At 43.2% G+C, this 70280-nt stretch overlaps 6 protein-coding genes across 8 annotated transcripts; 5 read left to right on the forward strand and 1 right to left on the reverse strand.

The window, feature by feature from the left end:
- Positions 1 to 6897: 6897 nt before the first annotated feature.
- Positions 6898 to 15359, forward strand: LOC120690940 (DNA (cytosine-5)-methyltransferase 1-like). Its single transcript, XM_039973857.1, has 20 exons — positions 6898 to 7394; positions 7483 to 7579; positions 11077 to 11184; positions 11255 to 11392; positions 11470 to 11569; positions 11781 to 11956; positions 12040 to 12105; positions 12188 to 12403; positions 12723 to 12781; positions 12859 to 12925; positions 13016 to 13345; positions 13428 to 13496; positions 13568 to 13654; positions 13720 to 13807; positions 13925 to 14046; positions 14117 to 14221; positions 14318 to 14361; positions 14440 to 14509; positions 14608 to 14711; positions 14839 to 15359. The coding sequence occupies exons 1-20, from the start codon at positions 6898 to 6900 to the stop codon at positions 15035 to 15037; spliced, it is 2742 nt and encodes a 913-aa protein (XP_039829791.1). The 3' UTR covers positions 15038 to 15359.
- Positions 15360 to 16458: 1099 nt separating this feature from the next.
- Positions 16459 to 18297, forward strand: LOC120689060 (proline-rich receptor-like protein kinase PERK4). The gene is made up of 2 exons (XM_039971405.1): positions 16459 to 16873; positions 16985 to 18297. The coding sequence occupies exons 1-2, from the start codon at positions 16459 to 16461 to the stop codon at positions 18295 to 18297; spliced, it is 1728 nt and encodes a 575-aa protein (XP_039827339.1).
- Positions 18298 to 22332: 4035 nt separating this feature from the next.
- On the forward strand, positions 22333 to 28433 carry LOC120687947. Of its 3 annotated transcripts, none has more exons than XM_039970041.1 (7): positions 22333 to 22568; positions 23755 to 24079; positions 24178 to 24267; positions 24355 to 24471; positions 25414 to 25533; positions 25625 to 27483; positions 27958 to 28433. In XM_039970041.1, exons 1-6 carry the CDS (start codon positions 22544 to 22546, stop codon positions 27441 to 27443), a joined length of 2496 nt encoding a protein of 831 aa, XP_039825975.1. In that variant the 5' UTR covers positions 22333 to 22543; the 3' UTR covers positions 27444 to 27483; positions 27958 to 28433. The 3 variants fall into 3 exon arrangements, with proteins under 3 accessions (XP_039825975.1, XP_039825976.1, XP_039825977.1); XM_039970042.1 differs by having other exon boundaries at positions 22339 to 22568; positions 28093 to 28433; XM_039970043.1 differs by having other exon boundaries at positions 22340 to 22568; positions 23759 to 24079.
- An 8194-nt stretch (positions 28434 to 36627) lies between these two features.
- LOC120692074 lies at positions 36628 to 38875 on the forward strand. The gene is made up of 3 exons (XM_039975286.1): positions 36628 to 37333; positions 37436 to 38662; positions 38757 to 38875. The coding sequence occupies exons 1-2, from the start codon at positions 36775 to 36777 to the stop codon at positions 38143 to 38145; spliced, it is 1269 nt and encodes a 422-aa protein (XP_039831220.1). The 5' UTR covers positions 36628 to 36774; the 3' UTR covers positions 38146 to 38662; positions 38757 to 38875.
- Positions 38362 to 39240, forward strand: LOC120689061. Its single transcript, XM_039971406.1, has 3 exons — positions 38362 to 38668; positions 38757 to 38875; positions 38959 to 39240. Exons 1-3 carry the CDS (start codon positions 38362 to 38364, stop codon positions 39238 to 39240), a joined length of 708 nt encoding a protein of 235 aa, XP_039827340.1.
- Positions 39241 to 50268: 11028 nt separating this feature from the next.
- Positions 50269 to 51547, reverse strand: LOC120689062 (transcription factor bHLH18-like). The gene is made up of 4 exons (XM_039971407.1): positions 51506 to 51547; positions 50900 to 51382; positions 50477 to 50821; positions 50269 to 50343 (listed from the first exon to the last, which is right to left on the reverse strand). Exons 1-4 carry the CDS (start codon positions 51545 to 51547, stop codon positions 50269 to 50271), a joined length of 945 nt encoding a protein of 314 aa, XP_039827341.1.
- Positions 51548 to 70280: the final 18733 nt, after the last annotated feature.

The following is a 70280-nucleotide window of genomic DNA, read 5'->3' on the forward strand; positions in this document are numbered from 1 at the left end:
TTGTTTCTGCTTGTTGTTTGCTAGTCTGTGTGCTTGTTGTTAGTCTGTGTGCTTTTCGGCAGAAGGTGGATTCTGCCTTTTCAAAAATATGAACTAAACAACTTAAATATCACTTAATCCTGATCCCAATCTCACAAAGACTTTACCCAATCTATAGATGGCTTCCCGAAGCGGTTCGAGAGCCTCCCGCAATAGGACCCGTGCCCCCCTTGGAGCGGGAGGACAGCCTAATGAACAGGACCCTCTTCCGAACGAACAGGAAGTGAGCCAGAATGGAGGAGGAAACCAAGGAGAAGCGCCACTGCCACCACCTCCACCTTTTGGGGACCTGGCATAGGCGATAAGCAATCTGACCCTCATACTGGAAGCCCTGGCCAATGCCCTCATCAACAAGCGGCCACGAGAGCAGACCATGAATGACAAGCTGACAGCTTTCTTGAGGACCAAGCCACCCACCTTTGCAGGATCCAGCAACCCCTTGGAGGCAGATGACTGGCTGCGTGTGAACGAAAGAATGCTCGAGCCGTTCGAATTCCAAGATCGAGACAAAGTTCTTCTGGCAACTCACCAACTCACCGGAACTGCCTTAGCTTGGTGGGAGAATTACTGTGCCGTTGCCATAGATGCCTCCACCATCACTTGGGATGAATTTGTGAAGGAGTTCCGCCACTACCATATCCCCACAGCCATCATGAAGCGCAAGGCGGATGAGTTCCATGAACTGCAGCAAGGGATCATGTCTGTGGAACAGTACACCTACCAGTTCATGGAGCTTGCCCGCTATGCACCAGAGGAAGTGGATAAGGATGAAAAGAAACAAGACATGTTCAAGAAGGGATTGAACCCAAAACTTCGGACCCTGCTTACCCCTCAGATATACCCGGACTTCAATACTCTAATGAACATGGCCATTCTCACAGAAAGGGACAAAGCTGAAGAAAGGAAGGAAAACAAGCGTAAGTTCCTGGAAAGTAAGGCCCGCCAGCAGGACCGCTTCCAGAAACGAATAAGCTCCAACTATACTGCACCATGATCTCAGGCCCCAATGCAGTATAGGACACAGTCCCAAGTGACAGGCCCCAGGCCCCTAACACACCGTTCAAGAGCCAGAACACCATGAAAGCCCCGCCGAGCAATGCCAGCCAAGTCACCACCAACAACAACAATGCTAGGACCTGTTTCAACTACCATGACACAGGGCATTACATTGCCATAAGCCCATATGCCAAGAACAAGCCTGCTGCATCAGCCTTCTATATCCGGAGCCCTAGGCCACCTATATCCGGAGCCAACCGCGTCCCCGTCGCCAGCAACAACAAGGGCAACAACAACAACCAGCAGCCTTATAGACGAGCCCGCGTCAACCACATCAACGCGCAAAAGGCTCAGGGTGCGCAGGAGTGGTACTTGGTGAGTTCCTAGTCAGCTCAACTCTGGCAACAGTATTATTTGATTCTGGAGCATCACACTCATTCATATTGTCAAGCTTTGTGGATAAGCATAAAATACCTACGGTACTACTAAAAATACCCATATTAACCCGGCTGCCTGGAGGTGACATCAAGTGCCAACTAGGTTGTTTACAGGTAAGGATCAATTTAAGTGGGGTAGAATTCCTAGTAGACCTAGTAGTACTTAAGTTTAAGGGAATAGACGTGATTCTTGAAATGGACTAGTTAAGCCTACACAATGGCTTCATAGGTTGTGCTGACAAGATAGTACACCTAACTAACTCAGATGGGAAGCAAGTGACCTGCCATACTCGGGGAAGTAGACCAGACCCAATGGTTTTTAGCATGGAATCTAAGCCCTTAGAAGAAGTTCCAGTAGTAAATGAGTACCCAGATGTTTTCCCTGAAGAACTCCTCGGAATGCCACCAGATAGGGATATAGAGTTTGTCATCGACCTTGTCCCTGGAACCTTTTCTATAGCTAAGAGACCCTATAGGATGGCAGCCTCTGAATTAGTGGAACTGAAGAAGCAACTCGAAGAATTACAACGAAGTGGCTTCATCAGACCAAGCTCATCGCATTGGGGAGCTCCAGTCCTATTCGTCAAGAAGAAGGATGGGAGTATGAGGTTGTGTGTAGATTACCGTGCACTGAATAAGGTAACCATCAAGAATAAGTACCCCCTCTCCAGGATTGATGATATTTTTGATCAGCTAAAAGGAGCCGAGTACTTCTCCGAGATTGATCTGAGGTCAAGATATTATCAGCTCAAGATTAAGGAAAGTAACATCTCAAAGACAGCTTTCGTCACCCGTTACGGGCAGATTGAGTTTACGATGATGTCTTTTGGACTCACCAATGCACCTGCTTATTTCATGAATCTCATGAACAAGGTGTTTATGGACGAGTTAGATAAGTTTGTTGTAGTCTTTATTGACGACATACTCATCTACTCCAAAAGTGCTCAAGAGCATGAACAACACCTTAGAGTGGTTCTAGAAAAGCTAAGAGTACATAAGCTATATGCAAATTTAGCAAGTGTGAATTCTGGTTTGAGAAAGTAGCTTTTCTTGGTCATATTTTGACCGCAGAAGGAGTAGTAGTAGACCCCGAGAAAGTTGAGGCAATTTCTAATTGGCAGCAGCCAACCAATGTTAGCGAAATCAAAAACTTTCTTGGATTAGCTGGGTATTATCGGAGGTTCATTGAAGGATTTTCCAAGATATCCCGGCCCATGACAGAACTGCTCAAGAAGGATAAGAAATTCACCTGGACAGAGTCATGTGAAAGAAGTTTTCAAGAATTGAAGAGTAGATTGACGACCGCTCCAGTGCTGACCCTACCGGATATTCATCGGGACTTTGTCATCTATTGTGATGCATCCCGACAAGGTTTAGGGTGTGTCCTTATGCAAGACGGGAAGGTAGTTGCATATGCTTCCCAACAGCTCAGGCCTCATGAGCAGAACTATCCAACACATGACTCAGAGTTTGCAGCCGTAGTGCATGCCCTCAAGATATGGAGGCACTACCTGATTGGAAACAAGTGTGAGATATACACGGATCATAAAAGCCTGAAGTATATCTTTACCCAACCAGACCTAAACCTTAAGCAAAGAAGATGGTTAGAACCGGTCAAGGATTACAATGTGGAAATTCACTACCACCCTGGCAAAGCTAACGTGGTAGCCGATGCCTTAAGCCGGAAATCTTATGGACCCAAAGATGCCCATTTGCGAGAGGAAATAGCACGATTGAATGTGCACATCATCCCTCGAGGCTCCAGTCATACGCTGGACGTCCAACCCACACTAGAGGACAGAATCAGAGAGGCCCAAGGTTCGGACGAGGATTTAATGAAAATCCGCAAACATACCGGAGAGAACAAAGCACCGGATTTTCGAGTGGACGATAAGGGAATCTTGTGGTATAAAGATAGGATTTGTGTGCCCAAAGAAGGGGACTTCCGGCAAATGATCATGGATGAGGCTCATAACTCGGCATATTCCATTCACCCAGGATCCACCAAAATATATTTGGATTTAAAACAAAAGTATTGGTGGAATGGAATGAAGTCAGACATTGCCTAGTTTGTTGCACAGTGCGATACATACCAAAGGATCAAGGCTGAGCACTAGAAGCCAGCATGATTGCTACAACCCCTACCTATCCCAGTCTAGAAATGGGATGAGATATGAATGGATTTTGTGGTAGGATTGCCCAAGACCCAGAAAGGGTATGACTCCATTTGGGTAATAGTGGACCGGCTCACTAAAGTCGCTCACTTCCTACCCGTACGGACCAACTATGGAGGAGAAAAGCTAGCCCAGCTCTATGTGAATAATATAGTAAAGCTGCATAGTGTGCCTAGTAGAATCATTTCAGATCGAGGGACCCAGTTCACCTCCAAGTTTTGGAAAAGACTGCATAAGGCCATGGGGACCAAATTGGATTTTAGTCCGGCCTACCACCCGCAGACTGATGGACAAACTGAGAGGGTAAACCAGATTATGGAAAATATGTTAAGGGCATGCGTCCTTACCTATGGTAAAGATTGGGAACAAAATTTACCCTATGCAGAATTCTCATACAACAACGGTTATTAGGCCAGCTTAGGTATGTCACCATTTGAGGCTCTCTATGGGAGAAAGTGCAGAATCCCTCTGATGTGGTCAGAAGTAGGAGAGCGTTCATTAGTTGGACTAGCCCTCATAAAAGAAGCAGAAGAAAGAGTAGTAGAAATCCGCGAAAAGATGAAAGCAGCCCAGTCTGGACAAAAGAGCTACGTGGACAAGAAGAGATGAGAAATAAGTTTCAATCCAGGAGACTTCGTCTATCTTAAGATTTCACCTATTCGAGGGACTCGAAGGTTTTAAGTACACGGAAAGTTAGCCTCTCAGTACATTGGACCATACCAAGTGCTAAAGAAAATCAGAAAAGTAGCCTACCGACTCCAACTACCAGAAGGAATGTCAGACATACACCCGGTGTTTCATATCTCACAATTAAGAAGGTGTTTGAGGGTACCCGAGATAGAACACGTGCCAGTGGAAGCAATAGATTTGCAGCCAGACCTGCGATACCAGGAAGTACCGGTCAAAATTCTGGACACTGTCACAAAAAGGACAAGGAACTTAGAATTACGGATTTGCAGAGTCCAATGGAGTAGGCATGGAATAGAAGAAGCTACTTGGGAACGCGAAGATGCGCTAAAGAAGGGGTTCCCCATCTCTTTAGGAACCAGCCGAATCTCGAGGACGAGATTCATTTTAAGTGTGGTAGGTTTGTAACATCCCGAAAAATTTACCAAGATAAATCACGCGCTAAAAATAATTTTCAAAATCTCTTTTCATCGTTGAGCTCAAATCATTCCAAAACCCCTTGCTGTCCGAACTCCAAATTCCCCGTAATCTTTCCCGGCGATCCCGCCGACCCGGCACCGAAATCAATCGCCGTCCCTTCTCTTTCTTTTCCTCATCCCGCGCATAGCGCTGCGCCCGACAGCCGCGCGTGGTCGACCGTTGCCGCGAATCCCGCCGACCGCCGCTCTCTCTCTTTTCCTTCCTCTCTTCTTTTTCTTTTCTTTTCTTCTCCTTTTTTCCATTTTTCCTTTTCTTCTTTTCTTTTCTCCCTCCTTCTCCCTTCTTCTCATTCCTTCTCTCTTCTTCTCCTTCCTTCTCTCTGCTCCCGTCCACGCGCGCGTGCCCCTGCTCCCGGCCGCCCCCACGCGCTCCACGTGCCGAGATGCCCGCCACGCCGCTTGCTGCCTGCTCGACCCATCCCATCGCCCTGTGCTTGCCGCGTTGCCTGTCGTCTAGCACAGTGCCGCCGCCTGCCGCTCGAGCCCGCACTGCTCGAGCAGAGCTCCACGCCGAGCAGTCGGCCCCTCCACTTGTCCACTTGCGCCGTCCACCCCTGCATACCGTCGCCCTCGACGCTCACGACGCTCAACCCGCCCCCACGCCATTAAAGCCGCCCCGCCGAGCTCGCTTACCGGCCACCACCGCGGCCCCTCCTCCACCGCCTCTCCCCGCCTATAAATAGGCCTTCACATCGTGCTCTGCCACCACCACGAACCTCACCGCCGCCGCTAGCCCCCTCACCAGCTCCCCAGCACCGCCACTCAGAGCCATAGCCGCCGCCTCTCGCTGGCCACCGCGGAGCCGCCTCCTCGCACTGTCTCTGCTCAAGGTAAGGAGAGGAATATGACCTCCTCGCCTTCTTCTTCCTTTCACCCCTAACCCCCGCCGCCGCCGAGCCCCGCAGTGCCACCACCGCGAACACCAGAGCCGGCCGCCGCCCGCCGCCATAGCCGCGCCTCCACAGGCCACCTCCGCCCAAATTAAGTGGGGGAATCGACCCACCGCGACTCCCTCTCCCTTTTCACCCTCCCCATGGCCGCCGTCGCACCCCGAGGCCGCCGGCCCAGGCGCCGCCGGCGACCCCGCGCCCCTCCTCTATTCCACGGGAGGGAGGAGGGAGAAGAAAGGGCGTTTTGCCCTTAACCCCCTGCCCTTCTCCCTATTTCTTTAAGAGTCCTCCCCCTCTCTCTATGTTCTTTTCCAAAAAGCCCTATCTGTTCTTCCTATTTAAGAAAAGACCCTGCCACTATTAAAAAAAACGAGAGACAACCTATTGTATGAGTCATTTTATAGGTGCCTCTTATAAACTTAAAAAATAATAACGAGCTCTCTTATTGAACATGCTCTTATGAATCAATCAGAAATATAAAGAAACACAGCAGCATAGAAGAACTATCCAACTTCGCTGTGTTCGCTTGGCAGTGACTGATAGCTGGTGCTGATTTGCTATGAGAGAACAGTACTGCTGACTGGCTGGTAGTTAGTGACTGGTGCTGATTTAGTATGAGAGAACAATACTGCTGATTGGTTGGCTGAAAAGCTAAGCGAACACAGTGAGTACCGGTGTCACAACTCACAACCTGGTAGACGCGGTGAAAATTGCCTCTCGCGGATCGTATGGCCCACCCGCATCTAACGATTCAAAATCCCGGCACAGCGCGCGCGCTCATCCAGCCTGCCTGCCTCCACCGCCGGCTGAAAATTCGAATCATCCCGCCTGCCCGCGCATCCAGACCTCACCGCTACAATTCTCGCCCCATACACTGCAGGCGGGCCCGAATCATTTGCAACCCCACCCGTCGGCGACGTATCGGCTCAGCAGCCTTGCTCGCAAGCATCCGCCTGGCAGCCAGGCCCCACACGCCGTCCGAAATCAGGCGCTGCCGCTGCCCCCCCCGCCCCCAATCTTTTGGGTTTCGATTTCCCACCTCCTTCCCTCCCTCCATGTTTTCAGTTTTCACATCTCACCAATCCGATCCGACTCGATTTCGAGTTCAAAATCCCCCCCGAGCCCTCACGCTTCTCCCAAACCCCTCGCCTCCCAAACCCTAGTGAGAGCAGCAGCAGCTGCCGCAGCCCTTGCCATGGCGCCGAGCTCCCCGTCGTCCGCCGCCCCCACGCGCGTCTCCGGGCGGAAGCGCGCCGCCAAGGCCGAGGAGGTCCGCCAGATCCAGGAGGAGGAGGAGGATGCCCCGGTGGCGTCCTCCGCCAAGCGCCGCCGCGGGGCGGCCGCCGGGAAGAAGCCCAAGCAGGCCAAGCCGCCCAAGGCGGGGCGGAAGAAGAAGGCGGAGGCCGAGAGGACGGAGCCCGTGGAGGACGACGTGTGCGCGGAGGAGCCGGACGAGGAGGAGATGGCCTTGGGCGAGGCTGAGGCTGAGGCGGAGGCGGAGGCGGAGGCGGAGGCCGAGGAGCAGGAGGCGCCCGCGGGGTCGCCGGGGAAGAAGAGGGTGGCGCAGCCCAGGAAGAGGGGCGCCGTCGCGGCTGGGGACCACGAGCCGGAGTTCGTTGGCGAGCCCGTCCCCGCCGCCGAGGCGCGTACCAAGTGGCCCAAGCGTTACGACCACCGCGCCGCCACCAATAGGTACACCTCCCTCCCTACACTGCTTTGTCTTTTCGTTCGGTCTTAACAGTTTTGATGATCCTCTTTTGTTGATTCGTCACTCGTGTAGTCCGGATGAGGACGAGGAGGTCAAGGCCAGGTGTCACTACCGGAGTGCCAAGGTGGACAACGTCGTCTACAGCCTTGACGACGATGTCTACGTCAAGGTCATTGTTCGCCCCTTCCATTACCTTCCCTTTTCGCTGTGCTGCTGCGCTCGTGTGCTTGTGAAGGAAGCAGTTATTATTGTTGATTTCCGGTGGTGCGATGCCATGATCTGTGTTTAGCAAGCAGTACATGGCACTGGTATTTCAGGCGGTGCTCTACATGTCTGCATGTTCAAAAGACTTGGCTTGGTTACTGGTTAGCTTACCGTTCATGGTTGATGTCATTCCTGGTTTTTGATTAATGTTGATTAGCTTGCAGTTCCATCTTTCCTTTTTTTTTAAAAAAGAATTCGTAGAGAACATCAGGTGGCATTGGGAGAGATATAATATTCATATGACCATTGTAGCATAAAATAGTAATTCATTGCATCATATTATGAAATTTCATCTGTGTGGAGCTATTAGTTTGTTGGAAAAATGTCCGTTTTACTACCCTAAACAATCCAGTTTGTTGGCTAGCCCCTTGAACAAAATTTTGACCCAGTTACTTTCCAAACTAATACACCTGACCCAATCTGCTGCTCAATGAATACATCTAGGGTAGCATTTTAACAAGCTGCAGTTCAATCAAACACGAAAGGTGCAAACTGTTCTAGTGTAAACTGAATGCTCCAAGTGTGTGTGTGTGTTTTTGTGTTTTTTTTTTGAAAAATTGTAAAGTTCGGCTAGGCGGCAACTAGGCGCAATTAGTCGCTAGGCGAAGCCCGTCGCCTCGACTATGGGGGTAGTCGGCGCTCTGGGCGCTAGGCAGCGCCGGTGAGGGTGGAGGAGTGCCTGGCGGAGGTTGCTGGTGGGGAAGGAACTTTAGACGGGCTCGACATCGGGCACCAGTGGCGGAGAAGGAGGAGGAGGCGGTGGAGGTGGCAGGCGCAGTTGGGAAGCAGTGCGGGTGCGGCAAGCGCATCTGCGAAGCGGACTGCAGACAGGCGGCGTCGGAGGCGAAACAGGGGAGAGGGAGGATCGTGTGATTGAGAGAGAGAGGATGGCTGAATGGATAAGGTGGGAAGGGTAGATAAGGTGGGTTGCTGGGCTTTTTTGATGGCCCTTTCTTTAACTTTAGGTCCACAGATCTCTTATTTTTTTCTTTTATTTATGTTAATTTAAGATAATACATATATATGTGTATAAAAATTAAAACGCTTAGGAAAACGCATAGGAGCGCCTAGGACCGAGTACTCCTGACTAGACGCTAGGCAATGGGTCAGCGCCTAGATTCCGCCTAGCGCCTAGCTGAACTTTGAAAAATTGTAAATGTCGCTCAACCTTGAGTTTAGCTTCCATTTGTCATCTTCAAAATTTTCTGAACATTTTCATCCATTGTATATTCTTACATTTCTGATTTCTCTGGCGCATTGTAGTGAATGTTGCCATGTTATATGTTTGGTGTTCTTGTTGTTGCCTTCATACTGCCCTTTATGATGAAAGGAGTTTTTTTTTAAGTTGATTCCTAGTGATGTGTTTAGCAAGCAGCATATGCTACTGATACGTAAAAGTGGTACTTTGAATTCCTATCTGTACAAGACCCTCTGTGTTTCCCTTTCCTTGTTGATTGAATTGTAGTTCAACTTGCATGGAGCAGTAGTTCTGGTTTGTTTCTATTGAAGTATTAGTGAATTGCCAACCTTTCCCCATTAGCTAGGCTTTTGGGAGGCTGATGCCATCTGCATGTGAGGGGGAGTGTTGAAGTATAAGTGAACTGCCACCACATTAGGCTTTTTGTTGAATTGGTAGGTGCATGTGACTCAATAGTTTCAATCTATTGTAAGATTCAAGTGTGTGAAGCTTTATTTTGATATACCAGAAATTCATGACAATGTAACTGAATGCATATGGCTGACTCATTCGGAAGTTTTCCGTTGTGTTATATTGCTTCAGGCACAACAATTAAATGCCAGCCTGGAATCTTGTGATAATTATGAGGTCTTGTGTGTATAGGTTGCTGATAAAAGATGCATTCTTTTGAATTTGAGTAAATTATATTCTTGGTCCTAACAAAAGTTCAGCTTAGTTTCTTGGCCTCTTTTTGATTGAACTTGCTTATTTTGTCCAAAAATGGATTTTGTTTTGATTCTTCGTCCTTCCATTAGTTTGAGCAGGTAATGGTGTTAAAAGCAACACGAAAATGACTCTTTTACCCCTTGCCGCCAAACGAATGCTTGTATGACTTTACTGTATGCTGTTGTAGTGTTTCATTTGGTCTCAGGGTGGAAATAGTCATTTTCGCTTTGCTTTTAACACCGTTAACTTTTCAAACTAAGAACCAAAATGAAATTTGTTTTTGGACTAAATAGGCAAGTTCAATTGAAAAGGGGCCAAGAAACAAAGCTGAACTTTTGTTAGGGCCAAGGAACTAATTTACTCTTTGAATTTTAAGATCAACTCTTCACCATTTTAGTGGCACTAACTTTTCTACTGTAAGCTGAATCCTATGAATTATGTTTTCTTTAATTAAGAAAAAATGTTTGTTAATTGGCTAATTCTGTTTCTAACTTGTGCTTGCTTACATCACAGTGACCTAGGCAATTACATGGAGCTGTCCTTTTCTTGTTTGGTTGTGTATGATACAAAAGTGTAGTTTATTGCTTGATTTCTAGTTAATTAATATACTATACTAAAGCTCCAAGAATCAGAGTGTTCCCGTGAATCGTGGCCCCACGTGGGACCCACGCACTGTTTATGCGGGTCCCACATACTATTCAGGTGGGACCCACATGGGACCCATGCGCTATTCAGGCGGGACCCATGTGGGACCCACGTGCTATTCCGGCGGGACCCACGTGGGACCCACGCGCTATTCAGACAAGACCCACGTGGGGCCCACGGTTCTATTAAGTGAGCCTTTTTTATCTTAAAAAAATATTTTCCTTCCATTATTTGACAATACAAAATATATTTAATTACTTCCTACATATAAAAATAATAACTAAACTTTGTATACTACATTCACACGTGGTAGTTCTACTACTTTTTGATTTTGGGTTTCCCTCCGTAAACTCACAAAATATACTTGAACTGTTCATTCATTTCTATTTTTTTTTCCTACTAAAGTAATCAAACTATACCTACTGACACAAAAAAAAAATGAATTCCTAAGGAAAAATTGTCTGTACCTCTATACTAAAATGCTTGAGATTGGCGCGTTCTCAGACTCTAAACTACTATGCCGTTTTACTGTAATTTTTAGATTTAACTCTATACATCGATACGATGTTGTTTCAAACATAGTAGCAAATAATATCTTTCCATTAATATTTTAGGTCAATGTTTTTTTTATAGGCGCGCTTAGCGCGCCAACCTGACTAGTTTGATGAAAGTTCTACGAGTTTTGACTGAATTTTGGCATAGCTTATGTGTTGAACAAGAAGGAAAGCAAAGTTTTCTGTTCATTGCTTATGTATTGATTATGTGCTACTAGATAGTTTGCTCTCACATTACACTATTTGTCATGTTCCCCAATAGTAGTACCTTACATTTTCACCTTTTTGCTGATCATATAGGCTGGAGAAAATGAGGCTGATTATATTGGCCGCATTACTGAATTTTTTGCGGGGACTGACGGCTGTCAGTATTTTACTTGCCGTTGGTTCTTCCGTCCTGAGGACACGGTACGTATTGGTTGTTTAGTTATTTTTCTGTCTCCCACAAGGCACATAATTGAGTGCTATCTTTTTGCAGATTATCAATTCCTTGGTGTCCATAGATGTTGATGGCCAGAAGCATGATCCCAGACGTGTTTTTCTTTCTGAGGAAAAGAATGACAATGTGCTCGATTGCATCATCTCAAAGGTCAAGATAGTCCATGTTGATCCAAATGTAAGTTTTCTTGTTCAGATCTCTCTTGTCTTGTTATGCACATAAAGCTCCTCACTAAAGTTGTTTCTTTGTCTTAGATGGATCCAAAAGCCAAGGCTCAACTGATAGAGCATTGCGACTTGTACTATGACATGTCTTACTCTGTTGCGTACTCCACATTTGCTAATATCCCATCGGGTAATTTCTCCTACAGCTTCCTTTACTAGTTTAGGTGTGTTCAAATAACTTGTTTTGTCAACTTAGTGCTACAATAATACTTGTTGACTAAGAATTGTCCTATGTGCACCGGTTTCTATTTCCATATAACAGATCACAATCTATAGTAACAAACATTATCAAACGCTTATGCTCTTTTTTCGCCCAAATCCTAACTTTGTTACTCAACTAGAAAATGGGGCATCCGGCAGTGAAACTGCTTCTGGTATTTCTGATGATGCGGATTTGGAGATGTCACCTCGTACGCCAGGGGGAACAGCAACCCTGCTTGATCTGTATTCTGGCTGTGGGGGCATGTCCACTGGGCTTTGCTTGGGTGCAGCACTTGCAGGCCTGAAACTTGAAACTGTAATTCTCTACCTTGTCATCTGATGGAAGGGAATATATCCATGTCCTCAGTACTAATTCTATTCTTTTGGCTATTGTTGCAGCGATGGGCTGTTGACCTCAATAGCTTTGCATGCCAGAGTTTGAAGTACAATCATCCACAAACTGAGGTATGGGCAGTAAACTGAATCTTGGTCTCCTTTTATTAAGGACAGCTGCTGCTACAAAGTATCTTTGGGTCTTTGAATATAGGTTCGGAATGAGAAAGCCGATGAATTTCTTGCTCTCCTTAGGGAATGGGCAGTTCTTTGTGACAAGTATGTCAACAAAGATGTGGGTTTGGATTTAGCAGTCTCAGAGGATCCAGAAGATGATGACAGCTCGCTTGATAAGGATGAATTCGTTGTAGAGAAGCTTATTGGGATATGTTATGGTGGCAATGGCAGGGAAAATGGCATCTATTTTAAGGTACATATGTGTTATTTCTTTATGCTGTGTTCGCTTGGCTGTGGTTGGTGGCTGGTGGCTGGTGTTGATTTGTTATGAGAGAATAGTACTGCTGACTGGCTGGTAGCTGGTGGCTGGTGCTAATTTAGTATGAGAGAACAATACTGTTGGCTGGTTGGCTGACAAGCCAAATGAATATAGCATTTGTTTGCATGCCTGCAGTTTTTAAGCCTTTCCAAGAAAAAAGAAGTTTAATTACTATGGGAATCTAGTAAAAGTCCAGAGTTCTAAGAAATTCTATTTTTGTATGTTTTTTCTGTAACAATACTGAATTTTGCAGGTCCAATGGGAAGGATACGGTCCTGAAGAGGATACATGGGAGCCCATTAATAACCTCAGGTTAGTATATGATAATCTCATCTGCCTTGTTGCCAGATACATCAATTTGTAGTCCTAATCCTTGTTCCATAAACCAGTGACTGCCCACTGAAAATTAAAGAATTTGTACAAGAAGGGTACAGGAGGAAAATTTTGCCATTGCCTGTGAGTATTTATTTAGTTTTGATTTTCCTCCATATTTAGCTCCACACTTCTGTTTGGTGATCACATCTGCCTGCTCTAATGTTTTGAAAGGGTGATGTTGACGTCATTTGTGGAGGCCCACCATGCCAAGGGATCAGTGGGTTTAATCGATTCAGGAACCGTAATGAGCCCCTTAAAGATGAGAAAAATAAACAAATGGTTACTTTCATGGATATTGTGGCATACTTGAAACCCAAGTATGTTCTCATGGAAAATGTCGTGGACATACTCAAATTCGCTGATGGCTACCTAGGACGATATGCTTTAAGCTGCCTGGTTGCTTTGAACTACCAAGCACGGCTTGGAATGATGGTGGCTGGCTGTTATGGTCTGCCACAATTCCGGATGCGTGTTTTCCTTTGGGGTGCTCTTTCTTCCATGGTCTGTTCTGTTGCTTGCTGCTTTATAATCTTTTTAGATGTCTTTTGCCTTCATGAGTAATCAGCTGTACTTGTCAATGTAGGTGCTCCCAAAATACCCTCTTCCTACACATGATGTTGTTGTGCGTGGAGGGGCTCCTAATGCTTTTTCTGTAAGTACAGTCATGGCTTTTAAAACCTCAGATTAAGTGTGAGTTAGTGACTGATTTGATTTTGTCTCCAGCAAAGCATTGTTGCATATGATGAAACTCAAAGGCCTTCCTTAAAAAAGGCTTTGCTTCTCGGTGATGCTATTTCAGACTTACCAGAGGCAAGTCCTTTTACAAGTTCATACATTGTGCAACCTGTACATGCAATCTTATTTTGTTTCTGCAGGTAGAGAATTATCAGCCTCATGATGTAATGGAATATTCTTCTTCCCCCAAGACAGAATTCCAGTGCTATATTCGGCTTAGTCGCAAAGGTAAGGCTCAATGAACTGTACTGTTTCATATCCAAGTAGCTCAATTGACAAAAAAATTCACTGCTGATGTTTAGCTTTCTGTTTCATGCTGAATTTCACTTTGTTTAAATGCTCCAGACATGTTGGATTGGTCCTTTGGGGAGGAGACCGGTCCAGATGAAGGCAAACTGTTGGATCACCAGCCCTTACGGCTGAATGATGATGATTATGCGCGTGTTCAGCAGATTCCTGTTAAGAAGGTTGGCTGTTGAACAATGTTCCTTTTATGTTCCCTCACCTTCATCAATCCATATAACTATTCTGTTACAGGGAGCCAATTTCCGAGACCTCAAGGGTGTAAGGGTTGGAGCAAACAACATAGTCGAGTGGGATCCAGAAATTGAACGTGTGTACCTGTCGTCTGGGAAACCCCTGGTATGGTTCAATCGCACAGTCCTCTATAGAGTGTTAATGCATAAGGTGCAAATTTTTATGTTACATATAATGAGTTGTTACAAATCCTGGTAATAGGTTCCGGATTATGCGATGTCATTCATCAAGGGGAGGTCACTTAAGTAAGTGGTGAATAGACCTGCTTTCTTTTTCTACATAAAAAAGGAAACTAGTAGTTGTCCTTACAAATAACTTTGTAGGCCATTTGGGCGCCTGTGGTGGGATGAGACAGTTCCTACCGTTGTGACCAGAGCAGAGCCTCATAACCAGGTCAGCTTTAGCAAAACTACCTGTGTGAATCTCTGCAACTGTTCTGTTCACTGTCATTGTTGTCTGCAAGTGGCCCTGACTGAACATGCTGTCCACAGATTATATTGCATCCGACTCAGGCAAGAGTCCTTACAGTCCGGGAGAATGCAAGGTTGCAGGGCTTCCCTGATTACTACCGATTGTTTGGTCCGATCAAGGAAAAGTAAGTTTCTCTTACAAGTCTGTACCTAAGAAATCACTCTTGAAGACCTGTGCAGTAAGCCATTTGTTCAGCCAGTTACAGCACTCACATCCTTAATTCTGAACGCTGTGTTGTCTGATGGTAATAGGTACATTCAAGTCGGCAACGCAGTGGCTGTCCCTGTTGCCCGGGCACTGGGCTACTGTCTGGGGCAAGCGTTCCTGGGTGAATTAGAGGGGAGCGGCCCACTGTATGAGCTGCCTGCAAGCTTCACCTCTGTGACGCGCGTGGCACATGCGAGGGCTTCCCCTGTCAGCACTCCTTCTGGGGAGGTGATTGAGCAGTAAAAAGCAGAACTGAGCCAGGAAAGACCAGGAGCAACACTTGTTGGGTTCGATTTAGGTACATCCAAGAGCATGCTAATAATTATGTCAACTTGTTCTACTTAAGATTGGATTGATGAATGTTGGCATGGTGACACTCGAGCTTGAGTGCTTGTTGTACTGTATGGTGCGGTGTGAAAACATTCATCGGTGTAGTTGTAGGAGACCCTTCTCATGTATTAATTGAGAAGTCTGCTGGTTTGATGCTTTGTATCATGTATGTGTATTCAGAGCAACCATTGATCTAATTGTTTGATGTAAGGAGAACCAATTGTGTTCAATGCAAGTAATATACTCCCTCCATTCCAAATTATTAATCCTTTTGGCTTTTTTGATACATAGCAGATTTTGCTATGCATGCAGACAATGTAATTTGGGATGGAGGGAGTATCACCTATTCTAGTTGTGTAGGGGCTGAAACAAGTTGAATGCTTTGACATGAATCATCTTGTAATCTTATTGTATTCTTTGCATTCATTTCTTTTATAGCTAGCTGCGTGCTCTCTCTATCTCTCTACATGCAAATATGCGTGGGCTTTATTTAGAGTGTAGCTAAAATGGGAGATGGCAGTAGAGAGGTGCGGGTGATGGTTGGATGGTGCCACGGAAGGTGTGCCCCTTCTTCCCTCATCCTCTGCCGCCCCTGGTCCGGCTTCGACCCCTTCTCCCTCTTCACCTAATCACCTGCATGGGAAAGGAAAAGGTACACAATCCTGCATATCTACCTGCAGACCGCTAGCTTCCATATGAATTCATAATTCAGCTGTTTTCCGTTTGTTTTGTGATTAATTTGGAGTTTCACACTGTTAATCACGCATTTGAGGGCACCCACTTGCAGTTCCATTTGTTCTTTGAACATTAATCCCTAGAACCTACGAATTTCTTTATATCTTGTATTGTTCATATGCTAACTTGTTCTACTTCGCATATTTATTATTGTAATGCTCATGATGATATGAGGCATTACAATGATGGTTACTCCCATGTCGTACCACATATATCCATTACTAATTATCATCTGGATCATGTCGCCAGTAAAGCCCAATCATCAATTTCAGGAACACTCATGTACACTCGATTAAAATAAAAAGTGTAACAATTTCTTTTCTCTTGTAATGTTGCAGCAGTTCCATTTTTTTCTTATTTAATCAGCAACAAAGTTGAGATGCAGTGGAACATTGTCACACCTTGTTCTAGCTCTTCGGTTTACAACACTTTCTCCCAATTTCGTCTTGCAGGGTGTCGAAGCACAACTAAGAGCTAAAAGTCTTAGCTATCAAATATAATATACTACATAAATATAGCCCCCTCAGGGTCAAGGGGGGTGGAGTTCTCCCCATTTGCAGGAAGAGCTCCATCCTCAATCCGCGAGAAGAAACCAATAGATGGCCTCCGCCCCACGGTCCTCGCCGTCGTCGTCGACCAACTCCAAGCAGTCGCCACCGTCCTCTAGTAACTCGTCGCCACCGCCCTCCCCCTCGCCACCGCCGCCCTCACAACAAGCATCAACCTCACCGCCAAAGGTTCAATCTTCCTCATTTCCGGCGGCCGAGTTACCACCCCCGCCGCCGCCGCCGCCGCCACCAACAAAAAGCGCTGGTTCTACTAGCTCCAAAGATGGAAAGAAGAAGTCGCCTTCTTCGTCGTCCTCAGATAATACGGCCGCCGTGATCACTGGTGTGGTGCTTGGAGTGGTGGGTTTCGCGCTGTTGATGGCGATCGTGGCGTGCATGTGCTGCTCCAGGAAGAAGAAGAAGCGTCCGCAACCAATGAACATGCCCTTCTACACCGACGAGAAAGGTGATGATAGGTGTAGTAGACTGAGTTGAATTACTGAATAAATTACATGTTGGAGGCAAATAAAATGGACTTGTATGTAATATTCCACCCATCATGCACTGCACTGTGCAGGCAATGTGTACTACCCGAACGCTGGCATGCCGCCTATGTGGAAGCAGTATGGCAGCAACGGCAGCATCGCTCCTATGCCGGGATGGCACCCGCACGGCGGCGGCGGCGGCGGTAACCCTCTGTCGCCACCGCCGGGGTCGATGGCAGCGCCCCTGAGCGGCGAGATGGGCGGCCCCTACTCGTCCGGCCCCCACGGCCCCGCCCTCCCGCCGCCTTCCCCGAACGTGGCGCTGGGGTTCTCCAAGAGCTCCTTCTCGTACGAGGAGCTCGCGGCGGCGACGTCGGGGTTCTCCCCGGCGAACATGCTGGGGCAGGGCGGGTTCGGGTACGTGTACAAGGGCGTGCTCGCCGGCAGCGGGAAGGAGGTGGCGGTGAAGCAGCTCAAGTCCGGCAGCGGGCAGGGGGAGCGCGAGTTCCAGGCGGAGGTGGAGATCATCAGCCGCGTGCACCACCGGCACCTGGTGTCGCTGGTGGGCTACTGCATCGCCGGCAACCAGCGCATGCTGGTCTACGAGTTCGTGCCCAACAACACGCTGGAGCACCACCTGTACGCCAAGGGCGGCCCCGTGATGGGCTGGGCCACCCGCATGAAGATCGCGCTCGGCTCCGCCAAGGGCCTCGCCTACCTCCACGAGGACTGCCACCCCCGGATCATCCACCGCGACATCAAGGCCGCCAACATCCTGCTGGACAACAACTTCGAGGCCATGGTGGCCGACTTCGGGCTCGCCAAGCTCACCACGGACACCAACACGCACGTGTCGACGCGCGTCATGGGCACCTTCGGCTACCTGGCGCCCGAGTACGCGTCCAGCGGCAAGCTGACGGACCGCTCCGACGTCTTCTCCTTCGGCGTCATGCTGCTGGAGCTGCTCACCGGGCGGCGGCCCATCGACACCACCAACTACATGGAGGACAGCCTCGTGGACTGGGCGCGCCCGCTGCTGGCCGCGGCGCTGGCCGGGGAGGCGGGGTTCGGGGAGCTCGTCGACCCGCGCCTCGGCGGCGAGTACTCGGCCACGGAGGTGGAGCGCCTGGCGGCCTGCGCCGCCGCCAGCACCCGGCACTCGGCGAAGCGGCGGCCCAGGATGAGCCAGATCGTGCGCGCGCTCGAGGGCGACGCGTCGCTGGACGACCTGCACCAGGACGGCGTCAAGCCGGGGCAGAGCATGCTCTTCTCCACCGGCGACGGCGGCGGCTCCCAGAACATGTCCCGCTTCCGGCAGCTGGCCTTCGACAGCGGCGACTACGACGACTACTCCTCGGACTACAGCACCGACTCCTCCACCGCCTGCCCGCCACGCAGGCCATAATAACCCATCAACTAATTAATAACTTATTCCATTCCGTCCTACAAACACTACCTATATATATGTATATATGCATATACGTACATATATATACAGCTATATATATACTGTTACTGTAGTACATGCCCATATATACGTACATCCCACGTCATGTTAGGGCAAAGGATGATCTGGCACGACAGAGTTGTAAGGGTGGTAAATTACTAAATTATTGGCAACAGTGTTAGTTGTTCCATCTCTTGACATACCGTACGTCTTCCAAATCTGCAGCTTCGATCAACCTGATGATTTTCATTTTTTGCAATTACATGCTCACACCACCAACGCTAAAAATGTGAGTGTGCTCTTTTTTATCACACCTATGAAAAAATATATTAGCACGGATAAATGATCTTTAACAATTGAACATTTACGCATGCCCTTATTGCATCTTCAACAATTCCCCAATAAACATTTTCCAATAAAATACTACCACTTTTATAGATTATTGAGAGAGATACTTCTACAGTTTACCAATAATCTCGTCCCGATACAACTAACATATTGGGAGAGCCAAAATTCTCATTTTATTTGAGAGGGGTTGAGATAAAATATTGGGACAACCAAATAATTATTGTGGAAATGGGAAAGTTTTGGGGAACTGTTGGAGTATATATATATATATATATATATATATATTCTCTCTAAAATTATTATTTTATTATTGGGGCAAGGAAGACTGCTTGAGATGCTTAAAATATCTGTGAATGTGGTGGACACTGGATTTGAACCAGAGTGGGTCATCGATAACATTCCACCATCATGCCTAGAGAGTAGAGAGGCTCCTCTATGGATTACCATCAACATCCACACAAAATTAACATACCCTCAATGGTCAAACACCAAAATATACAAGGTACCATATCACGGGTTTGGATCCCTTCTTTTTTTGAATATAGATGGCACTCGTATAGGAAGAATTTCTACCAGTGGTTCATAGCTATTTGTACTGTTGAATAGGAACCTGCCATCCGCCCACCAGCATTGCTAATGATGATGGACGAAAAATTCTATAATCGAAAAAACAATATTAACTGAATGGTTTACAACAAACCAAAATTATGAAAAAGCTTACGAAGATTTTCCAACAAAACTAACATGGAAAAAAAAATTGTAAATGGAATAAAAGAAAATATGGTTTCAAAATTGGTTGTCTATATGAAATCTAGCTTTCAGGTGGAAAATTTTACTCACGAATGCTATTAATGGTTGTTGAAAGAGCTAAAAACTACAATATTATTTAAATATATAATCGAGTTCTATACAATACATTGAAAGATGCATGCTCTGCAAGAGGCTTGTCAAATAACAATGATGAATGATACCTAACGATATAGGAGGCTGCTACCTGGTCTTCGTCATTTCAGCTTAGGCAAATTTTTGTAACTATGTTATATTATCCTACAATATACGAACGAAAGGAAGTTCTTTTTAGAAGAATTGCATATTGCTAATTGATGACTTTTAACACGAATCGAAACATTAATATCATCCTATCAAACATCATATAGCAATTTATCAACTGCTTGACATGTTACTAGATGACTTACAATATATACTTTGTCACAGTGGCATAAATTTAACTATGTTTGACCTACAAAATCGAAGCTTTGAGTATAATAATTGTTATAACAATTGTTTAATTAAAGAAGAACAAATTATGATATAAACCAATTAGAAAAAAGCCAATGTATGATATGGAAAGCTGAATACAGAATAAAATTGCTATAAACAAACTACAGTAAAATCGTATTACAAAACAAACCAGGGTTCTATTTGGTATCAGGATGTCGGGGATCACGAAAAATATTCCTATGGAATACCATAATATGGTATATTAGAGCTTGAAAAAGATTGTTCTAATAGTAGTTTAATCTGGAGTAGCATCTTTGTTGTTACCAAATGGAAGAACATCACATTATTGATTTAATCAATTTGTGATATCAAATGAGGAATTATTCTTTCTTAACTACTAATGGAGATATCACAGATAACATGTGATGAAAACTTTACAAATAAACAATATTTTGAAGCACTAGATCTATCACTGCTAGATATCATTAGTAACTAATTCGAGCAAACACAGTACAATTTGGAGGAAAAGTAGTGCTTGGTATAGATCCACGTTAGATATTGCCAATAATAGAATATGGCAGAATATTTTACATAATTAATGTCACAATTAACTTTTCTAAATCGAAAATGCAAATGCAGTAAATTCTTTCATGACTATTAGAGTCATAAGATATCTTTTGTAAATACTGTACTCTTACACATGTAAATTCCAACTTTACTTATAAATACCTGTGCCCATATATGTATTTTTAATGATATTTTATAGAACTTGTGACCTGTATAATATAAAATACATGTTCCTTTAGAATATTTAACTACTACTAATGCAATTATATACATACCTGAAACCATCCAGAACGCTATGCATGCACATATGTAATATTTACTGCAATACTCCTATATATATATATATGATTAATATGTGCTTAGCCTATTTGTATATACTCCCTCTATTTTACTTACATGTCGTATTAATTTTATCCTAAGTCAAATTTAGCAAACTTTGACCAAACTTATAGAAAGAAATAATAATATGTACAATACCAAATTTGTTTCATTGAATCGATCGTGAAGTATATATGTTGATAATGCACATGTGGATAATATAGTTGTTGCTATATTTTTCTATAGATTTAGAATAAACCTAATACGACAAGTAAATAAAAATGTAGGGAGTACTGCATATTGTTAGTTTGGCTATGGGAACAGTTCGTGCAACAATGTGGCATAATGTTTTAGATGATATTTATCTTGTGGTGTCAATCTAGGTAGTAAACTTTTTGATAATGATAGTATATGTAAATAACTTAGGATGATGAGCTTTTTATTTATGATTGAGGGAATTAAACAAGTACGACTAATTTTGTTAGCAAAATATCGAAGGGAAGTAAAAGGGCTCGAGTAGTTGTTAGCCAAATATAGCCTAACCAGTGGCGAATCTAGCTCAAAAATATAGAGGAGTCTAATGTCCACTCTCTTCTTTTTTCTCCCCTTCTCTTTTTCTTCCTCCCCCTTCTTCTTCATTGTTTCATCCCAAAAATAAAGGGGAGGCTTAGGAGGGGTATCCATGAGTCTTAGGGAGATTTTTTTTGGGGGGGGGGGGGGGGGGGGGGCTTAACCCCCTAGCCTAGATCCGTCCCTGAGCCTAACCAAAGGATAGGATCTTAGTTTTTAGATAATAGTTTATTAGTTTGTCATAAACTCATTTATTTAATAAGCCTTGCCTTGAATGTGACTTATTTGGCGCATCTTAGGCAAGATTTGACATAAAAAAGGTTATGATAATATATGGTAGCCGATTGAACAAATCTTAACTTTTGACTTGGGCACAATTGTTAATTTATTAGGTAGATCATGTGTTTTGATTTTGATCACCTTTTAATATAGTTGAAGCCGGATTATCCATTTTTAAAGAAACACGTTTAACAGCTATTGAAAGCCCAAAGAGAGAACTCGTGCACCTGTGTAAAATCAAAACGGGAATCACTACTGGCATGCTTAGTTTGAGAAATAAGGTGAACCATCATCATCTCACTATTTAGTTTTTTATTTAGTTTGAAAAATGAAATATGTTGATATATGGTCAGCTCATTCGTCACAAGCTCCTGATTAGTACAAATACGATGGTTTGAATCCTCAAATCAAATCCCCACTTTTTAGCCGTTCCTGTAGTGTAGACTGTGTAGTATTTTCATATATTTTTTTGAGAAAAAAAATATTACTGCATTTGCAATAGTCGACTCGGACGAAAAAAAAAGCGAGTGCTGACGATCTGGTAGGCCCGGGGATTCGGGGCCACATGAATGTCAAAATAAAAAAAAACATGAATGACAAAATGTTTTCCACCTGAAGGAAAATGGGTTGCAAAATTGTGAAAAGAACCAGGCAAGTTTGCCCCTGGTGTGGAAAATATCAGGAATACCCCTGGCGTCCGCAGCCCTAGCAAATCGACCCCCCTCCATCTTCCCCTTCCCCCCTCTCCCCACCCATCCCGATCCCCTCCCCTTCGCTCGCGGCCGCCGCCAGGCACGCCCGCCTCCTTCCGCCTCGAAGCGGCTCGTCGCTTCTGGTGCTCGTGCTGCCCTCCGTTCCCCCATCTCCTGGTGGGGGGAGGCGTGGATCCGGACTTGAGGGGATGATTTCTTCTCTTGCTCTTGCCGGTAAGTAAATCTATCTTCCCTTGCAGATTTTCTGGGGTTTCGACTGAACTGAATCTCTTCCGTCCAGCCCCTGCGTTTCCCCCCACGGGTTGGTGCTAGAATTAGAATCCTTTCAGCGAGAAACGACCGTCCTTTTTTGTGCTCCTTTTCAGTTAGTATGAGCAATTTTAATTTGCATCCCCGCTTCTGTTTCTCTGGGTTTGCCTGCGAATTCGCGTCGCATCCTCTGGAATTTTCGTCTTTTCCTCCGAGCCTCGCCGCTAGTTTCGTGGCTGCTGTTCGCAGTCTCGTTGCGATTTGTCCGAAGTGCAGGGGATTCTTCAGCAAAATGCTCCTCTTTCTCTCTTAAGGTTCCTTGGCTTTTGTTAGTTATTATCGTTGCGGCCCTGCAATTAGGAACGAATGGCATTTCACCCCCGTCGTTCTCTCCATAGGACGAGTTCAGTTCAGCTTCAGCAACTGTTTTTGAATATCTCAGCTCTTAGCGAAGAAAAAGCAGTCCATGAGTACGTTCTTGTTAGGTGGAATCGAGATGCGCAAAGCTGGATATCCACACTCGCTTCCGTATCTTAAAGCCCAGAGGTTAAGGAACGTGGTGCCAGTATGACATCCGGGTCGAAATCGTTGTATGTTGTGCCTGTATGTTTAATAATATAAAATCTCAATTATCTTGTGAACTATTGTATGTGATCAATAGAAGAACCTTGTTGGTAAGTTGAATACTGCATATTAGGGGTGGGAGGGTAGCCTGGCTGGCTTAGATGCCGACCTCCCAAAGAGGAGGGCTGGTGTTCGAATCCGGGCGACGCACCTCGCTGGGAGTGAGGGTGTCGCCTGCCAGGCGTATCATAAAGAGAACCTGGCTTCCCACTTAAGGTTCCAAAATGAGCCTAGGTGCTAACCCAGCCTTTGGCCTCCGAGTACTGCATATTAGAGACCTTTGCCTACAAAAATTTGAATTTCAGGCACCTTAACCTAGAATAAATGTGAGTTTCAGGCTTCAAAATGCTCATGAACAGCTCTCCCCTCTTTGACATGATGTTTACTCTCATCCGTTTCGAACTGTTGAGTGCATTTTCCAATGTATTGTAATTGTGTAGATTACATCTGAAAACTTTGGTAGAAAGTAATTTTCCTTTACTTTTCTTATGTATGTTCTAATTATACTTAACCCTGAACAACTCAGGAAGCATGTCGGATGGGGGTATCGTGGTAGCCATTTGCCAATACGGTGGAGAGTTCACTTCTGGCCCCAATGGTAATTTGATATATAAAGGAGGAGAAGCGCATGCTGTTGATGTCACTCGTGATATGTCACTTGAGAGCTTCAAGGATGAGGTGTCCAAGGTGTTCCATGTTGATGTCACTGACATGTCATTCAAGTACTTCCTTCCGAATAATAACAGAACTCTCATCACAATATCATGTGATCGAGATTTGCAACGGATGGTTGATTTTACTACTAGTGCTGCACAAGTGGATGTTTTCTTGATTAGTAGAGTGGAAAACAGGTATGCTTTGTTGCACCTTATCATTATAATTCATGTTGAAGAGTCAGCTTCACGCATATGTTTCCATGATGCATGCTTTTCGCTTGATGGATAATCAGGAGTATTGTAACTCACTCTGGAGTGTCTGCAACTAAACCTGGGTCTAATGCGCCTGGCGCCAAAAGGAAAAGGACACCTTCCAAAAACAAGTAGTTTGCGCTGCACCGATTGTCCTTTTGTTGTTATTTGCATCCCCCATAATCTTAAGCTCTACATGAAACGTTCTCTCTCTGCAGGGCATCCAAAAATAACAAGAAGACTATAACTCCCAATGTTCCAGTAACTGCAGTTCAAGCTAGCGTGAATAATGTGAAGCAGCCAAGACCAGTTATCACTGAAAATGAAGACAACAGGTGCAAAATCAATCTTCATATAACAGCTACATCTTTTTATGTATTCTTTGCTCTTGGATGTTTTTGAATTTTAAGAAATGGCAGGAGTTCTGCCTTTCATTCATAAAGTGGCGGGAAATAAAGCCGTATGTACAAATGGCTTGATAAACAAAACATTGAGACCAATCCTAGCTCCAGAGGTTAACATTGAGACCCATCCTAGCTCAAGAGGTTAGTACTAGCTAGACAACTAAAATAAATAGACACAACTCTAGAGTTCTGACGGGTGGGAGATTGTCACTTGTCGGCCTCCTCCCCTGGCGCAGCGGACGACTGCAATTTTGCCCTTCGTCTGAGTGACCTCATAGAAACCTCTTGCTCTGAGATGTTATGAACAATAAAGTATTTTCATGTTACCATCAGGAAAGACATTTTATGATTGGTACCTATCTACTACATGCCTAGTGAACACGCAAGACAGCTTTTCTAGCCCCCTTTAATTTCAAGACTGGCGTGTTCCAGTGTACTGCCTTATTTGCTGATTAGCCTATAAAATGCCTATTTTGGGTAATAGCATTCTAGTTAACCTATATTTCCTGCATAACTTATTTTTCTGAAGTTCTTATTTGCGCCAGCAATGCCACTTCATGACCAATGCATCATTAATGCTTACTTCTGAATTTGTTGACTTATTTCCTGCATAACTTATTTTTTAAAGTTCTTTCCCATAAGTTGATTTATATAGTACTTTTGGTTATTTGACAGAACATACAAGTGAATAGTTAGCAACTTGTAACTGCTATAAGCAATACAGTATCTTGAATTTTTAAGTCTTTTGAATACATGCCATTTTATCATTTGAAGTGTTATAAATCAGAACCATTACTTTGATTATTCAGTAGTTCTGTTTTGTGGCGGTATGTTGCCAATTCTCAGTTGCTATTATCAATTTTCTCAAACTAGGGTTTTCCAACTGGAATTCGGAAGTGATGTTGCCTTTGCCACCCCACCTGGAGGTGCTTCCAGTGCACCAAGCATTCTGGATCAGCAAAATCTTCTTGCACTTGTTGATGCCACGCCTAGGTACTTTTGTTATCTCATGCTTTCCACTTAAAATTGTTGTACAAAGAGGACACATTTCACAGATGTCTGCAACTATACATGGTTTTTGCAGGGAACCTGTGCTGTTTGATGATTCCAGCGACCCATATGTTGGTTCTGAGATTACTGCAGATCCTCATCATGGACTTGACAATCCTATTGTGTTTTGGGATGACATTATCAAGGGTGTTGGTCAAGAGTTTGATAATGTGAAGGATTTCCGTGCTCAGCTGTGCAAATATGCCATTGGGAAAGGATTTGCATATCGATTCATAAAAAATGAAACAACTCGAGTCACGGTAAAATGTGTTGCAGAGGGCTGCCCATGGCGGTTGCATGCATCCGAGTCATCTCGTAACAAGAAGTTTGTTATCAAGAAAATGACAGATGAGCATACATGTGGGGGAGGTAATGGAGAAGGCCAGCGTCGAGCAACAAGGCAGTGGCTGACAACCATCATTAAGGAGAAGCTACATGATAATCCAATGTTGAAGCCGAAAGAGCTTGTCAAAGAAATATATGAACAATATGGAGTCACACTAACTTATTCTCAGGTTTGGCGAGGTAAAGAAGTAGCGCAGAAGGAATTGTATCATGCTATCAGGGAGACCTACAGCCATTTGCCCTGGTATTCTGATAGGCTTATTGAGTCTAACCCAGGAAGTATAGCTTTGCTGTCTCCAATGGTGGATACAAAATTCCGTCGCTTTTTTGTTGCATTCCATGCTTCTTTGCATGGCTTTGCAAGTGGGTGCAGGCCCCTCTTATTTCTTGATAAGGTTCCTCTGAAAGCAACAAATGATTACAAATTGCTGGTGGCGGCTGCTGTTGATGCAGATGATGGTGTCTTTCCAGTGGCATTTAGCGTGGTTGAAGATGAAAATTACGATAGCTGGATATGGTTCTTAATGCAGCTGAAATATGCTCTCTCAAATCACAATTATCCTTACCATGCCATGACATTCTTGTCCAGTGGACAAAAGGGTCTGGATGCTGCTGTTTCTCAAGTTTTTGAAGATAGCCACCATGCCTTCTGTTTGCATCATATCATGGAGGAATTCAAAGGAGAGCTAAAGAAAGGGCCATGGTCACAACAAATAAGAGAGGGAATGATAGAGGATTTTACTCGTGCAGCTCAAGCATGCAGCAATGAGGATTTTAATGCATCCATTGAGAGCATAAGGAATATATCCACTGAAGCTGCTGACTGGATCATTGCAAGCAAGCCTGAGCATTGGTCAGATGCCATTTTTAGAGGCTGTCGATATGATCATTTCTCCTCAAACATTGTTGATGCCTTCAATAACTGGATACCAACCAAGAAGGAGGGTTCAATAGTGCTGATGATTGACTCCTTGAGAACAAAAATAATGGAGATAATAGAATCAAGGCGTGAAGCTTGCAAGGTGTGGTCAGGGCCATTGACACCTTCCATGGAATACAAAGCAAAAGAGGAGATGATGAAGGCTGGTAAGATGACAGTGCTGTGCTCCTCTGAAACCGTGTTTGAAGTGCGGGGAAATGCAATTTTCGTTGTCAACCTTGCAAACTGGGAGTGCACCTGCCGGAGGTGGCAACTTTCTGGTCTCCCGTGCGTGCATGCTGTTGCTGTCTTCAATAGGATTGGGCGATCTTACTATGACTACTGCTCGAAGTTTTTCAGATTAGAAAGCTACCATTTGACTTATTCAGGAACAATATTCCCAATACCTGACATGGATACTGTTGATTTTAGTGCTGGGGCTAATTTAATTCCACCTCCCAAGCCTCGTTCATCAGACAAACCAAGAAGGAAGCGGATAAACCCCAACAAGGTCCCCACAGTTATTCGACTCTGCAGCAGATGCAAGCAAGCAGGACACAATAAGGCAACCTGCGAAGCTATTTTGTAGACATAAGTAACTTCTGCTTCTCGAGTATGTATAGTACCAGGTAATGTCTTATCTTTTGTCCTACTTCGGAATTTCGACCCTACATTTTCCCCAGAATAGGACCTGGCTCTCGTTTGCTTGAAATACACAAGTTTCTTTTATGTTCTCACTCAGCATCTTAATAAATATGTATAAATAGAAGTCTGCAATGTCATGTAGAATGGTTATTGTACAGAAACTTGGCTCTCATTTGCTTGCACATCTATGAAAACGTTGTTGTCTTTTGTAAATGAAAGAGATAGCACTTGAGAAGTTGATAATGAGCATGTCACTCTTGTGTGTGCAAGCTTCCAGGGGACATGAACAACGCAAACAAAATGTGCCACTCATTTTGACTGTTTTCTTGATTAATGTGACAACTTTAACTGCATTGAATCATTTCTATGGAACATGTTTTCCTTTGGTATTACAATGCAATAAAAGTGTGCAGTTTGCTGAGAAGATGTGTTTCGTCTGCTGAATTTGCACTTTCCAGGGACCAGGGTGATCCATGTATCATATTGGGGGAAGGGAACTTTGAATTAGTGTTTTTACACTACTGCGACTGGATGTGCAATTTTAGTACTTGCTGTTACCCACTCCAACATCTGTTTCTGCATTTCACTGTCAGTTTTTGGTGGAGCACGGCGGACAGGAAGATGGTGGGTGGTTTTTGGGATATAATGTGGTGAAGAAATTACACACAATCTGTTGTAGTTGTAGTTCATGCCTTTTGTCGTTGCTTGGATCTAAGGCTGTAACTTAAATTTTCTGTAGCGGGACGATTATACCTGGAACAGCGTAGGTCGAATAATTGGGAACTCTAGGTAGCCAATAATTTTATCTTTTAGATGATGTGATGCTTGTCCTGTACTAGATCTGTGTACATGCTTTGAAAGTTGGTGATCGTAACAGTTAGTTGTACTGCTCTTGTGTGCGCACCTAGATTTAAGCAGATGATCCTTTGTTGTTGCCCTCTGAGGTCCAGGTTACTGTTCCGGTATGTGCAAATCTTGGCAGCATCATGCACTGTCCAAGAATAAAAAGTGTTAGAATATGAGCAAAGCGAAAATGAGACAAGTGTTGTTGCAAAGCCAGACTTTTCCATTGATCCTTTGTGTGTGTATATATACATGAGCCCCATTAATAGGGGGAATAAAGAAGGCCATAAACCACCCTTAATAGGGGTAGTAAACACCTATTAAGGAGGGTGTAAAAGAGAGTAAATAGAGGATGAGAACATCCTAAATATTTTGTAACACTCCCCCTTGATCGAATTCTTCTTTGAGATCAATGTTTATCTTGAATCCTCCAAAAACCCTGTAGGGAAAAAAAAAGGAAGAAATATGTGTAGATATGCCATTAAAAACTCCTCAGAATCCGGTGGGAAAGTAAGGAGAAAAATGATATGTCATATGTTGATTATTGTCTCATTGTAAACTTATACGGGAAAAACCCATAACCAAGTTTAGAGAACGATAAATATGATATGAGGATCATTACTGTAATTATATGTCTTTGATACCTTCTCAAAAACCCCTGTGGGGAAAACAGAAGATATGACATGTATTATGTCTGAGATACCTCAATATAAAAACCCCAGAATCAGAGATATGGCATATAAACTTGTATTGATATTGTCTCATTAAAAACCTTCTATGAAAAACCTGTGTGAGGAAAAACTCAGAGAGGAAAAGAGTGTAATATGATGTTTTGAACATGTTATAGGCCCTGTTTGTTTTCGCTCAGCTTATAATCTAAACGTGTTCGAGAGAAGCGAAGATTTTCTCGATTCTCGCTTCTCGTAGTTCAAATCTCTGAAGTAGATTACCACATAATCGAAAATAAGCGAGGCGTTTGGTGGGATTATCGCTTATTTCTACCGATAAGCCAATTATAATCGGAAACAAACAGGGCCATAGTTTCAAGAGGAGTCTCCCCCTGAACCTCGCAACTCTCAAAGTCATCGCATACCAATCTCAACAACATATTGTGAAATGTGGAAATTGGTTGGAACTTTGTGAACAAATCTCATGAAGTTGTCACTTGATTCAGCTCGCAAGTTGTTTATCTCCTCACTTTTGTGGGAATAAACATTTCTAGAAGGCAATATAGTGATATTGCTCTTAAGTAATCTGTTGACATCCAAGCAACACAAATTGCATTATCTTAAATGTAATGGCTAGTGATTCGATGGAATCAAATGTGACCATTCGATGAAGTTATACATGTTCATGTAGTACTTCAGAATGAGGAGTGAAAGTAGCCATTAGAGTCAAGTTTGATGACTCCTATGAGAACTTTACCACTATAACATCAGTATGTGATATGGCATTATAGGGGATTAAATAGCCATTATCTTGATACTTCACATGATCATATCTTAATTTATATAATAATAAATCAAGATCCTTTGTGCCATATAGATATATGTGGATATCTACTTTGACTCCCACTTTTCGGTGGTATAGGAGTTGCACTGTTTTTAAGCTATAGCAAGTATCTGCAATATTAGGCCTGTTGCGATATGTAAGATCCATGAACACTTTGATGGCACTAAGGTCGTTATCCCAAGGGTCAGAATGGATGTTGATCCATATTTAGGGATTGAATGGTCATATTGTTGGTAGTATGATTGTCCAATATTATTTGGATATTCGTATATAATATCAATTGAAGATTGGAAGACTGATGTGTGTGCTTAAGTTATAGACTTAAGCATAATTTGGTCTTACCCAAATCTTTCATCTCAAATTCCGCCTTATATGATGACTACCTGTTTTGATATGTACCATAGAAGATGTATAAAATCCAATAGGATTTTACTATGGTCACATAGGTGAAATCATCAATATGGGAGACATCCTTCTGGTGGAAGGAACTAAACTAGCAAGTCGTACCACAATCAACTTGACTATTTAAAGTCATAGAGTGTCTTGATTTATACGCAATGATGTTGTGATTTATGTTTTGATTCAGAATATAATGTCCATTGGGACTTATAATCCAAATCTATCCAAATCAAGTTTCATCTACCAATTATCGATATAGGAACATAATTTCCACACATACCAATGGGTATGTTATGCTATGTCTCTGCGTGAAACCATGTGCTACAAGCTCTCACTATTTCACCACCTTATGGATTTGTGAATCCATAGTGCTTCCGTTGAGAAAGCATTGTGAGGAGAAATCATTTAACAAAGTAAAGATTTCTCGCTTTGAGTGAAAGCGGTTCTCCTTATTGCCGTCTTTGATTGACCCAATATGATGAGTGTTTGAACACTCTACCTAGGACTTGTGGTCTGGATCCAGATAAGGTGCATGGCAATGTTGAGGAGTTTGTCGACAATTTGTAGTCTTTTGATTGATTCAATGGAACCAACTTTGGCATGCGGAAATGTTTACCCTTCGAACTCCATGTCATTTCCCATAATAAGAGAGTTAGGGTGTTCCAATGACCCAGCGCCTATATTTGTGCACAAGTTGTACTGGGCTTTTGGATGTTAAACATCCATATGCTTTGGATAGTAAATATCCGTAGTGTCTATTAACATGATGTAGACATGCATGTACTATCTTGGAGAATTCTCTCCCCCTAATCCGAGAATGCTTGCAAGAAGCTGTCCCTATGTGGCCATACTTCTCCCCCTCTTCTTAGATTCAGGAGTTGAGTGGTTTTGTTAGGTACCTCCACTCTTTCTGGCATAGTAGATGGGAATCGGATTTGGTGACAACTTCATGACAAGTAAATGCATTTGGCAGAGTATTTGCAATGTGTTGCAAATATAAGATATTCTGAACTATTGGTTCAGATTCTTTGGTACGTGGATTTGAGGACCGAATATCAGTAGTGACATTCTCTTTTTGATTGCTGGCATTCTATGTGTGGTAAGTATCTCCCCCTAATGCCTGGAATCTACCTCAAATATTTGTTTAGCATATGGGCAATGATTAATTCCCCAAGTAGAGATCTGAGGTATTGTTGAATGACGGATAATGATACCTCATGTTGATCTCCAATGCCCATTGAATATGCTGCGGTGGTGTTATTGGTACGTGCATAACGTTACCAATTCGTAGATGGGAATTGCTGGGCTGTATGGCCAAATATCCACGTACTAACTGCAACGGAGGGAGTCGTATGATTGTAGTTTGATGAATTTGGATTTATGATGCGTTGTGTAAATCCGCATGTGACCAACTAGATGTTGGCAAATTTCAATTCGATTTTGGGTCATCAAACAACAAACTTGATTCTCTCGATAAGAGATTCAATTATGCCATTTTGTGTATGAACACAAGATACTTAATGATGTAGTCCATAAAAACCAAATAATTCCATGTAAATGGGTTAGATCCCGCGTCCAGGATCATTTGCTCTAAATTGAAGAATTTGATCAATGAATTTGGTAACTTTGTGGTACCTTATGAGTAAGGCACAAATTTAGGACAACATTGTAGATGCATAAATGTGAATTACATAGTATCTTTTTGGTCCATAAGATGGCCAATGGAGCCACATGTATGTTCTTGAATTTCTTCAAGAAATTTGGGTGGCTCATATTGATGTTATGGCCAATAGAATTGAGAATAATTTTCTCCTCATTCAAAATGTAGAATGATCATGGCAAATGTGCCAAATCTTGATGGGATCAAGAGAGAAAATTATTTTATACGCAACATGTAATATGGGATTGATGTATGTATAATACACCCTAGATGATATGGAAGGAATTTGCACAGTTATTTAGTTTTCACATGTGTTGCACTAAGTCGAGTGAAGATTTTCACCATTGCTCCTTAGTATTGGGTTTCTGTGTGGAAACCATGGAACTTGATAATATGAAAACACCATGGGGTATTTATAGAATCAGGATACTTGGCGCATCCATGATTAATTGAATACCACAGAGAGAGCGCAATCTCTCATAATAGTGTTAGCGGTATGATAGCCCACTAAACAAGATTCCTTTCCATCTAGTTGATCCCAAATGATTCTATATAGAGCGAGGCAATACTCGAGTATGAATTTGCACTCATATAGAATGTGTATACCATAAAATCCAAGTGTTGGAGTTGCATAAAAATGCATAAGCGCAAGTGTGACAATATCCAGAATGGATTGAGCATTTGGTTTGGGTTATGCAAACAACAGTGATGTCATTTGCCCTCAATGATATTGTTGATATCTCAATGCTCATGTTGGGAAAATAAATTCCATCCAATGTGAGGTTAAAGATATCTGTAGTTGGAAATATCAGCCAAGTCCTACATGAGTTTATCATGTATGAATTTACTTGGAGAGTAAATTGTATAGCATAAAGGCAAAATTTTAGGGATTCAAGGTGATACTTGATATAGACTCCTTTTTACACAGAACATGCGACAAAAGTCGTTCCTAAAGTTTTGGGATCCATTCCTGTGGGAATAGATGATGCAAAATCCTCACCAAAACATAGACTCTGTATGTGATAGAAAGTATCCCCCAAATAATGCACTATGTATTACTAATTATTTAAGCAAATGGTTACTTAAATAACTTCAGATTCAAGATGAGTCTTGAATTGGCATATGCAAAATATTGTGAAATCAAGATGAATCTTGAATCACATGCAGTGTTTACCTCATATTGGATAGGTGATAGAAAATCACTACTATCATAACAATCTATAATTATTATTGCCCAGATATAGTCCAATTAGATATTAGCAATTTAACACAATGAAGGTGCAAACCAGATTGGCGACCTTGTAGTAGGGGAGCATAATCTGCAAATATGTGTATGTGCAGTAGATGCCATCCCATTACTTTTGTGTTTATGCCAATAGTACGAGTTGATCACACTTTAAAGGTGGTCATATGTTACGAATATGACGTCGACCTTATTGGTGATTCAATTCAGAGGTATTCACTATGTTTTATACAAACACAGTGTAGACCTAAAATTGTGAGACCATCGTTATGAAAGTAAACACCTAAATGGTGTAAACTTTATGCAATTCATATTTATATTGGATAAACACATGAGGATAGTCACTATGTGATTGACATAGTGTAGATTCTGCAGTAGTATTAGGATACTAGCTTATGTATGACAAATATAAAAGATGAATTATGGCAATCACCTGTAGGTGTAGTCCATTTCGTAGTTCATATTCAAAATTGGGTACGCATATTAAGGATGAAATCCTATGGTAGTACTGTGGTACACCATGCGTGTATGGCCAATTTTGTAAAATGAACAAAAGTTGTCACCGTGAAGGTGAAGGTCATTTGTTCTAAATTTTGATATTGGATACACATGTTGAAGATAATCACTATGGTACTACCTTGTGGTTAGCCAATATGCAAAATTTCAGAACATTATACACAAATGAAGAGGTAATCACATAAAACATTTGCATGAAATAAATTAAGCACTAGAAATTTAAAATATAAGTAAATCTGCTTGATTAAAAACGCAAATGTAAATTGCATATAATAAATTAAGCACTTGAAACTTAAAGAATAATTAAATGCGCTTAATTAAATAAATGCAAAAATAAATTGCATGGAAAATAAATTGCATGAAAAATAAAGTGGAATATATTGTTATTGGGAATGTCATATGACAACACTTTGAACAATATACTCAACACCTTGGTTACATGTTATTGGGAATTGCCATGGGCAAACACTTTGAACAATGTAACAAATTCCTTGAAAAATAGAAACTCATATGCGCGAATTTACGTGGTAAACTCATCTGCAACTGTACAAATTATAATGCAATTTCTGTTGACATGTAGTCACAAAAAATATTTATTTACATGAGGTAAATATGGCACATCATAATTATATTTACATGTGGTAAATATATTACTTTGTAGTTCTATTAAAACTTGAGGGTTAAAACATAATTTTGGAATACATTAATAATATGTTTGGACCATCATGTAATTCACAGAAAATAGGAGGGGTTTTGTGCAAAGTGCACGACCGTATCCATCCAAAACAATCCCACGCACGATTCCACTTCCCGGAGAGGAGGGTCGCTCGGCCTCACGGGGGCGTCTATTTATCGCTTTCTGCGATTGGAACTCATCCAATCGCAGAAGTGACTTGCGCCCCCGCCGCCGCCGCCGCCCCCGGCTCCGGCGGCCTCCGCCGCCTCCGCCGCCGCCCTCCATCGCCGCCACGCTAACCGAGCCCGCCGCCGCGCCGTCTAGCCACCGCCGCGTCATCTTCTCTTCGCCCCCGCCGCCGGCACCGCCCACCGGAGGTCCGGCCCCGCCCGGCCGGCGGCGCTCCCGCGCCACCGCGCCCTCCGCCGGCCGAACCACCTCCGCCGCCGGGCCGCCGCCACCCCCCGGCCCCTTCCTCTAGGTCCGGTGATCACGGAGCTCCCCCAAACCCCGGCAACCCCGAACCCTAAAGATCCGCCGCCTCCACCGCCACCCCGGCCGGCGGCGACCTCGCCGCCGGCCGCTCCGCCCACCCACCACCCCTCCCGGCCACCCCTCTCCCTCCCCTAGCTCGCCGCCGCTGCTCTGCCTCCCCCTTTCCCCCCGTGTCGTGAGGTTGAAGATGAACAGCGCCTCTGCGACGCGTCGCCTCCCAGCCGCTCGCGCGATAAATAGCCTCCCCGGGCCTCACGGCCTCTTCCGTGCGTGTGCTGTTTGCTTGCCGCCGCTGCCTAGATCGTAGATGCGAGGGCCGTCTGCGAGAAAGGGCGCGCCGCGTGGGGTCACTACGTGCGTGGTGGGCCCGCCCAGCCGCAGGGACCAGGATGCCGATCGCGCGAGGCCGCGCGAGGAACCTTCCTCGGCTGGTCGTCGCTAGCGCGGGCGCTCGGGCCGGCCGTGAGGGTGGTGCGTGGGCCTGCCGTAGTGCGGCGAGGACCGGCGGTGCCTGGCCGAAGCCGCGAATGCGGTCGCGAGCCGAAGACGAAGCCGTGTGGTCGCCATCGAGGCCGAGAAGCGCCAGTCACGGTCGTGGAGCGCGGAGGTCGTGTGGTGCGCTGTGGCCGCTGGAGTTGCGGCGCCTGGCCGCCTGTGGGATACCGACGCCGCCGCCTGCCTCAGCCGCGAACGCCAGTCCGTGCTGTGCGGGCGCGTCTTGGGGGCGCGTGCTGCGTGGACACTCCGCGCGCCGGTGGGACGAGCCTTGGGCAGCGCACCGCATCGGCCACGCCACGGAATCGAGGAGCGGCTCGTAGCAGGCTGCAGCGAGGTCGAGGCCGCTCCACCGGACCCGTGGGGCGCCGGTCGCGGACGTGCGAGCCCGCCGCGGACGTGCGAGCCCGCCACGCGGGGCCTAGGAGGCGTCCGCGGCGTGGAGCTACGTGAGGCAGCGTCCGCGACGTGAGACCGCGCGTGAGTCCGCCATGAAGCCACGCGCGAGGCCGTGCAAAGGCCGGTTGCAGTCACATGATTCCTGGCCGCTGGTCGCTGATCCGAGGCCGGGCTGGTCGCTCGGGCCGCTGAAGGAGCGTGGACGCGTGGTCCTCATCCTCATCGGAGAAGAGGTAACCAGCAATTGAATAGATAGGGACTTACCTTGATCCGATTGGATTTGAGCCATGTTCCGCTAGGCGAAGCCCATCGCCTGGCCTAGGGGGTAGGCGCCATTCTGGGTGCTAGGCGGCGATTAGGCGGAGCGCAGGCGGCGCTGAGGCGCGAGAGGCAGCGCTGAGGCGGACGCACTGCCGATTGCCGCCAAAATTTGGCCCCACGGCGCGAGCGCGCTCGATTTCCCGTGCGGTAGCGGATGGGCAGCCCGGCGCGCGCGCGCAACATTGTTAAGCGGCGCGAAATCGAGCGGAAAGGATAGGGGGTGGGGAAATCGCACGTGTGGCGGGCCTGCCATTTGTCGGTCGGACGACCTCGCCGCCATCACCAAGAATCGCGCCGCCGGACGAGGTCCTGCTTGTCGAGCTCCTCCCGCCGGGCAACCTCCTCCCCGCCTGGAAGCTCCTCGTCCCCGACGGCGCCAGCTGCTCCTCTCCCTTCCACCGCCGGCTGCTTCCCCCGCTCGTCCTCAAGGTGAGTTTGACTTCCTTGCTCGTCTCCCCTATCCCGCCGGCTGCTCCCCTACCTGCTCCTTTCCTCTCCCCTCCCCTGTCGGCTTGCGGCTGCTCCCCTCACAGCTCCCCTCTCATCCCCCACTGCCTGCTACCCTCCCTTGCTCCACTGTCCCCTCCCCTGTTCCTCTACTATGTTGATAAACTGAATCTGAATGAATGATTAGTGAATCTGATTTAATTGCCTGATTGTTTGAATATAAATATGCATGTATGAATCTGTTTGCATTGGTTGTTTGCATTGCCTAAATGTATAGGATGTCGATAGAAGCTGCAGCTGCAGCTGCACCTGAAAATGAAACAGAGGAAGTGAATCTCCTGAAAAGAAATTCAGATGATGTTGGATGGCAATTTGGAGTTCTTGTTGATCCTGGAAACAAGGACAAGGTGAAGTGTAAATTCTGTGGCAAGGTGAGTCAAGGAGGGGTTTATCGACTGAAGCAGCATTTGGCCCATGAAGGAAAGAATGTGGCGAAGTGCAAGGCTACAACACTGCAGGCTTTGGAGGCTAGAGAAAAGTGCAAGAAAGCACTAGAAGATGCAAAAAGGAAGAGGGAGGAGAAGACAGTCCATGAGCTAGAACTTAGACAGGAAGTGAATGTGTCAAGGATTGGAGAGTCAGAGGAAGTCACTTGTGTTGGTAGTTCAGAGCCTCACAAATTAGGACCTATTGACAAATGGACACGTGCTATTGATCCTAAAGCTACCAAGACAGATTCTTTGAAGCAACAACAACTCAACAAGAAACTTTGGAAAGAAAGAACACATGAGGTGCATAAGTATATTGCAAGATGGACCTATAATCATGGTAAATTGCTTGTATACTATGCTGTATTTACATTTTAAATATCATTGCCTACTGTTATTCATGAACTGAACTCTAATTTGGCTTTTTTTTAAACATTGGCAGCAATATCTTTCAATGCATGTGACAATGATGACTTCAAGAAAATGTGTGAAGCAATTGGAAAGTTTGGTCCCGGACTTGTACCTCCAACTGCTAATTCACTGCGAGAGGGATTGATGGAAGAAGAATATGCAAGAACCCAGAGTTTGTTGCAGGAACGTGAAGCTGAGAAGTTGAAAAATGAGTGCTCTATAATGACTGATGCTTGGTCAGATAGGAAGAGGAGAAGCATAATGAATTTGTGCACTAATTGTGCTGATGAAACCACCTTCATCAGCTCAATAGAGATGTCAGCTGTGTCACACACAAGTGAAGTCATTTTTGAACTAGTGGACAAAGCAATTAAATACATTGGTGCAGACAATGTGGTGCAAGTTGTGACTGACAATGCTTCTAACAACATGGGAGCCAAGAAGCTATTGCCTGAGAAGAGACCACAGATATTTTGGACATCTTGTGCAGCTCACACAATCAACTTGATGCTCCAAGGAATTGACAACTTGCCTCGGTTCAAGAAAGTGGTTGACCAAGTAAAGGCATTTACCATATTTGTCTATGGCCACACAAGAACATTAGAGTGCTTGAGACACTTCACAGAGGGGAAAGAGGTAGTGAGGCCTGGAGTGACTAGGTTTGCTTCAAACTTTCTCACTTTGAGCAGTATGCAAGAGAAGAAGGACCAGCTAAGAAAGATGGTGGTGCATAGTAAGTGAGACTCTTTGAAGGATGTGAAATCAAAGAAAGGAAAAGAGGCCACAACAACCATATTGAGTCCAACTTTTTGGAAGGATGTCAAGCTAACATTGGCTGTTTTTGAGCCATTGGTCAAAGTCCTTTGTTTGGTTGATGGGGATGTGAAGCCATTCATGGGATTTGTTTATGGAGAACTACTAAAGGCAAAGAGAGAGATCAAAGAGGCCTTAGGCAATATGGAGTCTCGGTTCAAGGTTGTAATGGCTATTATTGAGAAGAAAATGGGTGGAAGACTTGATTCTCCATTGCATTTGACAGCTTATTTGCTGAATCCACACTATAGCTATACTAACCCATCAATCTTTGATGAGCCCAAAATGAGTGAAGCCTTCATAGCTTGTGTTGAACAATTTTATTATCATGATGAGGACAAGCAAGATCAGGCTGCCAACATTGAATTGAAAAAAATTCAGAATAGAGAAGGGCCATTTAGCAAGAAGTTTGCAAGAACTTTTCAAAACTTTGACTACAACCCAGGTAGAGGTACTTGTTACTACATGGCTGTTTGCTGTTTGCTAACATGGATGTTTGCTGTTTTTAAACTAATAGAGGCGTTTCTAATTTATTTCAGCATCATGGTGGCGGTTGTATAGAACTGAAACACCAGTGTTACAGAAGATGGCTACAAGGATCTTGTCTTTGACATCAAGCTCTTCTAGTTGTGAAAGAAATTGGAGTGGGTTTGAAGGGGTTAGTACCTATCTATTATGAACATTTCAGCAGCATTATGATTAAATTGCAGAACTGAATATGGTCTTCTTTTTAATTTATAGATACACACTAAGAAGAGAAATATGCTTACTACAACCCGCCTCAACAAGTTAGTCTATATTCAATTTAACAACATGCTGCTTAATAAGATAGAGAAGATAGTGTCAAAGAAAATCACTGATGTTCTTTTGTCTAGTAAGACAAAAGAAGCTCAAGATTTTCTCCAAGAGGGTGGAGATGATTGTGCATTAGTTGTCTTCAGAGATGAGGAAGATGAGGATGAGATGGAAGGTACAGGGATACCTTGGTCTGTTATTGGAGAGGCAGTGGGAGCAGAAGAATAGCTTGAGTGCCGTAGAAGTGCAAGAGTGAGGGAGCTCTATGAAGGAGAAGAGTTTGAGTCTGAAGAAGAAGAATTTGATGAAGACGAGGATCAATATGAATATGATGCGGAACCCTATTGAACTGCAGCTGTGTGACTATGTCGTCTGTGTGACTATCAGACTATGTGTGTCTTATTTTGTGCTTGTGCTGTCCTTTATTTATGCCTGTGATTTGTGAGAACTAAGAACTATGTGTTTGTGCTATCCACTATGTGCTTGTGCTATCCACTTGTTTGTGCTTTCAAATTTGCAATTACTAGTTGTTGCCTGCTGATATGGTCTGACGGGAGGTGGCTGCAATCATTTAGATAAGTGACATCTTATTGCTTTCTTTTTTTTTATGAACTGCTTGCTGAAATTATTCAAACGTGTTGTAGGAGCAAGGAATATGCAAGACTAAGCCCATTGGAAGGAATCAGATATGTCGAGTGGTCATCTTTTTATATTTAGTTATTTACTGCAACCTATATATTCAGAATTTTTTGCTATTTTTGGCTATATATACATAATATATATCAGTTTTGCCTAAATTGGCAAAACGCCTAGAAAAACACCTAGGAACGCCTAGGCTCGATTAATCCCGACTAGGCTCTAGGATGTGGGTCACCGCCTAGATTCCGCCTAGCGCTTAGCGGAACTTGGGATCTGAGTAGATCGATTGGCCTCTCCTAGATCGATGATCTATCGAACTGAGCTATTCTTTGAAGAAAAAGGTGGAGAGCAAGATGCTGATAACGTGTTAGAATATGAGCAAAACGAAAATGAGACAAGTGTTGTTGCAAAGAGCCAGACTTTTCCATTGATTCTTTGTGTGTATATATACATGAGTCCCATCAATAGGGGGAATAAAGAAGGCCATAAACCATCCTTAATAGGGGTAGTAAACACCTATTAAGGAGGGTGAAAAAGAGAGAGTAAATAGAAGATGAGAGCATCCTAAATATTTTGTAACAAAAAGGATGCACTGTCCAAGAGTAAAAAGGATGCGGCTAATTTATAGCCGGCCATAAATTATGCTGATCGTAGGCCCCTCTTTTTTAGCAAAGAGACAAACTCTGTACAGACATTTTTCCTTTTCCGATAAGAAGTTGTAATCAATCAATTCTAACGAAAGCACATGGATTGGCTCCATAATCTCTCGCTAGACTAAGCCCACAACAAATGCATAGGCAGAACTGCGCTTTAATTTAGCAATATTTCAGAAAAGCTCACATAATTCAGATTTAGAAACTCTAGCAATTGTTGGCTGTCGCTGCACAGCAGAGACTAACCTCGCATTCCTATAATACCACTTATTTACAGTATTGCAAGATACAATATTTGCTCTTTGCTTAATACTTGAACATACTGCACATTATATTTGCTTCTCAAAATATTATTGTACTTCATATTTGCATTCATGTTGAAAAACAAAAAAAGAAAACATGTTCAGTCAGCTGAAGAACTACCTTTTCTCGTACAGCTGTAAGCATTTTGGTTAAAAGTTGTAGGCACATTATTATGAACTCATGAGCACCTTAGAAAAAAAATGCGCAAGCAAATAAAAACAATGTTATGCCTCACAGAGAGTATCACGACAGCAATACTTTTGCCTAACAAGAAGGAACAACATTAACACACAAAACAATGTTATTATCTTATAAAAGTTATATTATTGCCTACTGAAAACCATGTTATTGATAATATAAATGATATTGTTGCTTAGTGAGAAACATGTTGCAGCATTTATTAAAGAGGGGCAATCATCATCCAACATACATCTCTACATAGAACAGAAATATGCTACTGAATGAATAATTCTTTTGTTCATTTAGAAAACATTTTCTACACATAAATTGTACGAATTGATTGTTGGAACAAAAAAATAGCAGATGGTCACAATATGCGAAAAATGCTAAATATCATAACACAAAAGTATTTAGCATGAAATCCAAAACATTATCAGTAGGGATAGATGAAAATACTATAATCAGAATGCTAAAGTAAAATGAATAAATTGCTTGATGATTCAGTGAAAGTTGCCAACAAAAGAAATCAGAAAGGGTATATGGTACTGCCTATGAACAAATTTTTCTTCCTTACACATGTTGGTTGAGACATGTATCTAGTGCTCCCTTACAAGATCCAAGCTCCCTACGATCAAGGCCAAGTGAATATTTTAGTATTACATTAATCCAAAACAAAGAAAAAAATATTATTGAGCATCCTGATGGTAGTCTACACAGTATTAATTCCATTATGATATCTGCAGAATGTTGTTTCCAATATATGGCTTGCTCTCCGGTAGTAATATTATTGAGCATGCCAATGGTGCTAGTAGTGCATGAGAAGGACATTTAAAATGCTTACTAGGATATATCTTAAATGCCTACCGGATATTGTTGAAATGCTTATACTAATTTGATATTTGTAATTGAAGCATACACATAGAAGCTGAATATGCTGGCAAGTGGAATTACATATACCTTACTGAAACTTTTATGCAAACTTTACTAAACAAATCAGATTGCAAAACTTGATCCTGTCATTATAGAGTAGAATGATGGCTACAATGAAAAGCAAGTGTCACTTGTCTTAAATCCAAACTATGCTAGCGTGGTGTTATAGCCTACTATGTCAAAGTCGTGATAAGAAAAATAGAAGGAATGGGCATTAGGAATGAGATCTCCTAGTCCCCTCCTTGTCATCTGCCTTGATTTTCTCCACAGCAGTGACATTATTCTTCTCCATCACAAATTGATCAAATCAATCAAACACCCAGACAAGTGAAAAGCATACATTGTGTTGTTCAGCAGTAAACGTAAACTTGTTTTAGTAGAAGGAACACAAGACAATGTCCAGCCAGGAAGGGAAGGGGAAAGAAGAGAAGCGGGAACTTACGCCACTACTCTCGCCATTCTTAGCATGAGCCTCATCCTCTAGAACTGAAATTCATGATTTGGCTGCATTATCAGATTGTGTGAGCTGATCATGTTTCGGATCAGCAGAACAAATATAAAATCACAATTTGCTTGTTGATTTAGCATGAGAAGTCTACAAAAACGGCAAATCATCGAAGTACAGAAAATGCTAAAAAGCATAATAACATAAAAATACTAATAAAAATGAATAAAATTCTTTCTGGTTTAACATAAGTTGTCTAAGAAATGAAATTCATGGGCTCACCTTTTTGCCATTGGCGGGCTATCGCCTGGAGGAGACTCATAGTCATAGCTACCGTGCTAGGAGGAAACCCATACTCATCACATAGATGATGGTAAATATAAACTTTCAGCCAACACGATGGGGATAAACTGATATAGTAAGAACACAAAAAAAGTAAAAAAAAAAGATGAAAGCTGTACCACAAGGCACAGGGACACATTTAATACATGCTAACACTAAAAGAATAAAAATGGACAACACTTTATCAAGAATAAGGAACAACTATTTTGCCTAACTACAAGTAACAACATTGGCTACATAAAACAACTTTCAATTTAGGTAATAATTAAACTAGTGGCAGTAACATACTCTTTACATGGCATTGACGCAAAAATCCGCCGATCGGATCCTCACACTCCACGTAGGGGAGATCTACTTCACTCCGTAGTACCGAATCCAAATCGGTGCGCGTGGTGTCTGCTGGCGTGCCAGTTAATTTAACCTCCAATTGACAAGGAAGATAAACGTTAAATTCTAGAGCTATCGACTAGCCAGGCGATATCGATGATGTCAACAATCGGCTATTGAACAACCGATTTAAAGAAGCAAGCTACGTTTAAAGCAACACAACTTGGAGACAACATCTAGATCTACATATGATCAGCTATGGTGATCAGATCACGATAAAAGCCGATGAGAATAGATCTAAGCTGGATAACTTGTGATAAAAACTTAAAGCAAGCTAGATTAAATGAATTAACCTAACAAGGTCTAAACAATTACCAATAATTTATGATAAAAACTAAAAGCAAGCTAGATAAATAGGTTGACCTAACAAGTTGATAACTTTAATCGATAAATTGTGAATAAATTAAATCTAGGTAAAAGCGATGTGCTGCAAACCTAAGATCTGACGAATTTGATAAGTTTGAGTAAAACAGATAGAGGAAGAAGTGATGCACCACCAACCTTGGGCCTATCCATGTTACTCGACTCAGAACTTACCAACAAACTGGTGATCGAAGCTGATGCAGCCCCACTTGCTGAGAAGAACTCGTAAAAGGAAAATCTACTGCAACTAGGGTTTTGGCGAAGTCGCCGACATGAAAGGTAGATGCAAAGTAATGCAAAGGTTTTGGTTGCATGTGATTGATCAAATTTACAAGACCCGTAGTTCTGCTATTTATAGCCTAGCCTAGGACTCGTTGTCAATCACGACGAGATTACAAGAAAATAAACTACCTAAACAGACTCGACACGATAACTTGCTAATGTCATTTGCCAGCTCTATCTCATCTCAATCAGCCACGATGCCTTTCCGGCCCATTGCTTTTTTCTCCTCTCTATTCCAGCGTCGGCCCACTTCCATCGGCCGCGAACCCCAAACCTTGTCATTGATGCGTTTCAAAAAACAGTGTCAACACATGCTCCCAGTTTTGGAGTAAAATATATTTTTTGCTCTGAAATTCCTTAGCCTAGAAGATCTTTCTCTCTTCGCACAGGCATCAAATGCGTTCAACAAAGTTGGCTCCTCGCGTCCCGTGCAGGAGTCGTGTCAAAAATCTACCTTTGCCCTTGGATTTCCTTCTCCCCCAGCCACTTGTTTGCAACATGACGGTTCGACTTCCGTCTTTGCACCCTCGATTTATTTTTCCATTAACTTTGAGGGCCGATGCTCCGCCTTTCCTCAACTGATTCACCTTCCTTCTCGGCTTCTATAAATAATAGCCAGTGGTATGATGAACGTACCAAGCTTCATCAGTTGGCGCATCTCTTTTTCTCCTCAAGGAAACCCCAATCCCAATCTTTCACAAGCAATGGCCGGGAGCAACAAACGCTCAGGAGAGGGTCCCTTGAACCAGCCGTCGTCCCTCCATCGTCGCCATGGGTGAGGATCCTGCTGACTTCTCTCTCCACCTTGACCCATTTTTTGATTAGATCTGTTCGTTCAGGGACAACAAAGCCTTCAACATTTTCTGTCGAGTACCTCTCACCCCATCGACGAGTTCTTCTTGTGATTCTGCAGAGAGCAGCAGGGAGCTCATCCGGCGCCATCTCCGCGAGAAGGATGAAGCTCGCGAACTCTACTCCAAGGGGACCCACGTGAATGGGCGTCTCGAGCTTTTCCTGGACGCAGTCCAGGTGGTATTATTGGCCGCCGAAGGTGAGACTTCCTCCGTTTGTGCTCAGTTAGCTGATGCCGACGCCAGGGTAGCAGGTAGGACCTTTATTCGACAACTCCTTCACCAGCGTCCTTCATCTGATGAATCTGCTTCTTCTTCTTCTTACCAGCTCTAGAGTCTCAGATCCATGCCCTTCACCTAACAGCACCACCGCCGCTACTACAGTGAATGCTAGGGGTGACACTGTCGTCGACCTCCTAGGGGACATCCCCAACTGCATACAAGAGATCGCCGGACATGGAGTTTGCCAAGGAGCAGCGATCTGCAACACGCGCGTGGTGTGCACTGGCGTGCCAGTCCATTTAACCTTCAACTAACGAGGAAGATAAATGTTAAATTCTGGGCTATTAGCTAGCCAGATGACATCGATGACGTCAATTATTGGCTATCGGACAGCCGATTTAAAGCAGCAAGCTGCGTTTAAAGGAAACAACTTGGAGACAACACTTAGATCTAGATCTGATAGGCTATAGTGATCGGATCACGATAAAAGCTGATGAGAATAGTTCTAAGCTGGATAACTTGGGATAAAAACTTAAAACAAATTAGATTAAATGAATTAATCTAACAAGATCTAAGCAATTTCTGATAACTTGTGACAAAGCTAAAAACAAACTAGATTAAACGGGTTAACCTAACAAGTTGATAACTTTTATTGATAAATTGTGAATAAATTAAATTTAGGTAAAAGTGATGTGCTGCAAATCTAAGATCTAATGTATTCGATAATTTTGAGTAAAACAGATAGAGGAAGAAGCGATGCACCGTCAAAATTGAGCCTACCCACGTTACTCGATTCGGAACTTACCAACAAACTGGAGATTGAAGCCGATGCAGCCCCGCATGCCGAGAAGAACTCATAAAAGGAAAATCTATTACATCTACGGTTTTGGCAAAGTCACTGACATGAAAGGTAGATGCAAAGTAATCTAAAGGTTTTTGTTGGATGTGGTTCATCAAATTTACAAGACCCGTAGATCTTCTATTTATAGCCTAGCCTAGGACTCCTTGTCGATCACGGCAAGATTACAACTTGACTCTCAAGAAAATAAACTTACCTAAATAAACTCGACAAGATAACTTGGTGACATCATTTGACAGCTCTATTTCATCTCAATCAGCTACGACACCTTTCCGGCCCATTGCTTTTCACTCCTCTCTTTTTCCAGTGTCAGCCCACTTTCATCGGCTGCACATCCCACACCTTGTCATCGATACGTTCTTAAAAATAGTGTCAACACATGCCCCAGTTTTGGAGGAAAATATAATTTTGCCTCCAAAATTCCTTAGACTAGAAGATCTTTCTCTTTCCGCACAGGCATCAACAACGTTCCACTCAGTCGGCTCCTCGCGTCCCGTGTAGGCGGCGAGTCAAAAATCCACCTTTGCCCCTAGCTTTCCTTCTTCCCTGCCACTCGTTTGCAGCATGACGGTTCGACTTCCATCTTTTCCCCCTCGATTTATTTCCATTAAATTTGAGGTCACGGAGCTCGGCCTTTCCTCAGCCGATTCACCTTCCTTCTTGTCTTCTATAAATAATACCTAGTGGTAAGGTGAACATGACATCGAGCGGGCGCAGCGGCAGGTGTGGTGCGGCGTGGCCTGACGACTGACGAGGTGAGCCCACAAGCCTCAATGTAACTGCGGCTACTAGCCTTTATCATATTTAATATTGTACAAAATACTTCCTCCATCCTATAAGAAGTGCACTTCTATAATTCAAAATTTGACAAAAAATAAGTGCACTTTGGATATGAGATAACCTTATATTTTTCTACTTCCTCTATTTTCAAAATGCAATGATTACATCTTTATAGGGCTCACTACTACAGAACATGCCTTTGATCCAAGCCATTTGTCCCGGCTACTTTTGGACCCGGGACCAAAAGTGGCTTTTGTCATGGGTCCAACGGCTAGCCGGGCAGGCGGGGGAGACAGGGGCCTTTGGTCCCGATTGGAGGCTCCAACCGGGACAAAAGGACCCCCTTTTATCTCGGTTGGTGGCTCCAACCGGGACAAAAGGCTCTGGACATTTAGTCCTGGGTGGTAACACCAACCGGGACAAAAGAACCCCCTTTTGTTCCGGTTGGTGGCTCCAATCCGGACTAAATGGGTCTTTTGTCCCGGTTGGTGGCTCCAACTGGGACTAAAGGGTCCTTCACGAGTTAGTTTAACAAGAATGTCATTCTAAAGTTACATGTGGTGTGTAGGTGGGGTGGTAAAGAAACTACACGCGAGGCAAGACATCTCGGTTTCGAGTTCTGGGTTGCACAGAATATTTTTTTACGTTACACATCGCCTTTAGTCCCGGTTATTTCACTCGGGACTAAAGGGTCCGGGCCTTTTGTCCCGGCTTCATTGTCCCGGTTCCAAAACCGGGATGAAAGGTTGGTTTGGAACCGGGACAAAAGCATGTTTCTGTAGTAGTGGCTATATCTGTAATTTCTTAACACATCTCCACTAGAAGTGAACTTATCTTGGGACAGAGGGAGTAGGTTATATAGCACCATAATTGCAATTAGTGTCTACTATCATAGTACCTATTCATTGGTACGGGTAATAATAGACCTACGTAATGTTCATTCACTTCATGTACAAGTTGGATGTGATTGTGTGAGACATTGATTATCCGTGTTCCAATTGGGATTCCAATTGATTTGTCCGGTTCTGATTAGGATTCTGATTGATTTGTCTGTACTTTGATTAGGATTCTGATTGACGGACCAATGAAACATTATTTGCTTTAGAAATAGTAGAGATAAATGTAATTAGTGGCTAGGCTAGGGTATATAATCAGTGTTTCTATTTGATTTGGACATATAAAATGTTGAAATTATTTTTTTAAAGATGTTGAATCGATGACATATACAACATTTTTAAGGCAATAGTACAAGGAGGAAAGAAAATAATAGAAGAGATCGTACTGGCGCGCCAGAAAAAAAAAAGGCGAAGACCAAAAGAACATCGCGCCAGGTAGGGGTCCAACCTACATCCTTCTACTTAGGAAACGGACGCTCTATCCACTGAGCTACAGGCGCAACGGATTCCTTCGTACTGAGATAAAGGTGAACAGGTTCTAGGCAAAACTTATTTGCATTAGACATTTGTGACTTAGTTTGTAGAGTAGTACATTCAAGCCAACTAACAACCTAACTTTTCATTGCACGTCTAGGACTCTAGATCTTGGTTACTATAATTTTGTCCTGATCCGAGATTTATTATCGAGAGCTGCAAGTGCATGAGGTGTCTAAACATCCAGATTGACTTTTCTTGAAAAATAGCCTCCCACAGATTTCAGATTTTCAGTGCTGTTGCAAATTTTTTTATGGGATGGTGTGCACTCATGCTGCACATGCATCTACCCTCAGTTTGAGGTCATATCTTGCTACATATGTATATTAGGTAGTTGATGTGTGTGTGCCGTTGCGCCCACAGGTTGAGCCACGAAACCAGCAGCAGACACTACTACAAAACAGGCATTTGTTCCAGGCCATTTGTCCCGGCAGACTTTGGGCCCGGGACAATAGGTGACTTTTGTCCTGGATCCAACGGCTAGCCGGGCCAGCGGGGGGACATGGGCCTTTTATCCCGGTTGGAGACACCAACCGGGACAAAATTTCTATTTATGAGTATGTATGTATTAAATTTCCAAAAGACGAATTCTACTATGTAATTAAGAACGAATATACCTATGTAATTAAGAATGAATTTACCTATGCAAATATGATGGAGTATGTATGTATTATATATATAAGCACTCCAATAATATATATGTGTATATATATTTATTTATATAATATTGGTCATAGACATTTTCATATGTAAAGGAATTCACATGTATAGATATGTGTATACCTATATATATATAAGTGAATTAATTTATATATGAAAACTATCTAGGACAAATATTATATAAGTAACTATATATATATGTATATATTAGTGGAGATCATACACACTGAATTCCAATACATAAGTTTAATTGAAATGCAAAAGTATAATTGAAATAGAAAAAGAATTGAGAAAAAGAAAACATGAAAAAAAAAATCTTTTGTCCCGGTTGGTAACACCAACCGGGACAAAAGGGTGCGCCAGCCACGTGGGCGCTGGCTGCACCTTTTGTCCCGGTTGCCAGACCCGGGACAAAAGGGCACCCCCTTTTGTCCCGGACTGGCGTTCCCGGTTGGGAAACCGGGACAACAGGGGTTTTCCAACCGGGACAAATCCATCGGTCAGCTGGATATTGGATTAGCATTTGCATGGTACGTAGCTTAGCGGTTGTTGAGATTCTGGCACGTCTAATAAATTAATTACTAGTGCTCCAATAACTTAATTGATCCCTCAAAATTTTATTTATTCAGGTTATCCAGGTACATTATTGCATTTGTAGATTCGTGTTTAAATCATATCCTATATATTGACAATATATTGACATACTTCAATATATATTAATAAAAAAAACATTTGTCAAAGGCTTATCCTAACGAAATGAAACAAGCATTGCCATCTCAAATGGAGGGTGTACTACTAAATATCCCAATACAAAGTTGTATCCACTACCGGAGTCGGGTTCTTTGCCGTGTGCTAAGAGCACACGGCAAAGGGTTTGCCGTGTGCAACATACGATAAACCCCGCACGGCATAGATCGGCCGGAAAAGGCAAGTTCACCATGGGTCGTTGTTCGAGCACTCAGCTAAGAATTTTCAGAATAAATAAAAAAACCAGCAGCGGCTGCCACCGCCGCCGCACTGCGGCGCCGTCCGCGGGCCGTCGAGGGAAGGCCGGAGCTGCACCGTTGCCACTGCTCTCAGGGCATGGGGCCGTGCTACAGGGAGGGGGCGACGGCGGCGGCACACACGGCCATCCACGTGCGGGAGCGGTGGCGGCCATCCACGCATGTCGCAGATCCGGGGAGGAGGCGGCGGCGGCGGCCATCCACGTCGTAGATACAGGGAGGGGTGGGGGCGCGCCGACGCTACTCAAGGAGGGTTGGAGGGAGGGAGGGGCGCCACTTGGACAGCGCCGGAGGGAGGGAGCGCCGCTTCGGCCGCGTCGGAGGGAGGGAGGAGCGCCGTCTGAGCCGTGCCAAAGGGAGGGAGGAGCGCCGCATCGGCCGCACCGGAGGGAGGGAGGAGCCCGGCATCGGCCGCGCCGGAGGGAGGGAGGTGCGCCGCTTTAGCCGCGCCGGAGGGAGGGAGGGGTGCCTTGCCGGAGGGGAGTGAGGGTAGGGAGGGGTGGCGGCCGGCGCGTGGGGTGGCGTTGTGTGCGGCGAACGGTGTGAACCGGCCAGGAGAGGATAAGTATCGGGTGGACCGCTTTGCCGTGTGCTATAGATCCGGCACATGGCAAACTAGTCTACTTTGCCGTGTGCCCCTGATTCGGCACACGACAATGCCTCTTTGCCATGTGTTTTGTCGGTGGCACACGGCAAAAAGATTCTTTGCCGTGTGCCCGATTTTGTGCACACGGCAAACTACCATTTTCTGGTAGTGATCCCATTATTTTGCTAAAGCACAAACAAATTTCCTTGAACAAAGCTAACTAAGCTAGACCAGGGACACAGGGTCACTAAAATCACCTACAAACCAGTTGCTGCCACTTCGATCTTCATTTATTACACACAAATGTCAATACTTCGTTCATTAAACTTAAATTTTGTACCTAATAAAAATTTCTGAGAGCAGAGTTTAGATTGTTCACAAGCTCAACAGCGGTAGAATAAGATCCGTCTTCAATCTGCATGGTTACAAAGAAACAGGAAAACACATAATTTATTCAGCATCCATGACATTTTCAAGCCTCCTTTTCCACGGTAAATATTGGAGGAGAATATAACTGCATATTATTGCATGCAATGTATATATTTCACCTGCGCGGTGACTGTGATGTTGAGCAACGACTCGGCGAGCTGCAAGACGTTGGTGCTGGTGATGGACAGGCCTTGCTTCTCCAGCTCCTTGAGCACCATGATCAGCACCCCCTTCTTCTCCCGGCACACCACCCTCAGCAGAACCGTCTTCCCCCGGACGTCGGCCTCGATCTTCTGGCTCGCCTCGCCGTCATCCTCGGAGCCGATGCAGCACCGGGCGTCCAGCGGTGGCGACTCCGCCGTGCTGCCGCTGCTCTGGAACTGCTCATCCTGCAGGGCCTTGAGCCTGCTCCTAAGATGGTGCACGTAGTCGATGGTACTCCCCAGGAGGGACACCTTGTCTCTCTGGGAACTGATGGCATTAGTCATATATCCTTTGTTGTCTCTGACGGCGAGCTACGAATGGTAGATAGCTTATCTCACCTTGGTGGCGTCAGGGATGATGGATGCGAGGGTCGCGAACTGGAGGTGCATCTTCTCCCGCCGCCGCCTCTCTCCAAGAACGTGCTCATGTACGCTCGAGCTCGCTCTCCGCCTGCCTTTCGTTTCCACCGGCGACGGTGCGCCGAGTCTCCCGGCAGTCACACTGGCGTCTCGTTCCTGCTTGCGCTCGGGCGAAGAGAAGCTCAGCTGCTTCGACATGCCGTCGGTGAAGGAGAACATGCTGTCGCCGCCGCCCACGCTGATGGCCATCGTCGTCGTCGGGAATCCCTCGGCGACGACGTAGGATTTGCTGATGTCCCCGAGAAAGGAGAAGTCGGTCGGGTACATAGGTTGCTGCCGTTGATCCAACTGTACTTGCTGTTCTTGAGTAGGCTGGTCCGAGAGCTCGTCGGCGAGGGATTCGGCGAGCTGCTGCATGGTCAGCGGGTCAATGAAGTCGAGCTCCCCGAGATCCTCGTTTTCCTGGACTCAGAGAAACAAACAGTAATGCGACCCTCATCAGTATTCATGAATTTGACAGTGCAAATTGACGGACGGATGATTCTTTAATTTGAAGATGATGAGATCATCTGGTGTACGGCTTACCAGTTCTTCCAGCCATTGATGATTGGCTGATGAGGAGTTCATCGCTGTATGTAAGACAGTGTCATCAGTGTTCAAACTTGTGCATTATTTCAGCTAAAAGGAAAGCTATGTGATGCGGTGAATAAAGAAGATAATGTAGCTAGAATAGTGGTTTCAGGAAAGAAAAATGAAGGACGAAATTAGTAACTTGTTTTGTCAGTCTCGTTTGCAGCTGAGACCACAAAGATGAAGAAGGGAGAGGAGCCCTTATGCTTCTTATGATAAAACAAAAGGAAGGTGGTTGTGCAATTTACTAGCAAGTACTCCTATTATGATGCTACATATATACGTAGATGTGCTTTAAGTTGACTTCCATCTTCTCCAATAATTGATGAGGCTGCCGAGCGAATGCATTTGGTATAGTCAAAGCTAATATAGGCGGTTCTTAATCCCTCAACAGGGCCCAATTGCTGGTATACTTTTCATTACTTGAAGGGCTTCCAATTTTTAAGTGCTGTTGGCCATAAAACTAAATAAGTATTCCACTTAATTAGTTCCCGAGACTAATATTTGTTTGATAGGGGGTCCTTGAGCTTTCGTGTGGTTGCAATCTTTAACCATGCAGCAATTCTTAAAGCCCTTTTACACAGTCTATAAAAAATACCATAAAGTACCGAAATTATATCTTGAATTCCAGTATCTAGCACTACTACATAATAGGATGTAGTCCGGATTCGGAAACCATACCATCCGGATGTATATAGAATTAAGGGGGATCAAATTTTTGATATATCACCTTCGATTTTGAAGACATCCAAAACATGTTCTGGCTCCAAAAACTTGGTGCTAAAATAGTTCGACTCTGGTGCGTGTGAGTGTCTCATCGGTACTAATATGTTGTATATTATGGCCTAAAGTACTATATATGCATTAATATTTTATTATTATATATTATATTCTACGGGGTTCAAATAATGGATGCCATTATTTTAAATCAAAAGGTCCGGTACTTTTTTTGAAGGGAAAACTGTCAGGGAGTTCCCCACAGCAAATGCATTAAATAAACATGTTGTACAAAGAGAGAAAATACTTACAAGAGAGGTACAGTGGGGAGAGGAAGAAACAAAAAATAAGATCAAGTAATTGTGTCTAGCCATTGTACAAAAGGTCTGGTACCTTGACCCAATAGTGATTTGCGAGTCCAACCATGCCGGGCCAAAATGGATGAAGGACGACGATGACATCCTAAAGCAATTTGAAACATGCAAGGAAAAACAGAAGGAACGGAAAAAATTTCACCAAGAGGCCATGAAGAGGGTTGCGGCCTACATATAGTTTATGATGACACGATAGGAAAACATGTATGTCATGGATGTGTCATACCATATCCAGTAAGTGTCATATCAATCATTCAATATAATAAACCATTGCTCCGATGCATGCCTACAAGTCGTTTTTGCAGGAATCACTGGATTGCTTTCCAACTACAGCCAAAGCTTGGAAAAATTTGTGTATTGGACAAAGAAGACATACGAAGAATTCACAGATATCCTAGGACTGTAAGTGAATTTTTTATCTTCCCTATGTGCATCATGCTAATTTCTCCACAGAAGTATACATACATAAATTAGCTTTCTATTTCTTTCTATTTGAAATAGGGCTTACCAGTTCTACATTCATAAAGGAGAAGCTCAGCCTGGCGACAGAACACAGGAAATGACTATGCGCACAAACTTTTCGTGCCACAAGCAACCTCATGGTTCCATGTACTGTCGCTACTTACATGTGCGAGCATATGAGGATGCAAGGGAGATACACTACTGATCCCGAACTATGCATATATGTATATTATTTTTTTACTGTAACTAACACTTGCTTAATTTTTCCATGGCATCAATAATTGTAGATTGACCCAAAAAGCACGCTACCCGGCTCCATGGGAAATAACTTCTAGATGTAGTCGATGATTTGTGCTGTTTCATTCTGCATGAAGTGGTCAACGTGAGGGACAAATTCTTTCACGAAGCACAAGAATTAGCAACGAATGATAAATACATTGGACTTCGTGAGTGGCACAATCAAGAGTACCGTGCCGCCTCCACTAGTGTCCCAGGGAATAGGGGAAAAACATGTATTCAATGTGCACTTTAATGATGTACTCTAGTGATGTTTTATTTCCATATAATTTAATTTTTGTGTATGTATTTTTATCAAACATATTCCACATCTCGATCGCGGACAAGCTTGATAGATCAAAATTGGCGGGAATTTAAATTTTAAAAAATAGCGGGAAAAAGAATCGAAAATTTCAAGTTCGAATGGTAATTTTTTGGTGGGATGGGAACCCTTTCTACGGATGGGTCACCTCTCACCCTCCCTTGGAAATGTGTTTTTAGGAGTGGGTCAACCTCCCACCCCCCTTGAAATCGATTTGTAGGGGGGGGGTTGACCTGCCTCTACAAATGTATTTTCAAGGGCGGGTAATTAAGGGGTGTCCTGCCCCGTTACCTGCTGTTGAAAAAGTCATTTTTAGCTGTGAAAACTAGCAACAGGTGTGGTGGCATCTGCTTTACCCGCCCCTAAAAATCCTTTTGGCACTTTTCGTAGTAGTGAGTGAAGGAGATCATGTCGTTGTCGCTGCCGCCTGCACAGACGACAATTGGACAGCTACCGTCCGCATTGTTAAGGTGGAGGTCGCACACGAACGAGAAGCCAGCCCGCGATGGGATGCAGTGCTGGGGTTGACCATGTTGTTCTTGTTGCTGCTCTTGAGGAGGCTCGTTCCAGAGCTCGTTAGCGAGGGATTCCGCGAGATGCTGCATGCTGAGTGGGTAGATGAACTCCAGAGCCCTCCCAACATCATCTCCTTCTCCTACGACCGATTTTGTTTTAAAAAAGCATTATGTTTCATCTGCAAAAAAAAACTTATGGATGAAATGCGCAGTGAAAATATAATGGCTGCTTTATTTGAGGCTCTGGGGCTTACCAGTTCTTCCAGCCATTATTGACTCGAGAAAGGTTATTTGATCGATGCAACGACTTGCATTCCAAAAAATGGAGCATTTTGAGGGAAGAAAAATAATATATGTAAGAAGTTGTGAAAAAAAGATATCATCATAGGAGACGCGATTTATAAACGCGTCTCCTAGGACTCATTGGCGATGCGGATTGGAAAAACACGTAATCACCTATGAGGAGTAATTGGAGACGTGGATTGTCAAAATATGTCACCTATGAGGGGTCATTGGAACGCATTTTTGCTAAATGCATCACCGATGACTACTCATTGTAGATGCGGAAATCCGCATCTCCAATGTAACTCACATTAAGTGACACAAATTTGGAAATAAATTTTTTTTTCGTCTCCAATGAGCTTTGAGCTGCGTCTCCAATAAGGGTTTCTGACATAGTGAACGAAAGTTGAAGAATCAAATTAAGTACTACCACTTGATGAACTTTGATGAGGCTGACTTTGCTGCATACCTGATTGATGCTGGATTTGTGCTGTGTTGATCAGAGGAGGTTGCAAGGTTTTTAGTTATGTGCATGAATGTATGACTCGTGATGAGTCTTAGATGTGCTATCCATAAACAACTAAACTAGAGATAGGGTAGTTATTAGGTACTTTACTAGGATTCGTGGCATGTAAACTACTGACACCCAGTTGAGGCTATATTCTCTGAGCCACCCTCCAGAATGTATTTCAACTGTTGCATTATATGCTTTTATCAATCATTCACGAAAACAGTGCATTACATTACATGTGAAATTCGAATTTCAGATATATCGGAAGCTTGACAACGTTTTAGCTCTCTGCAACACTATTTTTGGTAATTTGGTTAGATTCTTGTTCCGAGTTGACTTCCCTCTCCCTTATTATTTGTACCACCCCAGCATGTGTGCATGTGGGTATGTGCTAGTCAAAGCCTATGTTTTATTTAACCCTTTAACAGGACGCCCATGTCGATGTACTTTTGTCTAGACGATCTCTGAATTGTCTCTATCTAAACACAAGTTACTACATCATCATGAATATATGTAACTATAATCTAGATTGTGATCTATATATCTTACAAACTGACAAACATAGGCAGGACGAGGTAGCATGCAGCTTTATATATAGCTAAGTGTTCGGTGAATGTGGCACACAGTACATAAATAACCAACTTGGTTAATTACTTGGGAATCCTGCTTTTGTTATTAGGTGTCAGATCAACTTGCCCCACCTTTCGCCTGCACGTTGGATCTCTTGCCCCATGCCCCCTAGGCCCTAGCTACCTTGTTTCTGAGAAGCTAGCCAGCTAGGGTTGGGTAAGCACCTTGCGAAATTGGGTGCAACACTCTTCTGAAAAAATAGGTTGGCTATTTTAAAATTTTGGATTATAACACGCGTTGTGAAAATTAGGTTTAACGTGATGCTCTCTGGAGCTCACGGTTCTGTGTTAAATAACCGAGAACAGCCCTCGGAGTGGCTTGTACAAGAGTAGTCTTCTTGAATTACAAGTTACAAGGAAAGAAACAAATGCTGCTTGCTTTCCTAGTCTAGCTGATTACAACAAATCAATCACATGATTACATGGATTGGGATACATTCCATATTCCAACAACACCCTGTTAATCACAACTGTACATCAAGTTGAGATTATGTACGACATCAGCAGCCGTTGTGTAGGCAAGGCTTTAGTGAACCCATCTACTACCTGATCTTCAGATGAAATGAACCTGACTTCTGGTAACTTCTGTGTGCCACTTCTCTCACAAAGTGGTAATCTATCTCAGTGTGTTTAGTGCGTGCATGAAAGACTGGATTTTCAGATAGGTATTTTGCTCCTATATTATCACACCAAAAGCGTGCTGCTGGAAGATGAGAAATTTTTAACTCACCTAAGAGCTTCAGAACCCACATATGCTCTGCTGTTGAATTTGCAAGTTTCTTGTATTCTGCTTCTGTGATAGACCTTGAGACAGTTTGCTTGTTTTCTAGCACTCCATGAGATCAAGTTAGGGCCTAGAAAAATAGCAAACCCTCCAGTCTGCATCTACAAAGGCAATAAATAGCAAGGATGGTGACTTTCTGATCTCTAGTCCAATGTTCAGTGTTCCTTTCACATATCTTAGTATCCTTTTAACAGAAGCAAAGTGATCAGTAGTTGATAATGCAAAAACTGACATACCTTATTGACCGAGGAGATATCTGGTCGAGTTAAGGTGAGGTATTGCAGAGCTCCAACTATATTCTAGGCCTGATAACTTTTTCCGTGACGGACGGAACCATCACGGAAACATACATATACCATCACAGATAGTCTTCCCTGACAGTAATAGTCACGGATGTTACATCAGGGACTGACCGACGGGGAAGGTTAGCGTACAAGTACCGTGAGGGAAAGGTGAAAAGAACCCCAATCGGGGAGTGCAATAGAGAACCTGAGATCCAATGCGAACAATTAGTCGAAGGCGCGGGCGCGCTTTCCCTAGAAAAAAAAAAACCATGAGGAAGTAGTCTGTGATAGTTGAAACCATCAGGGTAGAGTTTCCTGTCGGTATTTTTTGAACCAGCAGGAGAAACTTTTCCTGGCGATTGGTCTACCATCATGGAAAGTTTAAACCTTTCCCGTCACCGTCAGGAGAGATTAAACCTTTCCTGCCGGCCTTGTACGGACAGGGAAACCAATATCTTCTCCCGTCAGCCTACATTGCCGACACGCTTGACCTTTCGTGACGGTATTACAGTAGAGAGCAATGCTACCAGGAATTTCACTGGACATTTTCTCATATAACCTCATTTATCAATAAATATAAGCTACTAGCTTATGTAAAATCCATCCACATACACATGAGATAAGTTTAATGGTGATCTGATTTAAAGGTGAACATATATCGCGTTGTTGCTCGAATGCTTGTTCCCCAGCACACATGTTGCTACACTGCTGCTTTACATACATACACCAAGCACTAAGTTACATACTAGCATAACTAATGTCAAAACGTACAAGCTAGAGGGTTCATGGATGGCAAAATGCGCAGCAGTACAGTACAAGCTCTAAAGAGGCAATATGGAGCTGCTGCATACGAACCAAAATATTTCCAACTCAGAAAATACAACAAAAAGGACATTGCTCTTCGAACTTGCAGGCTTCTACCATAATGCACTGGGTCCATGAACAAAAAATGCCAGCCATTACCAAACAAACCCGGCAACTCAATGACAATCGTTGTTACCGTCCAAGTTGGCTGAAGCATGAGAGGATCCTCCATCTCTTGTCCCTCTCTATATCCCCAGCAAGATAAGAAAGAACATTCATGCATTTTTAAATATTCAGTTAATAAGAAAATTATTTGAATAGTCAGGCTCAATTATATTGAAAAACAATCTGATCCATGATAATCTTACCATGTCATTTAATTTTCTTCTTCCTCAAGCATGTTAGGTGGTATCGATCTCTATCTGTACCTTTTAAGCAATGAACTACAAGCATAGAAATACCAACATCATGGACTTTTTGGACCTTGAATTGCAAATATACATTGCAGAAAAATAGAATTGTACCTCAACTACAAGATCAGTCTGCTTCACATGACGAGTCAAGGCTGCATTTCGTTGAGTTAAGCGTTGGTTGTTTTCAACTTGCTCCTCATACCTTCTGAACAGATTTTGGAACAATCTTGAGTTTGATGGCCTTGTCTCACTTGCCTTAGCGGTATCAATAATTGAAGCCATCTTGACAGCACCATTTCCTATTGCAAGGCGACCATGGGTCAAGCCACCACCAATATCATATGCAATTTCTAGGGTTAGTATCCACAATTGAAGATGCATGACGAAAATCAGATAATCGTCATAGATGGTGCGCCATTGTGATGTTATCTGGAAATACATTGAAAATTTCATCATAGATCAATAGATTTCTTGTAGTGTAGACCCCACTTGCATATGTTTTGAAAATGTTTGTAAACTGATAGTAACTTATGTGATGATTTGCTCTAATTCTGTAGCAACTTATCTGTATATCGGCTTACTGTAGTAATAACTTGTGTGCATAACAACTTTTGTTTCGTGTCAAGTTATATGTATGATTATGATAATTTTGTTTGTAGTAACTATAACTTATATATATTAGGGCAGCTCATATGTACAAAAGATTATGTTTTTTTGGCAATTTTTGTTTAAATGTGTGATAACTTTTATTTTATGATAATTTGTATATGAAATTATGTGTACGACTAGAAATTACTCTTTTTTTACTACTTATGTATATGACACCTTGTGTTTGTGACAACTAATGTATATGATATATTCTATTTTTGTGACAACTAATGCTTATAAAAATTATACTTTTGTGGTAACTTTGTTTATATGAAAACTTATAAATATTTTTTGTGGCAACTTATATCTTATATGTGTGACAATTTATATATGAATATTCTAGCAACTCCTTCAATGATATCAAACTTAAATTTACATATAAGTTGCTACTAGGGCAAAATGTCTTCAAAATATACGGGATCTAATTTTGTTCATCTCATCACGTAGAACACAATGGTTACAATCGGTATTCAAAATGGAGATCAAAGAAGATAAAAGATTTTTTATGAACAAATTGCATGTTAAAAAGCCCACGTGAAAGCATCTAGGCCCCTAATTCGAGTTTTGGTAATTAATGACAACATTTTGTGGATTAATGATTTCATTTGAGATAATGAGTATAGGTTGATCCACGGATGAAAAGTATTTGATTGTGATCGTATGACGTTTTGGAGATGATGTGCAAAGCTCGGGCTCAAGGCAAAGGTATAAAATAGAGCTTTTGCATTTTACCGGTCACAAGACGTTTAGTGGATGAAAAGTGACCGGATTTGTTGGATAGATAGCCGTACTATCAAGAGGGGTTGTGTACTCGTGCTTGACGGGTCTTTAGTGCCATTTTTCTCAAAATGTCTAGATGCATGCATGAGGGCTAACGATGTTTTGAAAAAGTTTGAAAAAGATCAAGTTTGAGAGCTGACTGCACAAGTGCGGACAGTCCGCCCCTGGAGCGCGGACGGTCCGCCCATGTACCAGAGATCATGTTTGGCTCTGGTGGAATTAAAATTGGCTGGCAGACTGTCCGGCCCAGGTGGGCGGACGGTACGCCGCACTAATCAAACTTGTACTAGAGACTTGTGGCGTCTCTAGTGGCAAAGTAAGTTGAACGGCGGACGGTCCGCCCCTAGGGCACGGACGGTCCGCAGCTCATTTCAAGATTTGTACCAGAGAGGTCGTTTCTCTGGTTTGGCTCAATGGTTGTACGGCGGACGGTCCGCCCCTGGGGCGCGGATGGTCCGCCGGCTAATTTCAATTTGTACCAGAGACAATGTTTGTCTCTGGTGGGTCAGATCTTTTAACCTCGGAAGGTCCACCCCTGGGGCGCAGATGGTCCGCCAGGGCTCCAACGGCTATTTCTGACACACAATAATTGCACTCTAACTCACTGGTTTATAACGGTGGATAGGCCGGTTTTTGAACCGCGGACGGTCCGCGATTTCGCAGAGAAGAGTGTAACGTCTAGTTTTTGAGGGGATGGCTATATATACTCAATGCCCGGCCATTGAGTGGCTCTCTTGGCCATTTGAACTACTTTCTTGACACATTAGAGCTGAGCATCCCTCTCTCACACACACTTGCTTAGAGATTGCATATTTGAGAGTGTGAGAGCATCCTAATGCATTGTATCAAGAGTTTCAGTCTGTGGCACTAGGGAAACTTCAAGCCAGCGTCATCGACTTGTTACTCTTGGGAGTTGCCGCTCCCTAGACGGCTTGGAGAAGAGGATTTCGTGGAGCTCCTCCAAGGAGATTGTTGAGGAGCCTCGATTTCGGTTGTGAGAGGTCTTGTGCTCACTTCACCAGAGTGGTGAAGAGCAACTCTAGTGGAATCGAGGTGTGGAGCGGTTCTTTGATTCAAGCTGGCTCAAGATCAAGAGGTTCTTGATAGAGGAGCGGTTGATTCTTGGAATCTACCTCAACGTGGATTAGGGGTGACCGGCAAGTCATCGACACCACGGGATAAAATCTTGTGTCAAGCTCGGTTATTTCTTTGCTCATTTCAATTCTTGTATTTACATTTGAGCAATTTACTTTACTATAGCTTGTGTTATAACTTGTCACCCTAGGTTGCAAACCTAAACTAGAGATAGTTGTAGTAAGACATAGGGCCTTCTTTTGTTACTAATTAAATTTCTCTAGTATTTGTGGTTTTAGTTTTTAAACCGCCTATTCACCCCCCTCTAGTCGGTGTTCTTGATCCTACAAGTGGTACCAGAGCTAAGTACTCCATTAATTGCGGATTTTACCATCTTGGAGTAGAACAATGACTAGTGATAATGTGATTCATGTTGGGAAGCCACCATTCTTTGATGGAAATAATTATGATTATTGGAAGACTAGAATGTCGGCTCATCTCAAGGCCATGAGTAAAAAGTTATGGAGAGTCGTAAGTGATGGATATGTCATTCTAGACATAAAGAACTTGACTCCCCTAGATGAGGAAAATGAGATATTAAATGATCAAGGAGTAAATGTGCTATTTAGTGCTCTTGATGTGAGTGAATTCAATAGAGTCAAAGGCCTCACAAATAAAAATGATATATGGATGAAGCTCATAGAAATTCATGAGGGCACATCAAGTGTAAAGGAGGCAAAGCTATATGTGCTCAAGGGCAAATTTAGTGAATTTGCAATGAAGAAGGATGAGAGTGTAGCCGAGATGTTCAACCGGCTAAATGATATTGTGAACGAGCTAAAGGGGCTTGAATTTGAGGTGCCGGATGCGGATTTCAATCACAAATTTCTTAGAGTTTTTTCGGAAAGATATGACACCATTGTGACCTTGCTTGTGAGGTTAAATGTGAAGACCGCTACTCCACACAAATATTGGGAGAAGTGCTTACCCATGACATGTTCAAGAAATCTCAAGATGAGGCTCATGGGGGAGACATTGATGAGAAAAAGAAAAGTGTGGCTTTCAAGGCTCAAGATAGCAAGAATGAAGAAGAAAGTGGTTGTCAAGAAGAAGAATCGGATGAGGAGATGGCTCTCTTTGTCAAGAGGTTGAATAGAATGATGAGCAAGAAGAACTTTGGCAAGAGAGGGTAATCATCAAGGAAAAATTCTTTTGTTGACAAGACTTGCTTCCAATGTGGTGAAGTGGGTCATATCATCGTCAATTGTCCAAACAAAAAAAAAGTGACAAGAATAAGAAGGACAAGAAAAATAATGAAAAGAAGAAGAAGTTCATCAAGAAGAAGAAGATTGGTCAAGCTTATTTTGTTGAGTGGGATTCCGATGCAAGCTCCGATGATGATGATGATGATGATGATGATGATGATGATGATGATGATGATGATGATGATGATGATGATGATGATGATGACAAGCCATCCAAAGGAGTTGCCGGGATCGCCATCAAGGAGACTCCATCATTCTTCTCCACACCACATTGTCTTATGGCAAAGGGTGGTGCAAAGGTATTACAAGATGATGATGAACTTGAAGAATTTTCTTATGATGATCTTGTAGACATGCTCAATGATGCCGGTGAACTTGTGATCAAGGAAAAGGCAAAGTTGAAGGACTTGGAGTTGAAATATGGTTCACTCCAAGCTTCCTATGAGCAGCTAAAGACCTCTCATGAGAATCTCAAAAAAAACTCATGAGAAGCTTAAGGAAGCTCACAACACCTTGCTTGATCACAAGGACAAGGCTAAGTTGAGCATGGGGGCTAGTAGTGAAACTTGCAAATTTTAACATATATCTAGCTCTACTAACCCCTCATGTAGTACAAGTAAAAAAATCTTCTTGTGATGAGTCGCTTATCTTGGAGAATGAGAAATTAAAGAAGGAGGTGATTTGTTTGACCAATGATTTGAGCAAATGCTATGATAGTAGAGCCAAATTCAACCATTGTTGGTCAAGTCAAAAGTTCACCTTGAATAGGCAAGGTCTTGGATATATCCCAAAAAAGGCAAGAATGCCTTTTATGAAACCAAGACCGTGTTTGTCAAGAAAGATGGATAGCTATATTGTGAGAAGTGCAAAAAGATGGGCCATAATGAGAAGAATTGCACCAACAACAAAGTCGTATCCTTTGATTCTAGTTTTGTTCTAATGAAAGATTCTAAGGGTTGTGTTAGTGCTAAATATATTGGGTTGCCTATATATGGTGCTAAAAAGAATGCCATTTGGGTGCCTAAAACCTTGGTCACTAACATCCAAGGACCCAAGAAAATTTGGGTACCTAAAAGAGTTACTTCTCTTTTGTAGGTGAACTACAAGTCTATAGGAAGACATTGGGTGCTTGATAGTGGATGCACTCAACACATGACTGGAGATCCAATGATGTTTTTCTCTCTAGATGAAAATGTGGTTGGCTATAATGACATCATCTTTGGTGACAATAGCCGGGGCAAAGTCAAAAGAGTTGGTACAATTCCTATCTCAAGTGATCACTCTCTTTCAAAAGTATTGTTGGTTGATTTTCTCAAGTTCAATCTTTTAGCGGTCACTCAACTTTGTGATTTTGGCTATAAGTGTAGTTTCACTAAAGATGATGTTGTAGTGACTAGCTTGGATGGAAAAAATCACATCTTTACGGGATTTAGACATGAGGATGTATATCTTGTAGATTTTGCTACTAAAGAGGCAAACTTGTCTACTTGCTTGTTCTCTCAATCATCTTTGGGTTGGTTATGGCATAGAAGACTTGGTCATGTTGGCATGAAACAACTCAACCGATTTTTGAAGCATGATTTAGTTGTTGGCTTGAAGAATGTGAAATTTGAAAAAGATAAGCTATGTAGTGCATGTCAAGACGGAAAGCAAGTGGCAAATGCTCATCCCACAAAGAGTGTCATGTCAACCGAGAGACCTTTGGAATTGTTGCATATGGATTTATTTGGTCCCACTATATATAGAAGCATTGGAGGGAATTGCTATTGTCTTGTAGTAGTGTATGATTATTCAAGATACACATGAGTTTTCTTTCTTCATGACAAGGCCGATACATATGACACATTCAAAAAATTCATAACAAGGGCTGAGAATGAATTTGAGCTCAAGGTGAAGAAAGTGAGGAGTGACAATGGAAGTGAATTTAGAAACACAAGAGTTGAGGAATGGTGTGATGAGAAATGAATGAAGCATGAATTCTCAACCAAATACACTCCGGAACAAAATGGTATTGTTGAGAGGAAAAATAGAACTTTGATTGATATGGCAAGATCAATGCTCTCCGAGTACAATGTTTCGGATAGCTTTTGGGCCGAAGCAATCAACACAGCTTGTCATGCTTCGAATAGATTATATTGCCATAGATTTCATAACAAGACCCCATATGAATTGCTCATTGGAAGAAAACCAAATATCTCATATTTTAGAGTGTATGGTTGCAAGTGCTATATTCTCAAGAAGGGAACTTGGTTATCAAAGTTCCAAAGCAAATGTGATGAAGGTTTTCTTCTTGGGTATTCATCTTGTAGCAAGGCTTATCGGGTTTATAACAAAACTCATGGCATTGTTGAAGAAGCTTATGATGTGGAGTTTGATAAAAGCAATGGGTCTCATAATGAACAAGAAAATTTTGATGATGTGAAAAGTGATGGCTTGAGAAATGCTATGAAAAATATGTCAATTGGTGATGTTAGACCAAGAGAAGAAGATGAGGATGAAGATGGTCCTTCTATCTCTATTAAAGTTAATCTTTCAACTTCTATCTCAAATGATCAAGCACAACCAATTGTACAAGATTCAAGCAATGATGATTCTCAAGTACAAGATCAAGTGGGTTCATCTAGTTCACCCTCTACATCAACTCAAGAGCTCATTGTTTCTCAAAGGATTCATCATGTTCTTGCAAAGGATCACCCCGTGGATCAAATCATAGGTGATATTAGTAAGGGTGTCCAAACTCGATCTCGAATTGGTTCATTTTGTGAATACTATTCTTTTGTATCTTTTCTTGAACCTAACCGTGTAGATGAAGCTTTGAGAGATCCGGATTGGGTGAATGCTATGCATAAAGAATTGAATAATTTCACCCGGAATCAAGTTTGGGATCTAGTTGAGAGGCCCAAGAATTATAATGTCATTGGTACTAAATGGGTCTTTAGAAACAAGCAAAATGAAGATGGAATGGTTGTGAGAAACAAGGCAAGGTTGGTGGCTCAAGGCTTCACTCAAGTCGAAGGTTTGGATTTCGGTGAAACTTTTGCTCCTGTTGCTAGATTAGAAGCTATTAGAATCTTATTAGCTTATGCTTGCTCTCACAACATAAACTTTTTCAAATAGATGTGAAAAGTGCTTTCTTGAATAGCAAGATTAGTAAACTTGTTTTTGTTGAGCAACCTCCCGGTTTTGAAGATCCTAAGAAGCCAAATCATGTATACAAGCTCTCTATGTTCTTAAGCAAGCTCCACGAGCTTGGTATGAAAGATTGATGGACTTTCTTATTTCTAAAGGCTTCAAAATTGGTAAGGTTGACACTACTTTGTTCACTAAAGCAATTGGTAAAGATTTATTTGTTTGTCAAATTTATGTTGATGATATTATCTTTGGTTCAACTAACCCAAGTTTATGTGAGGAATTTGGTGAAATGATGTCTAGGGAATTTGAGATGTCCATGATTGGTGAATTGAGTTTCTTTCTTGGACTTCAAATCAAGCAACTCAAGGAAGGCACTTTTGTATGTCAATCAAAATATGTGAAGGATATCTTGAAGAAATTTGGTATGAAAGATGCAAAACCAATCAAGACTCCTATGGCCACCAATGGGCATCTCGACCTTGATGAGGAAGGTAACCCGGTTGACCAAAAGCTTTACCGTTCTATTATTGGTAGCTTGCTTTATTTGACAGCGTCTAGGCCCGACATCATGTTTAGTGTTTGCATGTGTGCACGATTTCAAGCCGCACCTAGAGAATGTCATTTGACTGCCGTCAAAAGGATCTTGAGATACTTGAAATACACTCCTAATATTGGCTTGTGGTATCCCAAGGGTGCTCATTTTGACTTCGTTGGATTTTCGGATTCGGATTATGCGGGGAGCAAGATTGATAGGAAAAGCACTTCCGGTGGTTGTCAATTTCTTATAGATCTCTTGTTTCTTGGTCTTCAAAGAAGCAAAATTCAGTGCCTCTTTCAACCGCCGAAGCGGAATATATCTCGGCCGGAAGTTGTTGTGCACAAGTTTTATGGATGAAGCAAACTCTTCTTGATTTTGGTGTGAAGTTTGATGAGATTCTATTATTGTGTGATAATGAAAGCGCCATGAAAATTGCAACTAATCCGGTGCAACACTCAAGAACCAAGCATATTGATATCCGTCATCATTTTTTTAGAGATCATATGAACAAGGGTGATACCAAGATTGATGGAATTGGCACAGATGATCAATTAGCGGATATATTCACCAAGCCTTTGGATGAATCTAGGTTTTGCAAGTTAAGAAATGAGCTAAATATCATTGACTTCTCAAATGTGGCTTGAAACCTTGCATATGTGACATGTGGTTCTTCTATGCATCCTTGGTTTCAATTTTCTAGATTTTTGGGGCATTTTTGAGTCATTTATGAGGTCTCATGATTTTACTTGATTTATTTTTGATTTCTTGTTGAAATTTGCTCTTATGAGTCTTTGGAAGGTTTTCATGCAAGTTTTGGGATTTTTGGATTTTTATATGAGCAATGATTCCAAATTGAAGTTTAAATTGAGAAAATTGACAAAATTCTGGACAGGCTGAACTTTGGTAGCGCGGACGATCTGCGGGTAAGAGGCGGACGGTCCGCTGTTCACGGATCTTGTTCACCAGAGGCTCTGCAGAGAAGCTTTCAGTCGCAGCAATGAACTGCGGACGGTCCACCAACAGACCGCAGACGGACCGCCGGTCATCGGTGCAACCGGTCAGCATCGGATACACCGGTGATATGTATACTGAGCAAGTCGCGGACAGTCCGCCATGGGTCCGTGGACAGTTTGCCAGTGTTAGGAAAAATTCGCCAGAGGCAGTTCCAGTCGGGGGTCTGTCAAAATTTTCAAAGGCGGACGGTCCGCGCCTTTGCAAAACTGGTGGGGTCGCCAGACTTGACTTATATGGGGTGTTGCTTTCTTCTCCCACCACCAAACCGACCACTTTCAATCACAAGCTCTCTCTCTTTCTCTCTCAAGCACGTGGGGGAGACTTCAAGGTCAAGGTCGTTTGGCGTGATTCCCGGACGGTCCGAGGACATCCCCGGACTCTTCTCGACAATCTCCATCATGTCCTCTCGGTATTTTGTCAAATCCCTAACTCTTGTTCTTAGATTTTATCGTTGGAAAGAGTTAGGGTTAGGTGCTCCGATCTGTTTTTGGGCCATGGATTCATGAAAATAGTTGAGGGATCTTGTTCCTAGTGTTGAGGAGGTACCTTGGTTAAAGTTTGGTTGGTGGATTCAAACTAGAACTCAAATTGTGAAAGAATCAAGATTTAGGCGATTGTTGTGTTACTGCGCAGAACAGATGGGTCGCGGACAGTTCGCCCCCTGATCGCGGACGGTCCGCGGTAGGGTTTCAGTGAACCGCGGACGGTCCGCATTCAGAAAGCGGATAGTCCGCCAGTGGCAGATTCTTCAGTTATGATGCTGATTGACATATTTCAATGTGGAATGATTCTATTGCTTGCATATTTGTTCTTATGGTATATTCTTGATCTCAGGCCGCCTAGGAAGATCCAGAAGGCCACAGCTTCCAAGATAAAAAAGGCCGTGTCCCCAAAAAGGCAACGAGACAGTGATGACTCAGATGATGTGGATTATGATCCTAACCCCAGTGAATTGGCTGCAGCATCTTCAGTTGGCAATGTTGGAGATGGTTCCTCTGAGGAAGATGCTGAGGGAGAAGACGATGACACCACTGATCTGATGGGGCTAGATCTTCCTAGCAGACAATGGACAACTGAGTGTTATGCAAATGCAAGATCAGTAAATCAGCTCAATGTACCTCGGGACATCAACATTCTCTACTTCAAAACTGAGGTACAAAAAGATGCTTATTTTGGTCATCTAGTTAAGAAAACAATGTTCAAACATCAGACCATAGACTTAGCATACATGAGATCACAGCCAGTCAAGACTGATCTAGTTGATAGATTTGAGACTATGGGTCTAGCAAATTTTCTTCAGCATAGATGTGACTGGAATGAAACAGTAATTCGTCAGTTTTATGCTACTCTAGAGACTAGCATGGAAGAAGAAAGAATTTGGTGGACAACTGGCAAGAGAACATACTATGCCACCTTTGCTCAGTTTGCTGCTGCAAGTCAGTTGGATTATGATTTCATAACTAGTGAGCAAAGTGTGAATGTTGTATTGGAAAACCCACTTGATGAGAATGATTACCCCATATACTATGAGCCTGCACATGTTATTCCTAGAAGCTTTGGGGGGATCCAAGGTCTTAGGCATCATCCAGTTGTGATCAACAAAATTACTAGAGTCACATTCATGCCTAAGAGTGGCAACAAAGACAAGATCAGAGGTCATTATTGGAATGTCATATCTCATGTGATGAATGGCAACAGGATAAATGTCATTGCACTTATCATGGATCAGCTAGCAGACCTGAGGTTAAACTTTGAGATGAACCTCTACTTTGCTCCATATATCAAGTCTATCATCAAGGCCAAGACCAGCTTTAGAGGGATCTGTGAGTGCAGACACATTCCATTTAGGCCTTTCAAGAATGACACAGGTTTTCTCTTGAGGCCCCTGACTCCCTTCCCAGGTGATGACATGGTTGAGGCAGCACATGGGCATGATGATGTTGATGATGATAGTGATGATGACGCTCACATGGGAGGACCTGCAGCACAGCATGCCATGCCACCTCCACAGCCTCCAGTGCGGCAGCAATGGGCTCCTCCAGCCGGGTACTTCGACCCATACTTTGCATCCATGCAGCAGAGCATGTCTTCTCAGATTACGGGTTTGGCTAGCCAGATGCAGAGTCAGATGAACTTTGGCTTCCAGAATATGCAGCAGCAGATGTTCCAGCCTATGATGGCTCAGATGCAGGGGGTTCAAGAGAGTCTTCACTCTGACATAGCAGCCCTGGACTCACGCTTTGAAGATATGCCTTCTTCTGAGCAGTTTGAGCAGCTTGAGCAGAGGCAGCAGCAGCAGCTAGAGCAGATATTTGACACTTTCAGTGCTGCCTTCACTGGGTTTTCTAACCACTTCTACTCAGTCTTCCCGGCTCCAGTGCCGCCTCCAGAGTTTTACCCGCACCAGCCGTTCTACCCACCGCCACCTCCTCCGCCGCTGATGGATTGATCTTCTTGGCAATTGATGCCAAAGGGGGAGATGGACCTTGGAGTGATGCTTGGGATGCTTGGATCTAGGGGGAGCTCATGGATTTCGCATGGAGATTCTATTTGATTTGCTTCCGCTTGCCACTCATGTCTTATTTGTGTTGAACTATTTGTATTGTATTACATGTTCATGTTATATGTCTTGCACGGACTCGATTTGTGATTTGAGATTTGGACTTGAATTTGGGTTGTAATGTGATGAACTATGTTGGCTTGTGATGTTCTTATCATTTACATTCATCTTGTGGCTTTTTGAGGTTGTGCTAAGGTATATATATATATATATATATATATATATATATATATATATATATATATATATATATATATATAGTATGCCTCGATTTCCACTTGTAGGGGAAACTCCGTCAAAATTTTCAAATTTCATATATATGTGCTTTTGGTGTTCACTCAAAATTATATGCACATATCAAGGGGGAGTTCTCTCTACTCATCGAACCTTGGTGAATTTATTCATATCATATTCTGAAATTTTCAAGAAAAATGAGTAAGTTCTTCCAATGCTCAATTCCAAGTCCACCTTATGCCTAGTGTATAAAGTTGACTTGAATACTTTTATCACTCCAAAATTTAGTGTTGTCATCAATTACCAAAAAGGGGGAGATTGAAAGTATCTAGGCCCCTAATTCGAGTTTTGGTAAATAATGACAATGTTTTGTGGATTAACGATTTCATTTGAAATAATGAGTATAGGTTGATCCACGGATGAAAGGGATTTGATTGTGATCATATGACGTTTTGGAGATCCATGGTCCGTCGCACTAATCAAACTTGTACCAGAGACTTGTGGCGTCTCTGGTGGGAAAGTAAGTTGAACGGCGGACGGTCCGCCCCTGGGGCGCGAACGGTCCGCAGCTCATTTCAAGATTTGTACCAGAGGTTGTTTCTCTGGTTTGGCTCAATGGTTGTACGGCGGACGGTCCGCCCCTGGGGCGCGGACGGTCCGCTGGCTAATTTCAATTTGTACCAGAGACAATATTTGTCTCTGGTGGGTCAGATCTTTTAACCGTGGATGGTCCGCCCCTGGGGCGCGGACGGTCCTCCAGGGCTCCAACGGCTGTTTCTGACACACAATGATTGCACTCTGACTCACTGGTTTATAATGGCGGACAGTACGGTTTTTGAACCGCGGACGGTCCGCGATTTCGCAGAAAAGAGTGTAACAGCTAGTTTTTGAGGGGATGGCTATATATACTCAATGCCCGGCCATTGGGTGGCTCTCTTGGCCATTTGAACTACTTTCTTGACACATTAGAGCTTAGCATCCCTCTCTCACACACACTTGCTTAGAGATTACATATTTGAGAGTGTGAGAGCATCCTAGTGCACTGCATCAAGAGTTTGAGCTTTGTGGCACAAGGGAAACTTCAAGCAAGCGTCATCGACTTGTTACTCTTG

Source organism: Panicum virgatum, chromosome 9N (assembly GCF_016808335.1).
Source record: "Panicum virgatum strain AP13 chromosome 9N, P.virgatum_v5, whole genome shotgun sequence".
In the NCBI taxonomy this organism is placed as follows: domain Eukaryota; kingdom Viridiplantae; phylum Streptophyta; class Magnoliopsida; order Poales; family Poaceae; genus Panicum; species Panicum virgatum.

What these genes read in the sequence shown, in the direction of transcription:
- LOC120690940 (XM_039973857.1), top strand. Translation starts at nt 6,898, where the DNA reads ATGGCGCCGAGCTCCCCGTCGTCCGCCGCCCCCACGCGCGTCTCCGGG. An exon ending in CTATTTCAGACTTACCAGAG is followed by an intron (nt 13,655 to 13,719) that starts GCAAGTCCTTTT and finishes TTGTTTCTGCAG; the next exon opens with GTAGAGAATTATCAGCCTCA. An exon ending in TATTCGGCTTAGTCGCAAAG is followed by an intron (nt 13,808 to 13,924) that starts GTAAGGCTCAAT and finishes TAAATGCTCCAG; the next exon opens with ACATGTTGGATTGGTCCTTT.
- LOC120689060 (XM_039971405.1), top strand. Translation starts at nt 16,459, where the DNA reads ATGGCCTCCGCCCCACGGTCCTCGCCGTCGTCGTCGACCAACTCCAAG. An exon ending in CTTCTACACCGACGAGAAAG is followed by an intron (nt 16,874 to 16,984) that starts GTGATGATAGGT and finishes TGCACTGTGCAG; the next exon opens with GCAATGTGTACTACCCGAAC.
- LOC120687947 (XM_039970041.1), top strand. Translation starts at nt 22,544, where the DNA reads ATGATTTCTTCTCTTGCTCTTGCCG. An exon ending in TTCTTCTCTTGCTCTTGCCG is followed by an intron (nt 22,569 to 23,754) that starts GTAAGTAAATCT and finishes TGAACAACTCAG; the next exon opens with GAAGCATGTCGGATGGGGGT. An exon ending in ATTAGTAGAGTGGAAAACAG is followed by an intron (nt 24,080 to 24,177) that starts GTATGCTTTGTT and finishes ATGGATAATCAG; the next exon opens with GAGTATTGTAACTCACTCTG.
- LOC120692074 (XM_039975286.1), top strand. Translation starts at nt 36,775, where the DNA reads ATGTATAGGATGTCGATAGAAGCTGCAGCTGCAGCTGCACCTGAAAAT. An exon ending in AAGATGGACCTATAATCATG is followed by an intron (nt 37,334 to 37,435) that starts GTAAATTGCTTG and finishes AAACATTGGCAG; the next exon opens with CAATATCTTTCAATGCATGT.
- LOC120689061 (XM_039971406.1), top strand. Translation starts at nt 38,362, where the DNA reads ATGGAGTCTCGGTTCAAGGTTGTAATGGCTATTATTGAGAAGAAAATG. An exon ending in TGACTACAACCCAGGTAGAG is followed by an intron (nt 38,669 to 38,756) that starts GTACTTGTTACT and finishes AATTTATTTCAG; the next exon opens with CATCATGGTGGCGGTTGTAT. An exon ending in ATTGGAGTGGGTTTGAAGGG is followed by an intron (nt 38,876 to 38,958) that starts GTTAGTACCTAT and finishes TTTAATTTATAG; the next exon opens with ATACACACTAAGAAGAGAAA.
- LOC120689062 (XM_039971407.1), bottom strand. Translation starts at nt 51,547, where the DNA reads ATGAACTCCTCATCAGCCAATCATCAATGGCTGGAAGAACTG. An exon ending in TCATCCCTGACGCCACCAAG is followed by an intron (nt 50,822 to 50,899) that starts GTGAGATAAGCT and finishes ATCAGTTCCCAG; the next exon opens with AGAGACAAGGTGTCCCTCCT. An exon ending in ACATCACAGTCACCGCGCAG is followed by an intron (nt 50,344 to 50,476) that starts GTGAAATATATA and finishes GTAACCATGCAG; the next exon opens with ATTGAAGACGGATCTTATTC.